This window comes from Prinia subflava, chromosome 1 (genome assembly GCF_021018805.1).
Source record: "Prinia subflava isolate CZ2003 ecotype Zambia chromosome 1, Cam_Psub_1.2, whole genome shotgun sequence".
Lineage (NCBI taxonomy): Eukaryota > Metazoa > Chordata > Aves > Passeriformes > Cisticolidae > Prinia > Prinia subflava.
In genome coordinates, this window is record NC_086247.1 from 17771876 (window position 1) to 17823952 (window position 52077).

The 52077-nt window shown below is 42.0% G+C and overlaps 1 protein-coding gene across 6 annotated transcripts; it reads left to right on the plus strand.

The window, feature by feature from the left end:
* Positions 1-2835: 2835 nt before the first annotated feature.
* TMEM74 (transmembrane protein 74) lies at positions 2836-45121 on the plus strand. 6 transcript variants are annotated; one of them, XR_010083808.1, is made up of 4 exons: positions 2836-3390; positions 40216-40330; positions 44483-44596; positions 44707-45121. XR_010083808.1 is itself a non-coding variant. In XM_063424392.1 (2 exons), exon 2 carries the CDS (start codon positions 4647-4649, stop codon positions 5592-5594), a length of 948 nt encoding a protein of 315 aa, XP_063280462.1. In that variant the 5' UTR covers positions 3245-3390; positions 4441-4646; the 3' UTR covers positions 5595-9778. The 6 variants fall into 6 exon arrangements, 5 of the variants coding, with proteins under 5 accessions (XP_063280462.1, XP_063280649.1, XP_063280566.1 ...); XM_063424392.1 differs by lacking the exons at positions 40216-40330; positions 44483-44596; positions 44707-45121 and adding an exon at positions 4441-9778 and having other exon boundaries at positions 3245-3390; XM_063424579.1 differs by lacking the exons at positions 40216-40330; positions 44483-44596; positions 44707-45121 and adding an exon at positions 4489-9778 and having other exon boundaries at positions 3293-3390.
* The last annotated feature ends 6956 nt before the right edge of the window (positions 45122-52077 follow it).

Here is a 52077-nt window from a genome sequence, read left to right on the forward strand (position 1 = left end):
ATCTGTGACAGTAATGTGTTTTAAATGCACAGAAATGCTGGGTTTTTATTTTTATAGTGAGTTGTCCAACTATTTGTGTGCTAGCCTCAGAATACTTATATACTCTAAGCCAAAAAAGAACTGTATTGCTTTTTTCTTTTGCACTTATATATAAACTTAGCTTTGCCTCTTCATTTCCATCTATTATCTTTGTTATTTTTCACAGACCAGTGCACAGGTCCATGTATTTCTCTATAGGTTTTAAATTTTTCTGCAGCCCCATGTTATTGGCTCCCTAGCCAATTTCCTTTACTCAACAGTATGATCTATTCAAGTGGAAATGTGAAGTTTATGCAATATTCTCTCTAGACTTATCTGAATGTATTCTTCTCTGAGCCACACTGGATGGAGTGCACCTTTATTTTAGAAGCTCTGCAGTCTTGCAACACTTGCACAAGGACCACTGGGAACCTAAGGTCCTGTGACTGTGTGAGGCAACGAAATGAAGATTCTGTGAAAATGAGATCATTGGAGAACTCTGTATACATTCTATAAGACAGAAAGGGGGAAAAAAGAATAAAAATGTTTGGGGCAATGCTTCACTGAGGATCCCATATAACACTGGAAAATTCCCTGAATTGGTGATGGCAAGTAGAATATGTCAAAACCCATCCTCTACCACACCATGATGGGATGCACCATTTGGAAAACTTGTTCCAGTTTTGCCTGGCTCCTCTGAAGCCTTCAGGTCTGGTCAGGGCCTCAGAGAAGCTTCAAACAGAAAGTGTGAAACAATTTTTAGTTCCTCACAAGCCTCCTTCCAGTTTTATTGTGACCATAGGTTACTGAGAATGAAAAAAACCCCATATATATCTAGACCACATACTCATTTATAGTTGGGCCAACTTGAAGAGAGCTTACAAGATGCTCCAGAGCATGGTTTAAATTTAATTGCATGTATCTCAACTGAGACACCTTTACCAGCCTGCTGTCAGATTCCATATTATCACTGTGTTGCTACTATAGCCCTCCTCAGTATCTGAAAGGGCTGTATGATGTGGTAGGCTGCAGCAGAGAGAACAAGGCTCATCCACCCTGACAGTCTACTCCAGTCTTTTATTCCTGTCCCACTGTGTGTCCATCACTCTGGTTCTTAGCTCTATATAGCCACTTTTTTTCTGTGACAAATGTTCTTACTCCCGCCCTAACTTGATTAATCTTTTCACCAGCTGTACTTGTGTTTGCAGAGTATGTGTTGCTATGCATTCATTTCACCACCTCCACACCTCAGAGCATTGGCAACAATCACATTCCTTACAAGAAAATGCTGTTAACTCGTTGCATCCAAAGTTAAGAATATGAATTGTGTCTAGACAGTGATTTCTCTCTAAGAGCAAGTGAACTGTACCAGGCAAAGGAGACACAGCACCACATGGGAAGGCACAAAAGAATAGACAACTCTTGGCTTGACAGAGTTGTGGTTCCCTCTGTTTGCTCCATAGTTTGTGGGACTGCAATTATCAGCAACAAATTAATATACTCACTCAACACACTCTGGCACAAAATGGGGAGGAGGGTGGGCGGCAGAGCAGCAAGATGTTTGTGTGGTTAAATAACAAGTAACTAAGGCTCTTATAAGTGCTCAAGAGTGCATGCTGTAGCTCCTGGGATTTGAAAGAATGACAACATGGCCATTTGTTGTGTACAGACAATTTCTTGCCTTTGACTCAGCTGTCAGAAGGACAATGCCCACCCAAGGACTTGGTAGGCTGTGCCCAGGCAAGGAAAGGTGTTTGCATTCTTCCAGGCTGCATTGCCAGGGTTGAGCACCATATTTTTCCTGTCAGTCATTTCATTGAGATTCATCTATGAGATACAGCAGGTGCAGCTTGCAGTGCCCAACATTTGTATGTTCTTATCCTACTAATTCCCAAATGGAAATGTACAATAGACTTAAAGAAAGTTTGTTTCTGTTTTTACTTTTACTTGAAAGTATTTGAACAATTTACAGATAGGCTTTTTTGTTTCTTTGATTAGGTTTTATTTGTTCCTCTATATTTATCTCAAAGAGGGCACTGTTATTAAAAAGCTCCAAGGACAGCCTGCGCCATTTTTCCATCTCCAAAATTTTCTCCTTACAATTTTTCTTCAAAGAGAGAATAATACACTGTTCAATGCATTGAAACTTCACTTTTCTAATGGAAACACAGCCTGGAGCTGCTCAGAAATTTTATCCAAAGCAGCCCAGAGCACTGAGCAATCTGTGTGATGGGCACTGCAAGTGCCCTACTGTTGCCATGTCCTGGCAAGTAATTTTGACATTCATGGGAGTTATTCCCACAAATATTTGAATCTTCTGTGCTGGGTGTTTTGGGTCTCAGCAGGATATGTCTTCAAAACTGATTTGATTGCTTAATGCATTGCTTCCAAACTGGCAAAGAGTCCTTACAGAGAATCACCTTGTTCTCTGATGTTAGGACGACAACTTCAGACAGTCTGTGCTTGTCTCCTCTGGTTCCTTCCCAGCTCACTTTCCATCTTGAGCCTCTGCTTTCCTGCCAACAGCCATGCAGGCAGGTGCTGCTCACTCCTAAAGCCTGTGTGCATCCTCATTTCAGCTCCACGACAAACGTCCCTGCGCCCATGCTTGCTTTTTGTCTCCCCAAAGCCTGATCTTTTCACAACACACAGTATTCAGCTCTGATAAACCTTCAGTTCAGACTACTCCATACTTCATTTTCATATTCTAGTTTATCACTAACACTGGCAAAGGAAAAGCACTGGCAAGAGAACTCAGTGAAGGTTCATACTGAAAATGAAATGGTCATTCATTTATTATGTATTTTTTGGCAAGAGTCTTTTTTTAAACAGTCATTTATGCCGGCCAGAGGAAGTGCGTGGACAATCTGCCAACACGGGCAAGCGCCTGAGATTTTCCAGTAAGTCGTGCGCAGGAGAGTACGTCCCTTGATGTCTCATCTCCAGCAGTTCTGGGATCATTTGAGAATCTGACTTTTATCTTTCCCTGGAGTAAGTCGTGAGCTCCCATGACTATGGAAAACAACTCCGGGTGGTGAGTGCGCTAGACCCACGCATCAGGCTGCAGGGAAGCTCCTCTCCGGAGCCGTGCCAGGAGACTCGGAGGGGACTGTGCGGGGACCGCGGACAGCGGCCGAGCCCGGGGGCGGCGGGGCGGGCGCGGCTCCGGGCGCTGCCGCAGCGGCGCGGCCGCCGCCGCCCGCGGACTACAGCTCCCGGCGTGCCGAGCGGAGCCCGCCCGCCCCGGCACTGCCCGCCCCGGCACTGCCCGCCTGGGCTGGGCCGGGCCGGGCCGGGCCGGGCTGGGCTGCCCGGGCTCGCTGGAGCAGCGCGGGCGGGGACGCGGCCGCGGCGGAGGCGGGCGGGAGGCAGGTGAGTGTGTCCGTGTGTCCGTGTGTCCGTGTGTCCGTGTGTCCGTGTGTCCGTGTGTCCGTGTGTGTGTCCGCGGGCCGGCGCCGTGCCGGGCAGGTGAGAGCCCCGCGGGCAGGAGGAGGAGCAGCGGGAGGAGGAGCGGCGGCGGAGGAGGCGGTGGCTGCTGCCGGCCGGGGATGCGTGTGTGCCTGTGCGTGTGTGCGCCCGCTCAGCTCGCTATCCTCGGGTCACTCGGTGCCGGGTGGATCCAGCCGCTCCCGGCGCCGCGGGAATCGCTTTTCCCAGCGCGGCCGGTTCTCGCTGAGGTCCCGAGAAGAGCGTGAGTGAGAGCGGCTGTGAGCGGTCACGTATGTGCTGCAGACGCACATGTGTTTCCTACGCATGCAACACATTCGTGGGGCTGCAGGCTTCGCCCCGTGACACCGGGCGGCCTCGAGGGGGAGGGGGCCCAGGCGAAAGGGGTAATAACGAATTAATTGCAGATGAGAAGTAATATCCGTCTTTGAGTCATCAGTCTTTGAGCCATAATTTCAAAGCTCTTAGATGGATGGTAGCTCGTATGTAGGAAAGCACTGCTTTTCCCATAGGATTATCAGATTTCCACCGGAGAATACAGATCCTGGATTATTGAGCTACATGGGATTTGCGTGTTTCTTTCTAATTAGTCTGTGAATCTGAGTGTAAAATTCTTTATTTGGAAGGGGGGGGATGGGAGTTATATGCTTCTAAAAGAACGGGCATATCTTTTCTCTGACATTTTACACAGTTTTTCTGGTTATCCCCTGCTCTGTGGATACTTACTGCCTTAATTGGATAGTGGTGTCAAAGGTTGATTAGATTCCCTAATAGATTTTGGATCTGCAAGAAGATTGCAGTTTTAAATGCGTGATTAAAACAATCATGTTGCTGTCTCCCCTCAAACAGTTGAGAGGAGGGCTGATGTATTACATTCGCGTTTTCTTTCCTTTGGTTTATTAATGTATCATCGTGAGGTTGTCGGGTTCGGTTTTGTTGTTGTTGTTTTTTCCCCCTCTGCTATTTCATTTGCAGACCGAAAAGAAATGAATGTCAGAGAGGATTTGTTTAATCATTTACCAGCTGACACAAGCCATGTCCCTAACAAAGCGTTGGTGAAAAAGTAGAAGATTTCTGGGATACAGCAGCACCAGTACTGTGAAGCCGCTTCTGCAGGTCAGGAGCAGCATGTGTTGGAGGATGCCGTAGCCCAGGAGGTGAGGCTCGTGGGGACAAGGTCGATGGCTTGCATGGAGCTTCTCTACCTGGCTGAGGAGAGCAGACAGGTGCCCCTGGGCACCGCTGCTGGCTGGAGCCTGCCCTGCCATCCCCGTGAGCAGCAGCAGTGTGAGGGGGGTGAGGTGGACCCCAGAGCAGCCGCTGCCGTGGCAGCCCTGCACTGTGAACGGCACTGCAAGCCCTTGCAGAGGGGCCCTGTGGCTGAGCCCCCCCTGGCACCCTGGCCCCCCTCCGTGGGCACCTCGCCCCAGGAGCACCCTGCACCCTCCAGCACCTCCCAGCCCTGCCGCCCAGGCGAGCTCTTGCCCAGGGAAGAGGATGGAGGGAAGAAAGCCTGCTGCTGTGCCCAGGAACTCGAGACGTCGTTCACCTATGTGGATGAAAATGTAAATCTGGAGCATGCAAGAAGTGCCCCCACTCCTGCAGGTGGCCAGGATGCCCCCCTGCAGCAGCATTCCTGCAGGGCGCTGCCACCTGAATGGGTGCACGATTCTCCCTCCTTGGTCTCTGAGGAGGACGATGCTGCCTCGGAGGCAGCAGCTGGGAAATCCGTTGACTATGGATTCATTAGTGCCATTTTGTTCCTGGTTTGTGGCATTTTGCTGGTGATAATTTCCTATGTGGTACCCAGAGATGTGACTGTGGATCCCAGCACGGTGGCTGCCCGGGAGATGGAGAGGCTGGAGAACGAGAGCGCCAGGATCGGCGCTCACTTGGACCGCTGTGTGATCGCTGGGCTGTGTCTCCTAACCCTGGGGGGCGTGGTGCTCTCCAGCCTGCTGATGATGTCCATGTGGAAAGGGGAGCTGTACCGGAGGAGCAGGTTTGCATCCTCCAAGGAGTCTGCAAAGCTGTATGGATCTTTCAATTTTAGAATGAAGTCTGGTGCAAATGATAATATGCTCGAGCTGTCATTAGTTGAGGAAGATGTGCTTGCCATAGATAATTAGTGTGGTCATGATTTTTAAGGCAGCATTTTTACAGGAAAATATGTTTCATTAAAGAAAGCAGATGCAGCTAAAGATAGCTGGTGATGCAGTTTATTTGTCTGACAAGAATGGTGTTATCTTAAGCTCTATAATCAAATGTTTGCAATATATGAGTACTTGTTGTAAAGAGGAACTGTGCCAGATGAAATGCAAATGATACAAAATAACGAAAACCACTGAATAAAAAGAGATTTGTGATAAGTAGGTTCCTCAGATACTTGTTTATCCTAGTATAAAACATTCCACTGATGTCTTGCCTATATAATTTTCTTATTACTCTCATACAGAATATGAATGACCTTGACACTTTGGAAGCTGTTAATTTTTGAAGCCTGCAGGATTATTTACAGTCTACTTGACAGAATGTTAAGAAGCAGGACCAATAATCAAATAGCAGGGCTAATATTTCATTAAGAGATGCTATTTTATTGTTTAGTTTTAAGCAGATCCCTTCTCTTCAATTAAGTGACAGCTATGGGAAGAAAGAACACCACTTGGGGATGACTGGCCACAAACCTCCCGTATTTCCAAACAATCGTACAATTAGTGATGATTATTTAAAATATGAAATAAGAGGCAAAGGGCAGGAAACCATATGGCTCATGGTACTGGTAGGAGACAAAAGACTCTTTCAGCTTGAGGTCAGTGGCTCCATTTCAGTTCAGATTAGCAATGATTGATAGTCATTAACTTCTGATAGCTATAGTGACCCATATAAAAGAAGTTTAGTTCCTGGTGGACAGATGTCTTTGTATGAAAACTGCCATAACATGAATTAACAGACGTCTTGTTTGGAGTCTCAAAAGACCCAAAGACTGAAAAAGCATAGGGATGCTGAGACTGGACACTTCTCCTTTAGTACACATGCCAGAAGAAATTCAAGCTCAGCTGTAGGGCTTTGCTTATACTCAGGCTGTCTGCATCTCATTAGTCCTTTTTGAAACTTCAGTTTTATGTCACTAGGCTGTCAACCTTCTCATAACCAGCAAGGAAAGGTCAGGAAGGAGCTCTCTGAGACTTGTTCAATAAAACCCAATTTATTTGTAAAGAATAAATCATCAGGAAATACAGAGGTTAAGTATCAGGCAGTTTACCGGCTGACATGAGACTCACTTAACGTAGGGGATGATCAAGGGTACATGTTGCTACTAATCTCAGTCCTGTGGCACTGTAGCCAAAAGCCTCTACCACTGATGCTGTTTGCTTTATTACCAGCTGGTTTCTGGGGAACATTGATGTGTTCTTGCAGTGCTGGGAAAACCAACAAAAATTGCTCAGTGCACTGCTGTCAGTTCTCACTGAGCAGTGGTTAATACATATATATATATATATATATAATTAATATGTATATGTATGTTGTATATGTATGTCTCCCTGGCAAAGCCAAACATGGGTGAAGAGCTCTGTCTGCACAGTCTCTGACTGCAGTCTTAGAAGAAACATGTGCTTCACTATGACAGCCTTGTCAGTTGTGAGTTAACTCTAAAATACCAGGAGTATGCATTATTTTTAAAATGATACTTTTTTTCCCACTGTGACACACAGGAGAAGAGTTCTCTTGGGAAGGGGTGGGGAGGTTTCCTTTATACTCCCTTTACCCAGTTATATGTGACAGCACAGTTCAGAATAAGAAGTGGATGCCAGAAACATGAGTTCCTCACAGAGAGACTGAACGCTATTTTGCCATTTGGTTCTTCATTCCCCTTCTCTGGCTATTTTTGTCAGGGGACAAATGCAGCATCCAAGTCTGACCAGACTGGTTCAGTCCCTTTGTGCTTGCTGGCTGCAGGTGCTGGCATGGGTGTCTGTGACCAAGGGCCCAAGGAGCTGCCCTGCTCCGGATTCACGCCTTTGGTCAGTAAATTCCATAGTGTGGTACCCGGGCTTTTGCACTGGTCCTGCAAAAGAGATGCTGCTGCACATGTTTTCTGCTCCAGCTGCAGCTTTAGGTCAGTGTTACTGCATAATTAAATGAGGTGCCTTATTAGAGGGTGCTGCTGCCCAGTAAATGATTCTCCCAGTTAATGTTATGATACACAGCATGTTCCCAGGCAGTAACTCAGCAGTGACCAGCATCTCCACAGTGATCTTTGAAGAGCTTACATCCTTCTGGCTGTGTCATCAGGGATTCCTGATTGAATCCCTAAGATAAATACGTGAAGTGTCTTATATCTGGAAGTCTGGAAGGTACCTCAGCCTGTTGTGATCAGTACAAGTGAGGAAGGAACTGGCCTGGGAATCTGGATGCAGAGCAGAAACGCTCCTCTTCTGCTGGCCTTGGCCAGCTGGAGGGGTGTGTGGACACTGCCTGCAGAGCCTGACACTTTGCTCAAGGTGGGCAGGTGGGAACAGCTCTTCCTCTTGTCCTACCCTGAGGATGGGAAGGGGCTGGCCGTGGCCTCCACAGATCCAGGGAAAGCCATGCCAAGTGAGAGGGCAAATGTTGCTGAGCTGGGGTCAGCAAGATGGTGTGGGGCAGGGGACAGATGTCTGGGGGATGAAAACCCGTTCACCTGCCTGGGCTCCGTGATCTCACCTATGTTACAGAAGCTCTAAAACTGAGGCTGGCGGTTTTGATAGCTATTCTTTTTATTTTTTAATTACACATATGCATGAAATTGGAGTACATTCCATTATTGTGGAAAGATGACAGCTTAAGCCGTATGGATCACAGATTTCTTGTAGGAACCATGACATGCCTTAATGCTGATTATTAGCACTAGAAAAAGAAACACTTCCATGACTGTCAGTATGTTATTGTCAAGTGAGAAGTTTTCTGACACTTTGTAAAATGCCTGTCACAGATCATGAACCTGCAATACTTTAATGAACCCTGAAATTTTCCCTGAGCATTTTAAGGAAACATTAGTCAACCTAATAATCTAAATGTACACTGCAGAAGTGTGAGGAGTAATAAAATTTAAACAACGGGACTAAGAGAGTTTCTTTTTTTTGGTGTGTGTGCTCTGAAAGCAGTGAAGGAAGGCCTTCAGAGCACAGGAATTTAGCAGATAAAAATGTTCAGGATATTTCTCTGATCACCTTTAGCAATTGCATCATGATGTGAGTTGGCGGTGCAATATGAAACCTCTGGATTCTCAGGTTCTCATGCTGTGAAACCAAACACAGAAACCAAAGCACTTGCTGTCTTGTGGCTGATGGTGGAAGTGAATGTATGAGCCCACTGGCCAGTGGACAGGCCCTCACACCGTTCACCTCACATGGGGTGGTATCAAAGGGTGAGGCCAAGGCAGGTTTATTGCCCCCTCATGCACCCTCGCAATTTGACTTCCCCTGCTCAAAATTCAAATGCTTTAAAGGTACAAATGGGAGAAGATGTTGGTGATTTTTTCGTTGCCTGGGCTGAAGTTGTCACTTGATTCACTGGAGAGCTTTTCCCTTTTTTGGGTGAACTAAACTTTGGCATATAACAAGTGGGTTTAAGGTGCCCTATAAACATATCTGGATTCTGAGTACCCTGGAAACAGAACAGGATCTGTGCCCTTAGTTTGTTTCTGACCAGCCCCAGCTGCCAAACAGGACATTCTCCCAGTTTCTACCTCATGACACGTCTGCTGGCTGGGCCCAGCCCTGGCCTCTGCCTTCCCACTGAGGTGTCCATGCTTCCCTGAACTGCGGGAAGGGAGGCGGCAGCCGCCGCTGTCCGGCTCCGTGCTGCTCGAACAGCTCCCTGCTGGCCCGTGTTCTCAGTTCCTTTTCTCGGTGTGGCTGTGGCTGAGGCTGGGCTGTGGGAGGTGCATGGCCTCTGCTGGGGTGCTCATGAGAGCAGAGGCTGTCACCGCGCGGTCCCGGCCCCCACGCCACGGTCCCAGCGTGTCCCCTCCGGCCTGAGGCCGGCCCCGCGGCAGAAGCGCCCAAGACTCTCCTAGGAAGCTACACTGGGTTGTTGCTGGGTTTTTATGTGTTTACAATTTTTTAGTCTTTGTAATTATTTAAAAAATCTGTCTGCAATGAATATAGAGTTTACTGACTAAGAAAGCAACTGGTTTAATCTTGTAAAACTCTGACCCACTACGGGTGAAACATTACAGTCCATCACGAGCTGTTCAATAGTGCGTTTGATGCCTTATTACAATTGCAGCCGCGCTCTGTACAGAGACAAAAATAAAAGTCTGTGAAGCTGAGCACTGTCATTGTGGGCCTCTGCTCTTTGCTGATTCCAGTGATTGGCTCTTCCCTCCGTGCTGTGGGTGCAGTCCCCAGCCCTCAGCAGCATGGAGCCCATTTAGGCAGCGGGGCCGCCTGGCAGAGGTGGTGCTGGATGGAGCCAGCACACCAAGCTTCCCCAGCTCACCCCTCCATCGTGTCCTGGTCCTTCCCAGACAGCAGTGCCAAGCAGTGCAGTTTCAAACCCTGCTGCACTCCTGTCCCACCCAACTCCACACAACCAGAACAAAAAAGAAGAAGCAGGGGGAGCAGCCATGGCTGTGTGAGCAGGCAGTGGGGAGGTGCTGTGTCAGGAGGTGGGTGTTGAGCCCTTTCTCACCACACCACATGCATGACCACTTCAGTATCACATCCTCACCGTGGCCCAGTTTGGCCGTGGCCAGGGCAGGAGGGCAGAGTGCCGGGCCCAGCTCCAGCCATGGTGCTGATGGGTGGGCGTGTGGCTCTCAGAACACACTGGAGGGGATGGGCGATGCAGGGAGATGCAGGAGCTGTATTCCTGGAGGTCCATGGGCTGGGCATTACCTCCTCAGTGTCAGCTTCACCTCTCCCTCCAGAAAAGCTGTGTCAGAGTGGGCAGCAGTGGTCAGGTGCTGGTGTGGGGTCAGCAGCGACTGGCAGCTAAGCAGGACCTCCAGGGAGCCACAGTTTTCTCCTGGCTTTTTTTGTTTCTCAGATCTCCAGTGTCTGTTAAACACCTTAAGCACTTTTGACAACCCATACTCCCTCCCAAACGAGATTTGAAGGTATGCCACACAGGTTATTCCCTGTAAGGTCACTTTTCATTCTGGTGTGACAGAATCAGACCTTTCCCTGCCGCTGTCGTGTGAATCACCATGTGGGTGGGAGTGCTGTGGTGGGGTGTGGATCCAGGCTGGAGCAGGGACTGTCTACTCATATTACCTGTTACCACAGAACAGAGCACAACAGGGCCCCAGTTTGTAATTCAGGTTTCAGGCTGTTCCTGCTGCAGGAGTAATAAAGGTGTCCCAGAAGTGGCCAAATTGACTGCAGTGACTGCACTGAAGCCAAATGCAGGCTATGGTGTGCAACTGGTGGTTAGCAAGAGGTTAAGAGAGTAGATGTATTTATAGATATGACAATACATCAGCTGAAAGAACTGGTAGGCTTTCTAACTGAAAGCAAACACACAATTTCATTTTTACCCTTTTTACAGATTTCTTCTTAATCATACTGTTTTAAATTTTGGAGGGTTCAGTATCATGCACTATATTCACTGGGGCATTTTCCCCCTGTGTTTATGAGTTCTGGCAAGGTCAAGAGTCCTGCAGACTGCAAGGATGTGAGACTTCTCTGGTTTTCTTATCAGTTTAAATTCAGCTGTAGGTGTTATAAATCTGCAAAAACCAAATGAGACAAGAACCTCATTTAAAATGAACCTGCTTAATACTTGTTTGTGTAAATGTAAATGCAGTGCCCATAGTAGACACTGAGACAAATAATGCATGTTTTAATTAGATTTTCAGTAAAATTAATTGTTAAAATATATCTGCAGACTTGCTATATTAAAAAGAGTTTTCTGCTTATTTATGTGTAGATTGGCCCACTGTTACCTAATGGTAAAAGATGCTGAGCTGCACCTCATGGGCATTTGGCCATTGTTTTGAATGAGGGCATTGCAAGTGTGGGTTTTGTTCACCTGCACCCAGTGTGAACCCACAGATCACTGAAAGTTCTTCCATCTGCGAGAAATGAGACGCTGAGCAGCATGAAACATAATGTTCTGAAAAAGTCTCCTGCACACAGATACCAAAGAGAGCCACCTGGAGAGCTGGAGAACCAAGGCTTCTTAAGTCCCAGTCCAGCACTGCAGAAAAGGCTAAATTAGTACAGAACCACTAGAATACATTAATCTGAAAAGGATTGCAGATTTTTTTTTTCTGGAGTATGACATTTACATTTAATTTAAAGTACAAAATCATCTGTAAAATATCTCAAAAAGTCAACTGAAACTAAATTTGCTAATAATTGGATGTATTTGGGTAAGGTTTTGCACATTTAAGGGATTTGTATCTGGGTTTTTTTATGGCATAAAAAATCAGTAGGCTTCTGTTGAACGAATAAAACAGATATCTTTATATCAGCACAAAAAGCTTCTCTTTTCCAATGATTGTTTCTGTTTTGACAGATGTGTATGCAGGGAAATTTAGCTGTTGTTGAATAAAACATTTCCAGAAGCAAAATTGATTAAGTCCCTTTTGCAGAGGAAAAAAAATCAATTCTTCCCATTAGAAGGATCTAAAATATGTTGATCAGCTAGAAATGTAAATAAAGTTCTGTAATCACTATTCTCTAACTGCAGTGTATCCATCTACATGGGATTGTCTTGTCTCTTTATAGCTTAAAATAAATTTGGTTGAACTCCAACATGAAGCAGCTTCTGACAAACTAGCCAGAGTAACTGTGCTTGAATGTAAATAATATCAAGTAGCTATCCTGACATTTTGGTATTGCTTTTCTCAAGGATTAGCTGTTCATGAAATGAATGTATATGTGATAACAATATATCCAGGCTGGGAACAAAAATATATTCACTGAAAGACAGAGCTGTAGAAAGTATGTGACTGTTTTCAGTTTCCCTGTATTCTGATTTCACGTAATAAAGATGACACTTTAAAGATCTCTTCATTAGTAATTGTTGAGGGCTATTAAAGGTCACGGAAGGCTATTAACAGAAGGATGCCAAGTCTAGCCCTGTAAGTCCCTAAGCTTCTGATTGCTAAGAGCTAAGAGAATGTGCTGATGTATGCTTGCCCTTCCCTTGGTTTTAGATAAAGCTGTAACTGCTACAGGCTATCTGAGCCTGTTTTGTGACAGATGGACCTTTGATTTGATCCAGACTGACCCTGTGTTCTTAAAACTTCATACTCTGCCTATACCAAGGGGGCAATACCGAGTAGTTTTTTGCCACTGTGGCTTCTTAAAGAAGGAATCAATAGATCACAGCCTTACCTTTGTTTTTCCCTCCTAGGGAACCTAGCTTACCTAGGACTGGTGACCGTGACTGGAAGAGCTCTTGAGAGGTCATTTTCCAGTCTTCTGGAACTTTCACCCTCCATCAGTCCTCAAAGATGATTACTCATGGCTGTGAAATTGCTGCTCAGTTCTCTGAGCACTCTGGGGTGAATTTTATAAGGCTCACATGATTTGCAGATACATTATGTGTCTATGCAGCCTCTTCTTCTACTCTCTACCAAGCCTAAGTTCTTAAGTTCTGAAGTCTATAGATAGTCTGAATACTTTTAGATTTTTTTAATGGGGTAAAGAAAGGTTGAAGCACTTCAGCCTTCTCAATGTCATTTTCAATTTTGTCCTGTCTCACTCCCCACCGAGTAGAAAACCTGTTCTTTTTCTTTTTTCTTCTTTCTAGTATAAATACAGAGCACTTCCTCATGACCTTTTTTCTCTTCTATGAGAATCTTGCTTGCATACCCCCCAAAAAGAAATGAAAATTATTATCTATATGTTCTAATTTCCCCAGTGGGGAAATGTCTTAAATTTTAGGTCACTCTTATGGTTAACCAAATCCATGTTATTTTTCTTTCACATTTTCACATTTCACATAATGGTATTTTGTTTCCTTAATTTTGGTTAAGAATTTGCTACATTTTCCTGAGTTTCATTTTCTTTTAAGCTTCTGCTATGTGGGAGCATACTAACTAGTGCTTTGAATTTACTGAAGTTTCATGTTCTTTGGGATCACTTCCCTGGAAGCAGAAATACCCTGTTGTAACAGCCCTATATTATAAGGGTTTTTTTGTACAGCTGAGCTCTGTAAACAGCCTGGTGATTGCAGTCCCCACTCCTGCCCACCTCCATTCGTTCCCCACTCAGCCTTTCTTCAGTGTGGGCAGCAGTGGTCCAAGGTGGAGATTTTGTGTCAGTCTTGCTCTTTGAGCCAAGCCATGTTGCTAAGGAAAAGCCTACGGGTTTGTCTATGGGATCAAATTACAATGCACAGCTATTGCGATGGGAAATGCCTCCACTTAAACTTCACAGGATATTGAAACCAGTCTTAGCAAAGAGGCGAGTTAGAAGCTAAAATCAATACTGGACAATGCTGAAATGCCTCTGTTCAGCTGCTGTTTTAAGTGGCTTGTACAGACCTTTCAAATCATGTTGCCAACAAATGGAGGAAACACAGCTTTTAAAAAGTCAGAGAATTATTAATAGTGTGCTTGACCTCCAGCTCTGCACAGTCTACAAAAAAAGCATCATTTTTCATATGCTGCTGCTGTATGCCTAATTCTGCAAGCCCTGTTAAAGCAGCTGCTCATAGGAGAAGTACATTCAGAGAGTGAGGGTCAAAGCTTTAGATCCATGATAGACTGTGGGAGGGAAGAAGAGCAGGAACAGCTCATGGTCAACCCTTGAACAAAAAGGAGGGGGTGCAGGAACCCTACACCTCATACATCACTCACACACTAATGGTATTTCTTGTCCTGGTGTGTGAGAGAAGAAAATTAACTGTGCTGAGGTTATGCTTGCAGCTTTCCAGCAGGGATAGAGAAGTGTGGAGAGAAGCAAATGTCAGATGTCTTCATGAGAAAATGAATGTTCTAGCCACTATCCTAGTGTCTGAGGAGTGATTAGGGAACCAGCACCTCCAATTGTGCTCCCCAGCAGGCAAATCTGTTCTGCAGCATTTGTAGCACAAAGAAGCAGTCTGAACCTTTATTAACTTTAACCACTATCTGAGTAACCTAAAGTGACAAACCATCTCTCTTATTGCTGTTATTAAGTCAGTTTTGGACAATGCCTTATCATTTGCAGAAAAAATGAAGAGGAGATATAATGCAGACAGCAAATTTCTAGATAAAATTAGTCTGTCTGAGAAGGAGAGAAAAATGCTGCACATGGTGCTGGACAAATCTTTGCATTGATTTCTGGAAACAGAGTCTTTCTAGGAGCACCACAAATGCATGTCTTTATTTAGTGCTTGGATTCAAAGAGCTGTCAATCTCCCTCTATCCAGATAACTCCCATTCGTGTTCAGGTCTGGGGTGCTTTAGGGTCATACATTATTTCTGCTTGTGCTGTTCTTGCTCTGCAGTTCTTCATCGGCCTCACACAGCCACGTGTGCGAACAGAACCACTCTGAGCCCTCTGCTTGGGGACAGTGGGCAGTGTCCAGTTGACACATGGCACTGCTGCACCTCCAAGAGTGCACGTCTGAGCCTTGGAAATGGAATACTTGTTCTCATAGACAGTCTTAAATAATCATTTAAATATACATGGAGATCTCCTTTATACATTGTCATCTGAGAGCCCAAATCTCATCTGTCTATGGGTGTGCTGTGTGTGTGCTCTGTGACCCAACAAAGAACTAGTTCCTCCTCTTTGACTGTCCTACCTATTAGCTGGTTCTGTGTCTAGTGCATAGGAATAAAAAGACAATTCTTTTATACCTCTCCTTCAATTCAGATGGGATTAAGCTTACCTTTCAGCTGGCTTGAGGTGGCCTGAGATAAAATTTGAGGCCAGTAGTAAGTTACTACTCCTGCACAGAGCAAGATGAAAGGAAAGTAGTTGTGAATTGGAGAGATAAACAGCTCCTGGGGCTGCTCCACAGCACAGCAGTAATAGCTCAAGTCTGTGGTTTAAAATCTCAGTCTTAACTACAGTAAACGGAGCAGGTTTTAGTGGCTTTTTTTTCCAAGGTGAAGGCTGGAATGCGGGCCAAGGAGGACAGACATGGAAAATTTGTACATTTTCAGAATCCTTCACTGAAAATACCCCACATCCCATTAAAAGTTCCAGGATATATAACAATAAGCTTACATAAATAACTACAGCCACTTATTTACACACAGATGAGCCACTGCATTGCAAGTAAGGAGGTCTGTATCCAAACCCCTAAGGAGGTGAATTTGTCACACAAATACCATCTTTCTTTACCTTGAGCTCTTTTGGGAATCCTAAGTTAATTTCTGTGCCCATGCAGGATCACATGTTTACTGTCATTTATATAGGACAATGTTTGGTTACGTTCCGCTTTGAAATAAGGTATTTTAGCTATTAATTTATTTATTACCTGTGCATCTTAGTATTTTACCTCAGTGAACAGAAGAGGGAAAAAATAAGAAAAGTTGGGGGTTTTTTTGTTTTGTTTTGTTTTTTGGTTTTTTTTTAATCAGAGAAAGTATGTGCAACTAAAAAGAAGAAAATGGAAGGGAGGTAAAGGTCTTGTCAGCAAGCAGGTAGGAATATGGATTTCATAATGTTAATAGCTACAGTCAGTAATTATTGTGGAAATAGATTTCACAATTCATACTGAATTGATTGTAGTCAGCTTGATTGATGCTGTTGTAATACAGGAGGCTAATCAAGACTGGGAATCAAAAAAAAAAGAAACAAAATCCAAAGGCAAGCCCTTACTGATCAGTCATTCTTTATACTAGTAAGCCAATTTATCAGCAGTAATAAAAAGTTTTGATTTTGAAAGCCATGACTCATTTTCATAAAATATTTCCTCTAGTTACATCCAGTGTTTTCAAAGGTTCCTATCTCTTGTCTATTTTAATGGAAGGGATAGTCAGATGCCAGGAGTTTTTACACTACAGTGTATAAGACCAATTATGTTTCCAGTGCCTTTTAAAATTTTACTTGTTTGGACAGACCCTAAATTCTCTCTCACATCATTCAGTTGTCTTTCAGAATAAAAGTTGATTTTGCATTTAATTTGAGAACACTCTCTATTCTCAGGTTTTCCTAAGGGCACAAATCCCCTGAAAACGTTAGGCAGTGTCTTTATGAACCACTGAACAAATACAGCCATCTTGTGATGCACCAACAGATCTTGTTTTTCTCCATTTTTATACTTTCACTCCCCCCCACACCTCTGCCAGCCTTGCAGTCCCTCTCTGCCTTGTGCATCAGTCCCCTTCTAAACCAATGGTAGGCCCAGAAGAAGACTGTTTGATGATTATTATTGTAACTTTTATCACTTATTTCCATTTTATATGACCCATTTACTTTGCAATGTATTTCCCTTTCTCATCTTGTTTCAGAACTAGTTTCAGAACTAGTTAGAGACTCATGGGCACTTTGGAGAGAAGCTGAGATGCTCCTGGAACTTGCTCGTGGGGGCACAGCTCTGTGTGTGCGTGGGGACAGGCAGAGCCAGGCTTTGGAGCTGCCTGGACACAGCGGCTCCGGTCCCAGTGCTGCTCTGGGAGGGCACAGTGCCCGAGCACCGTGCTGTGCCTCAGCACATACACAGCTCTGTGGTCAGTGCAGTGCAAGTGTCTCCTGCCTGCCTCATCCAGCTCTGGACAAAGGCAGCTTGAGTGGAGGGCAATTGCCTCTGTGTCCTTGTGTCCTTCATCATCACTGCAATTGTCCTCGCTGCTCTTCCGGCTCTGCTTGTATCCTCACCCCTCTCCGCCTTCAGCACCTCCTCTCCTGTTAAATTTATCTCTCTTGTATTACTCACTGTCTCTTTGCTGTCATGAGCTGCATACAAATGCTGCCTTTATTGTTTGAGATAATGCATTTCTGCTATCTCAATGAAATAAGTATATTCCATTTGTTTATTAGCTAATTAAACTAATCTCTAGGAAACCTTCAGAATGTCTTCTGTTCTTCTGCAATGAAGCTAATTTATCTTTATAGTGCTGGCAGTAGGAAAATGGTCTATATGCCCTGCAGAAAAGTTTGAGATTCATGTTTTTATCCCAAGTGTTTCAAATTAATAATCTAAAAGTCAGATTTAGATATTCAGGAAACTTTGGCGCTGAATGATCTGCAGCAAAAGAAACATATGGAAAGTACAGGCATAGTCTGATCTTATCTCTCAAGCTGACAGATAAATAATTGGCAAAACAGACATTGCTTAGAAGATAAAAGATTTTTTTGTTGTTGTTCAGAAATCTGTCCAAATGACTATTTGTTTCCTTTGAGCTGATCACTGGATGGCACTCAGTGTGTCAGGCTGCTTTCAGAATTTCATAAAAAGTGGTAGAGAAGGAGCCATTTCACAGAAGCGTGGTAGAGGCTGGTGGACATCTCTGAGCTCATCTTGTCCAGCCCCTGCTCAGGCAAAGTCAGTGAGAGAAGATTGCTCGTAGCTCATCCAGTTGACTTTTGAATATCTCCATTAAAGGAGACTCCACAGCGTCTCTGGGGCATTTTGCAGTGTTTGACCATCTGCACAGTAAAAAGAAATATGATAATTATCAGAATTTTCTGTATTTCAGAATTCATTGCCTCTTGCCTTGTCAGTGCACAGCATGAGAAATCTCTGGCTTTGTCTTTTTTCCCCTGGCCCCACCTCAGGTTTTTATACACTTTGGTAAGATTTCCCTGAGCCTTCTGTTCTCCAGGCTGAGCAGTTGGCTGTGATAAAACCAGAGCACTGAACATTAAAGCCACCACATATGGAGGAGCTCAGACCTTCCAGCAATTACAACTTGTAGCACCTTCTGGCTGGGTTTAGAGATCTCTGCCTCTAGACAGATGAAAAGGAAAACACTGTTTCAAGACAGATGTCTCCTAAAGAAGAAAGGTATTTATCCTTAACCCAACCACACTACAAGATGCTTTACTTTAGTAGGAGTTTCAGGTTTTTACCTCCTCCCAACAAAACCAGAATATTTAGCTTAGCTTATGTCAGTTTGAAATTAAAATATATGAAATGAGAAGCTGGAGCCTTTTGCAGAAGAATGTGAAAATGAAATGTTATTATTTTTGTGGGTTTCTCCCTGTCTGTAGTTCATATAAAACTACTGAACTGCAATCTTTGACAATTTTATGTCTCATCACAATACAGTTAAGCATCCCCATCTCAGTTCTCCAGCTATCTGGTGCATTTTGATCAGCTCATTTTAGTGTGGGTTTGATTGATGAGCACCAGAAATAAAATGTGGACACTGGGCATTTTAACATTTTTTTCAGCTGAAGATAGCAACTTGTAAATTAACAGAGTCAGATATCTGAGGTATGTATCAGTTCTTCCTGTCAGCAAAGGCATTTCATTATTTTGCCATTCATTTAGGTCATAAATGATGTCATCCACTTTCTTATTTACTTCTTACAGCGCAGGAGGTGACTACATGATAAAATCTCCCTCTCCTCTGCAATTTTTTTTTCAATCTTCCTTTTTGCCAGAGGAGATATTCAGACAGTTGCATATTAATATGTGTTTTCTTGACTTACAATTTTTAAAAAAATCAGTAAATAATAATAAAAAGATCCTTCAACTGGATCATTAGCGTGACTTAAAAATGCCAACAGCTCATAATAACTACAGCATGTGATGAGGTTTCTTCTCTGGTCGTGAATCAATGAGAGCTTTGCCAACAGCTGTGGCCCACAGTCTGCAAAATTCACCAAAAGGAAGAAGCATTTGTTCCATAGCTATGAAAATAGATATAGCACTAACGAAATTTGATGTTACAAGTGCAATTGATCTTACTAATATGGAGACCCAACTTGTAGGACAGCATCTGCACTGCAGTGGCAGCACTTTGTGTTTCCTGCCCCTCCAGCAAAGCCCCGAGGGACACGCTCAGCCCTCTGAACACCAGGATGGAGCAAGTGCTGCTTCCAGCACATTTATGTCTCATTGTTAATTGAAGCTTTTCCAAAGATATTGCTGATTCTGCTGCTTTGTATTGTCTGGTATCTAATAAGGTGTGAGCTGTCGCTGTGCAGTTCTCAGCTGGAAAACTTAAGAGGTCTCTGTCTCCAATTCAATAGCTCATGTTCACTGAATGTAGTGGCATATACAGCATTTACCTGCCCCCCACCCTCCACCCCAGGAAAATCAGATTGGTTAGACTGGTTAATAGGATCAAAATGTATGGAAGGAAAGTTGCTAACAGAAGTTGGTAACATTTCAATATATACGTATAGAGTAAGTGAAGGAGCCTCATTTCCCTCTGTGGAAGGGGGCCTTCTGAGAAGTCTCTATCACTAGAACAAACTTTTTTTTTTCTTTTTTCTTTTTTCTTTTTTTCCTTTTTCTTTTTTCCTTTTTCTTTTTTCTTTTTTCTTTTTTCTTTTTTCTTTTTTCTTTTTTCTTTTTTCTTTTTTCTTTTTTCTTTTTTCTTTTTTCTTTGGTTTTGTGTTTTGGTTATATTCACAGTTCTAACAATTCTGGGTTTCCAAAATATTTTAGTAACAATTCTGGGTTGTGAATGTAATTGTAATATATAAGAACTTTGTTTTTTATATGCATTTCCCATTCTGATAGAATATTTGATTTGTTAATAAAACTTTTACAGAGAGAAAGTCTATTTTCCTGTAGTAATTACTCATGAAAATTATATCAGTGCAGCCAGGAAGAAAGTAGAGATTAAACAAAGTCTAAAACAAAGGCACTTTGAAGACCTTTTTTTTTACCTTAGTCCCTCCTGGGAAATTTATAGGCACATTAATTAATGCCTTTTGCCTCTATGTTCTTTTCCAGTGTAATTGTATACACCCATGGACAAAGATGCAGAGAGGATCTCTGTATGATCCTGTACAGAACTAGGAAAGCAGGATATACTGCTAACTGCAATTCAACAGAAAATGATACACTGGCCTTTACCAAGCAGAGGACAAAGGGAAGGTCATGACCTGGCATTTGCAAGCAGCACCTCTAAAGTAGAACCTTATCAGCAGAGCTCTATCAGCTCAAGCCCTTTGTCATGACAGAGTGAAGACCTGTCCTCAGCATTGTTTAACCACAGGTAGACATACACAAACATACAGAATGTTCTTGCCCAGGTCTATCAATACTTACTGCAGACCAGAAATTGATAGTAGAGGGTTACTGCACTTAGCAGATAAATTTACACTCTGACTGGGATTGGTAATTAAGCAAGCTGGAGTAAGTACCAAGTGAATACCAAGGCCTTTGCATCCCTGGAAGTTTTGAAATGAAGATGGATGTTTTTTCTAAAATAATAGCATTAACAACTATAATAATTATTATAATCATAATAGATGGCCTGTGCACTGTATAATACAGGAGATCAGAGAGGTAATTACAGTCTCTTGTGACCTTAGATGCAGTAATTGATTACTCTTCTTTGGAGCCTTACTGGCCTGTATCAGAGCCATGGGGTCATCTCGTGCAGGTCATGTACCATAACCACTTTGCTTCAAATCTCAACACATACTGTTTTCCTTCCCTTTATAACCCTGCCTCACAGAGCAAGGCTGTGGAGGGAGCAGCCTGTGCATCTTAGCTCCTGTGCACCAGCCAAATGAGCTGCTGGGCACAAGGAGTGGTACAACATACATCCCCTTGTTCTGCAGAGGAAAAGGGGCCGAGAGGATATTTCACAAGAAGCTGCCTCTGGATAACAGTGTCCCTGGGTTAACTTGGAGCCAGGACTCTGATGTATCACACTTTCTTGGACTGATGGCTAATGAGGCAAATCAGCCCTACATGAATAAAATGTCTGTCAGGCGAAACAGAGCCGTGTACATTCCCTCTGAAACGCCCGTGTGTGCCAAGAAAGGCAATCTGCTGGCACTGAGCACGCACAGAGGGGCTGTACAAAAGGCCAATTCTTTGCATGAGCAGGGCAGGAGACATGCCATGTCCCATAAAACAAATTGCTTCTGTTCAATCCCCTGAGAACAGGCAGAAGCAGAGGCTGCTATTGAGTGCTCCGACTATCTTACGCTCTTTTAGGTTAAATGATTGTTACAGAAAAGGCTGCCTCAGTATTTCTGTAAAGCAGCACCATGGAACATCAGTTTAGCAGGGAGAGGTAGTCTACTTATGTATTTGTATCAGAGCCTTATTTGCTTATATCAGAAGGACTCTGCTAGATTTTGTTTTCTTCAAATGGGTGATCCAATTTTTACAAGGTCAAGTGGCATTTGACTCCTAGCATTCAATCTATTAGGAATGGAGAGGAGGGAATTAGCCTAATGTCAGCTCAGAAAAAAATGCTTTTAATACAGACATCTTTGTCAATAGAAACAGGGCTTCTGTACTGCCTTTGCTTCAGTTTCATATTAGTTATTTATTAATTTCTTGGGAAATGCAGAACTTGAATGCAAAATGACAGATGCCTTTCATTTTATTAAGCATATCTAATATATAATATTACTTACTTATTTTTTTCTCAGTTCACTTCAGTGATTGGCAATTTCTGCACCTCTTGAAGCAATGCAATAGAAATGAGAGCCACAGGCAGCAAAGAACTCCTTCCAGCCTCCCTAATTCTTCTGCACAAGCACTAGCTTGTAAATGCCAAACACAAACTGGATGTTTTCTCCCTGTGCCTAGTGTGAAATGCAGAAAGGATGAACAGAAGGTCCTTGGATTATTCTCTTACTTGACAAAGAGATGATCCAGTCTCAAACCTAGAGTTCAAACCTATGCAACATTCTTCCAAGCAAGTGCTGAGAGGCAGAGGCTTATGCTGAATGTCTCACAACTTTTTATGACTAGTCCTGCTGTAGCCCCTTTCTCCCATGCTGCAGGTGTATCTACACCTAAGCTGACATGCATAGCCCAAGTACTGCCTCTAGTAGCAGTGATTTCTCAGCAAAGGATCATGGAGAGACATCCAAAGTGGCCTCTGAGATGCCTTTGTATGAGCAGTTGGCTGGCTCCTACCCTTGTGCACGAGTGTATTTGATGAATTTCCTTGGAGAAATGAAAAATTGAAAGATACTGCTTAGAGTAGCTGAGAGACAAATTAGGAGCTGGGGATGGAAATTAGTGTAAAGGAATTCTCAGTAGACTGCTGGTGAATCATGGGTTGCAGATGTCTCTTAGATGAGGAACAGTCCTGCAAGGCAATTACCAGGAGCCTCAGCACTTAAGCCATATCATATTAGATAAAAGACTTAAGGGAACTATTTTTCACAGGCAGGAGGGAGAAACATAATCAAATTCTTTATTTGCACTCAAGTGCATCTAATGCTATAGAACATCTATTTGTCCAGAGAATTAGTTATACTTATTTACAATACCATACTGGCCAATTACATGACAAAGCCCTTATAACCCTGCTATACCATTTGTGAGATGCAAGTAGACAGAGAACCCCAGAGATCCTTAAGATAAACACTGCTAAAAGAAAAACAAAAATGCGAACTCTTACTAAGAGAAAGTACCTGTGTGATGGAAGGAGGTGATGGTGGTGAGTAGGAAGTTAGATGTCAGAGCATCTCCTATTAATTTTAATCAATTTAACTAGTCTAACTCATACTGGATTGTTGGAGTTTCAGTTTTATACTTTCTCAGGTTAATTATAATCCAGTCCCAGCACAATCATTGTTACAGAACTGACCAAAAAAATAATGCCAATAAAGTGTTAATGGACATGAAAAATTAAACCTTGTATCTACGTTCATTACTCTTGCCTTTGTATAAAGTTAGGAAGAATTCAGGGACATATTGAACTGCAGTCCTGCACTTTGAACACTGAGAAGGCAGCAAAATAGTGTTCTTGAAATGCTACAAAAGGAAATTGCCAAATTATGTATTAAGAAAACAGTGATCCTAGCAGTGTGAGGAACAAGAAAAAGAAAAAAGGAGGAAAAGAAAAGGAATTAAAAAAATGTAGTAACATGCAAAAAAGAATACCCATGTTAGCAGTGCAATTTTCCCAACTTTTTGTTTTCTGCACAGCTTATATTAAGCCACAGAATGGAGTTCTTAATTTATGTGATACACATATGTGCTCACACATTTCTGAGGGCTGTTCTTCAGCTTTTATTAATCACTTCTTACTTTGAGAAAGAATAAAGAAAACATCTTAGATTTTCCACTAATCTTCACAAAAATGTAGGATGAATCTCTTCAATACTTCTGGCAGTCCCTTTTTATTTATATTCTCAGTTGTTTCACAAACCTTCTGTAGAGGGGGCTTCCTGGTCTTTCCTATCATCCAAGCCAAAACAGTTCATTTCATCAACTACTTTCATCAATACAAGCAGGCAGTATCCTGTGCTTGAATCATATGAATAGATAACACACAAAAATTTATGATCCTTATCTTGATGTTTTACTTTGGATATATTCTCCTCTGAGTTATGTTTCACTTCAGGAATACAAGGTCTTTCTTCTGTCCCTTCACCAATGCTTCTGTCCCTTCACCAATGCTACTGTGAGAGAAAACAGCTCAATATTTGAAGTCATCCTTTGCCATAATTCATGATTACATGGTCACTAAGTATTTGCACTGCTGTAGAATCTCTTATCCTGAAGTCTACTCCCAATTTCTTCTGAGAAGTCAATGAAAAGCATTTCAGAACCAAAGTTGTGTCTGTGTTGCTTCCTTCATCTTGTACTTTAATCTGATCTCTTTCCTCCTTACTATTGCTTGTGATTGATAGATCAGGTAGAGGTACTTATAGTGAATGCCTGGGTTATATAGGATATATGACATAATAATGAAGTTATAGAATTTGTATTAAATTCTAGTGACCTCTTGAGGCTTTTTGGCTAAGATCTTCCTGAAGGAATTGCTGACTTCAAAGTTAGATTAGGCTGCTCAGGATCATGTCCAGATGAGTTCTGAAGATCAACATTCCCAGCTGCTTCCAGTGTTTGACCACTGAACCACATATGAAGAATGTTTTTCCTTACATATATAGCCACAATATGCTCTGTTTCAAGTTGTGAGAGCTGCCTCTGTCCCTTTGTCTGCCACCCCTCTGATCACCCCATTAGGTAGTAGCTGCAGACCATTTTGAGGAGCCCTTCTTTACTGCAGAGCAGCTCCGTGGATCTAGAAACCAAAGCATTTACAAAAGCAGCTGTGAAATGTACAGCTCACAGCTCTCCTCAGCTTGGCAGGAGCTGCTGCATTTCACAGGGAAAAAGAAGGGTCAGAAAAGTGATCAGTATCCTCTTGCCCTCTCTAGTGGGCACCAGGTCCCACCTCTACAGCAAGGCTTAACTTCTAATTCGGAACAGAAAAATAGTGTTATATATAATTTAGAAATAATTTCTGATGTTGGATGTAGGAGGCTGGATGTTCAATGGTGGAACTCAAAACATACCAAAAGCATTAATATGGCTGTCAGCACAGACCTGCTTTGCTGTTGTCTCAAATCCTACTAAAACACAGGAGAAACAACCTTACCTCAACAAAAGTGATTTATTGTTGTGTTCAGAAGGTCCTGTCCCATACCACCACCTCTAATATCTCATTTCTTGAGCATTTAATACTGACTGAAGTTTGTGAACTTTCTCTTTTCCCTACTGTGAGTATTAGTTCTGGAACATCACAATTTCCACACCACCCTACTGTTCTTAAAAAAAAAAAAAAGAAAAAGAAGATTTCTCTGCAGCTCTATTATTGTACTTTTTTTGCATTGTTTTTCATTTTGATGTGTTTTAGTTGCTGCAAATGAAACAGGAAACAGCTCAGACTGAGTGGCATTGATGTCATGTTAAGAGCTATCAGCCAAACATATATTTCTCCTTGAAGATTTTTTGAGTGATTTTATTTAACAGTGAGGTTTTAACATTTTATTTGATGTCGTATTTTTCAAAATTGATTAAATCTGTAATCAATCTTATGTGCTTCATTAAACTGCAAGTGAAAAAAAAGAAGAAAAAGCAGACAACCCCTTCTTGTCTATATTCTGTTTGAGTCAATTATCATTTCTGTTTGAGTCAATCAGTAATCACTTTACCTCTTACCAATAAAAAAATGCTGTTGCACATTAAGAAGGAAAAACATAAAAATGCTCAATGTTGCACTGAGGGGTGTTACATTGAAGACAAAACCCCAAATAAAACTGGACAGAGACATTAAAGACATAAGAAATTACTTTCCAGATGCAGAAACCTTATCTATTCCACAGACTTTGCTCTCTCTAATGGAAAATTAATGTTAAAGTTGCAGGTAGAGCCTGCCTAATATAATCCATTTGTGGATATGGTTCATACGACTTTCTGGAGAATTTCTGGTCCCATGTAGAAAAGAAGTTACCAGGAATGAGAACCAGGAGTTACACAGGGAATGAGAAGAAGAATATTATAGCAGGGGAAAAGGGCTTAGAGCAGGACTGACTGGGAAATGGTTAAGAGAACAGAAATTACAGAAATGGCGTGAACAAGAGAAACAACTGCAAACAGCACCCATGCGGAATGGCAGCCTCGTGAAGAGGGCAGAGAATACATGAATGCCCACAGAAAGGGTTTCACAGAGCAAAAGATAAGTTTCAGAGAGAAACAAAAGGCTTAGGTGAAAGACAGAAAGGAGTACCACATGCTCAGTCCTGTTATTTTGTAGTTTCAGGGTACAGTAGCGCAATGATACACCTACTTCTCTTTATTTTTTTGTCCTGGTCTTTTCTTGGGCTTCAGGAAAGAACATTAACTGAGTAGATTTGGTTTTGCTTGTTTCTCTAAATCTGTTTTTGCTGGGAAAACTCTTAATGCATCATTGGATCTCACCTCTGATTCATCCTTTCCAAACTGACCTCAGAGGAACCAGGGACTGAGACCCAGCACAGGAGCTGTAACTCTGGCCTGAAACTAACAACAATTATCATTTGCTTCCCACAAAACTGGAAAAACAGAACCTCAGCTTTCTTCCATACTGCCTTGGCCGCCTTCCCTTCAATGGGGTATGTCTTCTCCAGGTTTTATTGTGGGAACCAACTAGGCAAAGCTTGCAGTTGGGAACATATTGGCTTCCATGCTGATATTCCACCACTTAGGAAAAGGGTTAAGAAATGAAACTAGTATTTTATTTCACAGAGAAAGCGTGTTCCAAAGTCCTCTGAAATCAGTGGACTGAATCCCACCAACATCACCAAGTACTGGCTTAAGGCCTTAGTAAATACAGTATTTATAAAGAAATCATTGTATGTTGTTGCAAAAAAAAAAGTCTCAATAATTCAGAAACCACAACTGAGGAAGGAGTAGAGGCAAAGATTGACGCAATGATTACTAGAGGTGAAGGCTGAAAACATACACACGTCAGACCAAAGTAGGAGTGAAAAGGAAGTTGAACGATAGAAAAGTTAGATTGGGGTTGTTCTGGTCACCTTCTGCTGAAATGTGTTGTACTCTGATGTGCTTCTTAGTCCTTGAAACATCATTGCCTTTGCAAATTTCTTTATCCTTAGCTGATGTTGACTACTGCACTGCACTATACACCCTGCTAAATTAACACCTTCGTTCACACACTCTGCTCAGGAAGAGTTCTCCCAGTCTTTTCAGTTCTTCAGTTTGGATGTGTGAACTCACCCAAACATACTGGCACCACAGCCCTTGTGCAGAGCAGCAACAATGGAGAGGTGAGATGAGAATACTGTGAGCAATGGGATGTAACATCTCCCAGACCTGAGAGCTCCTGGATTCAGATTAATAAGGATGTCTCTGTTGTGAAAGTGTCATAGCACACTGGACCTTCCCATGAGGAACTAGACACAGCTGCTCCTAGCACCTTATTTGAAGCTTAGTCAAGAGGGTTGGAAGAGATGTTCAGAATTTAGCCTAATCCAGTAGAGCATCTGAATATATTTTTTACTTAAATTAACCTGCATGAAATGGATTTGCTTGTCAAGCTAGCTCACCTCTTGCAAATCAGATCTGCTATCTCCTGTGGCAGGGTCTCCTCTCAGTGACATCCACCACATGGCCTCCACAGACATGGGTGGGTGTGCTTTGAATATTTTAGGGAACAGGATCATCATTGCTGTCAAGGTGCATCAGTCACAGAAGAAACACTTCCTCTTGGCCTGCTCCTCTGCACTTCTGTGCTTGGTACCAGATAGGCAGCGGGGAGTTCCTCGGTTCTCGAGGTGAGGTGGCTCCCTGTGCACCAAGTCAATAGGAACAGATCTGCCTTTGGAGGTGTGCAAGCCTGTTGGATTTCACCCCAGAGACAAGAGCAGCTGCCAGCTCTCTGTCTGGCTTCTCTCGTTCCTCTCTTGTGATGCCAAGTCCTTGGTAGATGCTGCCCCAGTGCTTGTGGATGCTGAAGAGCAGCCCGGGAGGGACAGTGAGAGATCCAGCAGCACTGCAGTAACATTAATCCTCGGAGAGTTTGCCCCCTGAAGGACTGGTTTTTTATAGCTATTTGCATTTTCCACCAGCTTCTTTTCATAAGGAAAATGCCAGCAGACTTCAACGTACCGAGAGTTTCCAGCAGGGAGCAGCATTTATTCATTTGTGAAGGAGACGCTCCAGCCTCAGAAGGACCAGGCGCCCGAAGCTGAAATACAGGCTCAGAAATCCTTTGCTTAATGTTTGCAGATGGATGGGCAACCAGCAATGAGGGGTGAAGCTGGAAGGGCAGGTTAAACAGCTGGCACAAAGCCTTGCTCATCCTCTTCGTCTGTCTGATGCCTTTGCAAACACGGCTTGGTATTTAGGACTAGAGAAGTTGGAGGCTCAGAGGCAGTGCCAGCAGATGATCAAAACATTCCCATTAAAGGAAAAATTTTCATCAAAAAATTCAGTTTTATCCCTGGCTCAGAATTCAGGTACTGGAAACTCAGATTAAGGTCTCTCTAATAATGCTTGCATAATATTATTACGACCCTAAAAATATAGCATATTGTTATAGATATAGCACCTAGGCTACTATCTGTTTTGAAAGCTTTCAGTTTTAAAATTTCCCTTCTGAAGATGTTTCTTACCATGATACGTTAGCAATTTCAAATCCACAGTCTGAATGTCACAGCTTCAAAATCAGCCTAGCACAGAGATAGGCTGTGAACCAGTACAGAAAAGAATATTTTAGTTCTTGAAAACTAGTAAAAACTCCTGTTCACTACCTAAGTGAATTTCTATTAAAAATAATTTCATAAAAGCCATATACGTCCCTGACAGCACTTGTGTTCTTGCTGGAGTCCTTCCTGCCTGTCCTTATGTGCCAGCTCTGCACACAGCCTGCTGCTGCTGTCCCTTGGGATCGGCTGTGTCCCAGCGGTGCAGCCTCAGAGAGCGTGAATCGGTCCATGAAGGGTTAGATAACCACTGCAGTCTGCAGCAGTACCCAGACTGGCTTCAAACCTCAGGCTAGATTACAAGAGAGATAGAACTCCATGTGCTTGTGTGAATCTCTTCAGGATCCTGGGACTCTCAGGGTGTTCCTCTGGCACCTCAGGCTTTCAGCCCCTGAGTTAAGATGACAGCAAGTTTCATCCTACCTCTAGCTAAAATGTTATATAACTTTCTAGTACCTTGGCCTTCCCTGCAGTCAGAAAGCACATAGTTACAAATTAGATTAAATTAATTTTTATAGATGCAATCACTTTTCTTTAATCACACTTTTTCTCTTCAAATTTAGGCTAAAGGTTTGTTTTAGTAAGATTGTTATGAACATTCAGTTGTCTTAAGTATGTATTCGTTTGTCTTTATTTGACTAGATTAATTTTTTAAGTATAAGATTACTTTGTCTAAATTTAACTTTACATGTCCTAGATTCAGAAGGTTTGGTTCTAAGATAATACCAACATTACTATAACATTTTTTTTTCTCCTCAAAGTACTTTATCCTTTTAGGGCTAATTCCAGATTAATGTAGCTTTGTTCACTGGCATTGCTTATGACATTTCAGAGTAATTAAACTACATATAGGTTCTCTGTGTGGGGACCCCAAAACCAGTACCAACAGTATATTTTGACTAGTTTGAAACTTGGTAGACTTAGTATTAAATTCCTTTTATAGTTCAACTTTGAGAAGTAGATCTATTTGTACAGAAGATTCTCCAAAAAGCATCAGCCAATGCTTCTTAAATGGCGGCAACTCTGCAACGCTGGTATTATGAAGTGACCAATGTACCTTGGTAAATCTCTCTCTTAATTTGTAATGTGGAAAACATGTACAAATACCTGAATTAACTGAGAGGCCTGCAGTAGGCTAGCATGTGGCTTGGAAGTGTGTGGGAGCAAGAGGCTCATCTGTGACAAATGGGGGAATAATCATTCTGGGTGGATGCCAAGTCCAGCCCAGTGCCTTGTCTCCATCAGCCACAGATGGAGATTTTGCAGGTTTCTGAGGAAGAGCATAGGAGCAGCACAAGGATCTAGTTTTACAGGCTCAAACATTCTCACAGCCTTCAGTATCTGATAGCTAGGGACCTTGCTGAGGAAGAGTTGCTGTCTCTATAGCTTCAATTTTTTTTTTCTTGAATAGATCCAGCTTCTCCTTGAACTCATGGGAAATACATTCTTAGTCTCTGGTGGCAAGGACTTCCCCAGCTCCCTCACACCCTGAACAATCAGCTGGTGCCCTTTGTTCTGGACCCATCAGGATGCTAGCTTCATTTGATAGCTCCTATTACTACACCAGGAGAGGAGTCAAAATGTGTCCACCTACTGCTCTTGATAGCTCTCCACCACTCTGTGTTCTCCTTAGTGTGCTGAAGATGCTTAGCTGATCCCTCACAGGGGTCCCTCCTGGCCATGACCAGACACTAAGAAGGGACAGCCAAGGACACTGACTTCCCTCAGGGCCTGTGACCATGACCAGCCCCATGGATCTGCCTGCCATGCAGGAGTCAAGCCCAGAGGAATCCTTGAGGAGCCCTGGGAGCCCCACACTCCGAGCGGCACAAAACTTCTCTGTGCTTGCAGCACAGGCTGCCGTGCGGTGTGGTAATGGCTGGACTCGATTTAAATAAACCACAGCCTAGCCACAGCAGCACAGAGCTCAGCAGAGGGTAATTTACTCTGCCTCTTAGCAGGGATCCTTAAAGAGTCATGACAGGTCCAAGTAATCTGTCAAAGAGCAGCCTGAGCAGCCAGCAGTCTCTGGATGCTAATCCCTGATGAACAATAGACTCATTATATGCAAATTAACAGGAGAAGTGGTGATTGGCCACTGTATCTGCCTGGACAACTGCTCCATTTCAAAGGAACTTTAAGTACCCTGAAATCTATAAGCTGAAAAAAATTAAATGACCACATTCTGCATCTTTTTAAAAAATGTCCTGGTTTCCTCAGACAGCCTGTGCAGGGATCCAGTGAACGCTTATGACATGGCAATCTGGACATAGTGCTCAGTGACTGAAATCTATGGGGAAAACAATAATAATAAATCAGTGCAGACACTGAATTTCTTGAACAGCTCTGGTTTTGATTAATTTTACTTCCATATTCCATTACAAATTTACTTGTTTAATATCAGAAAATCCATCTGAATCCAGGGAGCGAGTTGAATATTTGTGGAAAAGATACATGGGTGGTTTCTTACATTATTGTTTTCTTACTGAGGAGTCAGAGCTGAGCCTCAGGAGCAGGACAGCAACTAGACACTGTCTAACAAACCAGAGCAGGTTCCCACCTTGGTTTGAAGCTAAACAACTCTGTGGTCAACTGGTTACTGCTTTCTCCAGCTGATATTTGATTGTGGGAAGGTTATGAGTTTTCTGATGCCAGCAAAGCTGATCTTAATTAAAATATTCCATTGGAAATGTTTCATAAGATAGGAATACAGGACTGACGCCAGTCTGTCACAATTCACTAGACTGCTTGAGATCTGGAATCGGCCTGGCAGGTAGCTGCACTGAAGCCAAAGAGAGTCCTGCACAGAAAGCCTGGCTTCTAGATGGATGGTTTTTGCTATTTTTTTTTTATTTTTTAAAGTACACCATGTCAAATGTGTTTATGGTACTTTAGTGTAGATAAGAAATGAGTTGGGTTTTTATGTCCCTGTTTAGCTCATGATAACAATATTTAGGCTAAGTAAATACAAACCTCCATAGATGCAGAAGTTGATATAGCATTTTTTAAAATCAGGCTTGTAGGGATCATAGAATCACAGAGCTGTTAATGTTGGAAAAGACCCATAAGATCATTAGGTCCAACTGCTAACCCCTGCTGTTCAATGCTAACGTGTGTCTCCAAGTGCCACATCCACATCTTTCTAACACTTCTAGGGGTGGTGATTCCACCACTTCTCTGGGAAACATATTCAAATGCCTACCATTCCTGTGAATGAAGAAGTTTTTTTCTGATATCCAGTCCAAATCTCCCTTGGCACAGTTTGAGGCCATTTCCTCTGATCTTGTTGCTCGTTACTCAGGAGAAGAGACTGATCCCCACCTTGCTACAGCCTCCTTTCATGTAGTTGTGGAGAGTGAGAAGCTCTGTCCTGAGCCTTCTTTTCTCCAGGCTAAACGTCCCCAGATCCCTCTGCTGCTTGTGCTCCAGGCCCTTCCCCAGCTTCGTTGTCCTCTGGACATGTTCCCACACCTCCGTGTCTTTCTTGTAGTGAGGTGGCCAGAACGGAGCGCAGGATTCGATGTGCAGCCAGGATGTCAGGGATGGATTCAGTCACCCAGATACACACATCTATTAAGGAAACTTTCAGCGAGAGTTCGACAGAAGTTGGCTCCCTAACTCACCTCTCCCCTTAACAGCTCAAAAATCCCATTCCCATTTTCAGCTGTACTTTGAGGAGACCATCACTCTGACACACTGGAGCCCACTGAAGCACAGCTCATTTCCTGTGCCAGTCCATGGATAATGTCCAAAGAGATGAAGCTCAAGTGATGATCTGGTGTTGCAATTATAGTATACTTCTGGAGTTACGGGGAGAAGTTATTTGGCTGCTCCTTTAGGTTCTCTGGCCTACATCAGACAGTTTCCAAATTGATAGTGTTTGATTATATAAATAATTGATGTAAATAAACAAAAAACAAGCAAACATTTTTCACATCCCTCTTCTCTGTGCAAAAAATCTACATTATTGCAAGGTTCAAGGTACCTATAGCAGATGTAGACATTCATAAATAAAATTGTCACCTGTGTTCTAGTTGTGTTCCCATTTTGGGGGATTTTTTCCTATGAAGGCACTCAGCACATGGGACCTCACACACCAGTGCTGTTACATCAGTGATGATCATACCATACAGCACATAGACTGTTTTGCAGGCTTTTCCTTAATAAGATTGATATTAAACAACTATTTCAGCTGTACACATAAGATGGAGGAACGTGAGCCTATATACAGATAGAGGATAGAGCCTGTACAAAAAAGTACTTTGTACTTACACTATACTCTCTTTCCAAGGATTTTAGTGTGCTTTCCAAAGGAATTCATTTAGCTTTACAATATCATTGGGTGTTTACTGAAGAAACAATTTCACCATATTCCCAATAGAAATATTGGCAAAGAGGTCATGGGCCCAATTTTCAGATGTTTTCAGCACAGAAATGTGCATGCACAATGCAGGCATATCACTGAAAACCAATCCTTAATTTCACTAACTACATGTGGAGATGACCAAGCACATGAATGGTCACTTTAATCCACATCCAGCTGTTATTTGGCCAAAATATGCATAAAAAATATATGCATAAAAAATATATGCATAAAAAATATATGCATATTTGTAACCCCTAAACTCATGAACTTCAGGCTTTGAGGTCATGAAGCAAATCTGTAGGTTCATTAGATGTAGCCATGCAGATATCTTCAATGCCTCTGCCTGTTTTACTACCAAGATATGCTTATTTTTCACCAAATCTGTATCTGTTTGGTGAACTACTGAAGCAAGCCTTTAACACAGATCTTTGGTGACACTGCTACTGTCAAGTGAAGCAAGGATCTTTGTGACAAGCAGGAAGCACATGCATTTAGCTCTGCCACACTCTGGCAGGGGCATCTGAAATTCAGGAAAGAATGAGCTAAAAAGACAGATACCTTTTTATTTTGCAAAGTCTTGCAGCAGAAAATATTTTTCCATAATGCAAAAAAGTTGTCTTTTTTTTTGCTTTTTGCTTTGCTCATTTTTATGGTCTTCTGAGTAATTTCCCATTTAAAATTCCTTTTCTTCCCTCCACAGGCCACCATCCCCAAAAGTATCATATTCATCCTTCTTCTGACTGGATTTTTGAATGATTGTTTTGGAGTCTGGCTTTATCCCCCTGGAGTCTCATATCTAGGGATCAGCAAACTGTCTCATATAACTTACAAACTGGCCTGAACCATAATTCAACACTATGGAAATGTTTTGAGGGTAAAAAAAATCAGTGTGCTTTTCAGATTCATACACCTCTTTACTTCCACCTCCTAGAATCAGCTGGAATGCCAAATGATGCCAGGTTACTTGCTGCCTCAGGAGTTTGGATACAGTTTTGACAGACCCATGGGTTAAAAAAAAAAATCTCTTCACTCCTTGATGGGGGGCAATTGGAAGAGGACATCCAAAAAGGAATAGGAAACCCAAAGAAATTAGTTTAAAAAGAACTGTGTATTTTGTTACAACTCCCAAGTCCACCCTCATCCTCAAAAAAACCCAACAAAACAAATTTCCCTGTATTCTTGAAGTGTTCACTCCGTCTTTTATCTCTCATCTCTATTAGATGAGAAGTTTTGTGTGTTTTTCTGCTCTGTCCCCCTGTTGCAACCATGTAAAAGCATGCTCTCCACTACATTTTTATTGAGAGTGCCTACAAGTAAATCTCTTCCACAGATTTTTATATGTGTCCTCTATTTTCACCTTCACATCAGGTGAATCTAAGCTGATGCAGCTCCACACCTCTGTGAAGACAGGGATGGCTCACAGAATAAATGTCTGGGGTTTGCCACAATGCCACTTCCTTTTGTTTGATTTAACATGCATCTAACCTACCTTGCTCAGTCCTTTAGAGGAAGACTGTGTATACACACAGGCTCCCTCTCTGAAGCTGAATGGAAGTAGTGGAGAATCAGCAGAGTAGTTTTGTGGGCCAATGGGTTCAGAAAACATGAAGTGGCCTTTCATTTGCATTAGTTATATTTCAATTAGCAATGACACTGCTAAAATTTTCTCATTATTCTGTGTATACATCTTTTCTGTGATCCAGTGTTGTTTTGTTAACAAAGAACATTTGTAGACACAGTTTCATCAAAACACAAAGAAATGGCTGCAAGTTATTAGCTTTCTCTTAAAGGGACAAGAGTCTTGCCTTTAATTTTAAGGGTCATTGGTCCTCAGCTAACAGAGCACTTTAAATGTCTGCTAGCACAACTTTTTTTCCTTTTAACAGAGATGTGTCTGCATGGTTCTTAGATGGTGTACACCAAGCTGACAAGGCTTATTTAGAATGCATAGCCAGGTGGACATGGTGTTGAAGTAAGGGGTGTTCTAATAGTGAACTAGGTCTCCAAAAGGATAAAATCAAAACCCACTTGTCAACTGGAACTCACTTCAAATATGGTAGCTGGATAAAATGTGACCCTGCTGCCTGTCTTTCTCTGGCCCTGGCTTTACAATCTTATTAAAGCCTGAGGAAAAAAACCCAACTGGTGCCCAGTGTCTACAAATGATTAAGACATCCCTCCTGCTGCAACTGTTCATCTAACTTAAATCTTCTGCTGTCACGCTCATCAGCTCTGTGCCAGTGCTGTCCTTTCTGTCCCATCTGCCCCTAGAGCACCCACTCAGGGAAGGCACTTGGCAACACTTTGACATTTCTAGAAATTGGTCAAAAATATTGGGAATGACCTTTTATCTTATTAGCAGATACAAGGCTAATAAGAACAACACTGTGCACCTAAATGGCTGCACTAACAATGGCAAGCTTTTTCCAAGGGTGCAGGTCTAGGATTGGGACCTACTGAATATTTATCTGATATGACAATTTTAGAATTATTGCTTCACCATTTGTAAGTGAAGCATCTTTTTCATAAAGTAAAATGCACTGGCTGGTTTTGGCCTTGATGCTTGAGGAAAAATAGAGAAATCCACATATTTAATATAACAACTGAAGTATTTTTCAGAGGAATTAGATATTTCTATATTTCAGCAGTGGTAGTTCAAGTAATCTGAAACTAATTCAAATGGTTGAACATTATTGTCCACAATGGTGGAAGTTCTAGGATCTTCCTTTTAAAGCATTTTTATCTCCATGAAGACTTAATGTGAAAAGCTAACTTAAATATTCCTCCAGCAGTTTACAAACCCTAATCCAATTCCCACTCAAGTTAACAGAGCCGTTTCAATTACTCCTCCAGTAGGAACAATTTATTACGACAGTGTCTCAGTCTTCATGGACCCCTGTTTAATTTATCTTCAACAACTACCCCCCTACTCCCACTCTGTGAAACTACTACTGAACCAATTTCCCTGTCTTCACCTATTTTTACCTTTTCCATGATTTCTTCTCCTTAAAACTGTTTTATATTGGCCTTTTCTGCATCCCAACAGTTGATTCCAGCTCATTTTGCCAACACATAATCCTAAAGTTGATTGGATTTTCAGTCGTCCCAGATCTCCTTCACCCAGAATTTGAAGTCCACAAGGCAAATATTAGGATTTTAAGTTGCTGGGAAATGAAGTAGAAATATGCATGCAGTCTGGGATTACTGGAACACTGGGGGCTTTTTTTCTCTTGCATATTTGCTTTATGGATGGCAGAAATAATGTAAAAGCCAAAGATGTAATTCACACCTTGAAAAGCAGCTGCCTCTGCCAAACATTTTTATTGACAGTATCACTAGGAAAATTACTGGAGGTGCAGGATGTGAGGAAAGAAGAGGTACTGTATTTCTTGACTGACAAATGATATTGTTCAATTTGAAATTAACTAAGGACTACCAAAGAAGATGCTTTGGCATGACAACCTAGAAATCACCTAAACACCCTGGTGAATTAGGTGTAACAAGTGACACTCAGCTATAACTCAGCTACAAACTGGAGGAAGTTATAGTGGCTGGAATCCTATTATGACCAATATTAACTAAGAAATTTAGATCCTCAAAGTCCTCAGTAAACAACTGATAGTCTTGGAGTTGCCCATAAATCTGTTTCAATAATTTCATGCATATCACTCCCAGTGTAATGATCTGCTGTGCAGAAGTACTGTGCTTACTTTGAGAGCACTGCAGGTTCACACTCACAATTAGTGTTCCTGCTGAGGACTTTTACAGAGGCCATAGTGATAGGTATAACAGCACTGCCAGTCTCTGTGTGGTGGTTTAAGAAAAGCTGTCAGGAATCAGACAAAAGATCTGGTGGCCAAACTCTGTCAACAGCCAGTAACAGAGGCCAAGAGAAGAGTCCAAGGGCAGGTCAAGCATATAGTGATGATTCCCCAGCTTCCCCTTCCAGCCTACAACAGTCTGCAGCTCAGCAACCTCCTTTCCAGAAGAGGGATCTATGTGTTAAATAGTCCTTGAGGGCTTTCTTTCCTTTCCCCACACGTTTGGCTACTCAAGTTAGAAGCTACGTAAACCTTTTGGCATCCACCACTGACACAGACCTGTGTGTTCCACAGCTTCTCTAGAAAGGGATAAAAAAAAAATCTCATCTTCTCCTTAATTGAAACTATCACTCAGTCATTTAACTTGATGTTTTCTACTTGTAATGTGGAGAGGCAGTGAGCAGTCATTTCCTGCTTACTTCAGTCATTGCTTTGCAGACATACATCCTGTCTTCACTCTATGATCTCTTTTCCAAGCTGATGAATCCTAGACCATTTGTTCCTGATATTAAAGCTCTTCCACACATTTGATCATGATTGCTGCCCTCCTGTGATTCTTCGTTTTTAATATCACATCCTCTTGAGATGGGACATCTGAACTATATTAACTCCTCTGTAGATGTATTGTGCACTTAAACTGTACAAATCCTTTGATTTTTCTTGTTCTTCATGTCCTTCAATTTCATTTGGTTTTGACAGCACTCAGGCTGTGGAACTCTTGCCTTTAGCTGGAGCCTTGCTATTTTTACAGCAACACTAAATGATGATGCATTTTTAATAATTTTATTTATTTTGACTAATTGGCATTAAAATAATAGTAAAAAATTATTTTCATTTCCTACTGACTGCTTGACTTTGCCCGCTGACCTCCTTGCTGTCCCCAGGTCTCTGGCATATATTGTCCAGTATTTATTCTCATTTTAACTTTAAGTAGCCAAGAGATTGCCACTCCAAATAAAGAATGTATGCTTTTGTCTTGGGTTATGTAACCAAAAAAATATGTATTCTGTTTCATCTCTAGAAAGCAGATGGGAGATGGTTTAGTTTTTTATCTCTTGTAACTCCAGGGGGAAGGGAGGTGGATGCCTTTTGGTAATAGACCAGCTGTTAAAACCAGGTGGGGCAGAGTTTCTTATCTCTTTCAACAACTTTGTCCACCCTCTGGGGGATATCTTCTGTTAATGGGCCATTAAGGCTCACCAGTGACAGACACATTGCATCATCCCATTGTGAGATGCTCCACCCAGTGGGGAGGAGCCAGCCATTCCCTACCCAGACAAAAATGGGACACAGGGACCCCAGACAGCCTCTTTTCCACTGGATTCTCAGAAGAAGACTGGACTCATCTCACCACCACTGAGCTGTGTCTACAGGATCATCTCTACTCCAGCAGAACCACATCTGTTACTCCAGGAGGATTTATTTGGACTGCTTCCAACACCCTGGCCGACAGGGTGTCAGGTTGTATTAGTGACTCTGCCAGAGTTTTCTAGGACTTTTGTTTGTTCGCTTGCTTGGGGTTTTTTTTGTACTACCAAATTTGTATTTTTTAATATTCCTAGTAAAGAACTGTTATTCCTATTCCCATATTTTTGCCTGAAAGCTCCTAATTGAAAACTTGTAATAATTTGCAGGGAAGAGTTTTTACATTCTCCATTCCAAAGGAAACTCCAGTTTTCCCTGACAGACCTGTCTTTCCAAACCAAGACAGTTTTTCACTGTGTGTCTTCCACTGGGCTCAAACTTTTTTGTTTTCTCATTTCAAAAGTTCACAACAGCAATAACTGGTCAAGGATTTTTAAAAATACAACATTTTAAATCAACATTTTAAATAATAGATTGGAGACTGTAGTGGTTGTGGGGGGAGGTCAATTTTTCCAGGGGGATGTGGGCAGGCCAATCAGTGATCAGGTTTTCTGCTGGCACCTGGATTGGTCACTCGGAGGTTTGGACACGCCTCTGAGGACACAAAGAGTTAAAAGCAGGACTCCAAGGGGGTTCGGCCTCTTTTTAGATTCTGGTTCAAGCGGAGAGACGTCTCAGGCCTCCTTCCCCTGCCCAGCCACGAGGCTGGGTGGGGGAGGGGAAACACGTGGTCGGCTCAGGTAAGCCGGAGCCCCAAGGGGGAGAAGAGAGTGGACAGGACTGGAACTGAGCTGCCCCAGCCAGGATGGAGGGGTGGAAAACTGTGGAAGTGCCTTCTGTGTGTGCTCACCCCCCTCCAGCCCCAAACTCCGGGAGAAGGTGCCCAGCCACGTGGGGGTTGCTCAGCCTGGGAGTGCCTGAGCCTGCAGCCCTGCCGAGAGATAGAAACTGTTAACCCTTGCTTGGCAGAAAGAAACTTTTCTTAGACATTGATTCTCATGACTGGTGGTTTCGGAGGAGAGAGAGAAGCGGCCTGGGACTGAGATGATAAAGCACGATTGGAAGGAACTCGATGGGCAAAGAATGAGAGGAGTAGCTTTCTGAGCTAGACTTTTCTTGCATAATGTCAGCCATGGACTGAACTTAAGTCTCTTTTGAACATAAACTGCATTTTGGGTGGATACAGCTGCCCCTGCTTTTGCTACAGTGACTGGCACTTGAAGAGTGGAGCGAGCAGAGAAGAGAGGCGGAGGGTGTGGTGGCGCCCTCTGCCCTCAGGGGAGACCTGCTCTTAAAAACCTCGGCCCCTGGGGAAAAAGGGGAGAGCTCGGCATGCAAACATCCTTAAAAGAGCCCTGTATGCAGCTTTCAGACTATGGACAGTGGTGAGAGCGCTGGACATAGGAAAAAGAGAGTGTCACCCTGTCAGACTTCTCCGGGCGGTGCCACGGGTGACATGGAAACACATAAGGGGTGGACCCGTGTTTTCTGAGGAACAGTCTGTGGTGCCAGAGAGACTCCTCTCTCCCTTGCTGAATTGAAGATTAGTTTGGGGTTTTTTTGAGTGGTGATTGTTTGATCTAAAACCCAAAGGTTTGGCCTGTGAAGAGTAATGTGTGGGGGGTGGAAACTGGGAGAAGAGATGCTCTGAGAAGTTTTTATTTCTGTCTCTGTGTGTGTTTAAGAGTTTTTCTGTCTCTGTTCTTATGTAATGTAATAAAGTTTTGGTTTGTTTTTTTTTTTGTTTTCAAGATTTAAGCCTGCTCTGCTCTGTTCCTGATCACGTCCCACAGTAGTTGTTAAGGAAAAAACATATATTCATGGGTGCATTAACATCTGGCCAGTGCTAACCCATGACAGAGACCTAAAGATGTGAAAATAACAAGCAGTTGACACACCTAATTATTCTAAGTCTCATTATTTTATGCTTCACAATGTATATTGTGTTGTACATCCCCAAGATTTTAGCCAGAGGAAATTTTTTTTGTTCAGCAGGGTTTGGCTGATAGAGACTCTGCCCATAGACTGTATGCATCTATTCAGTCTTTAAATAAATTATTCAAGCTATTTCAAGGCAGGAATAAATTATAGCAAAGTGTGCATTTCCATGTATTCTTGTTCATTTACACTCTGAGGAACCTTTTGCTTCAAAACCATTTTTATCTCTCAGATCAAGAGCAAACCCAAATCCTGTGGCTCAAAGAGGATCAGTACAATGCCCTCTGACGTGTCACCAAGCAGATGAAAGCCTCTGACAACAGCTGTGGACTGTGGGCAATGCTCAGGTGAGCCCCACTAGAGTTCAAACCCAGATATCAAGTAGAGTTCAAACCTGGATATCATCCATAGGTTAAAGACAACACAGCCTAATGTCCTCACAGTTTCTCACCACTGAGCATGAGAAGGGACTGAAAGAACAAAGTGCTGATGCACAGCAGTGAACATTTTAAGCTGGTGATGAATTTTACAATAGTACCATCTGGTCCTCTGGTGAGAAAAATTCTGTCCCACTTACAGAGAACTGCAAGTTTAGGTTTAAAAAGGACTGTTGACAGCTGAGGAGATGGTTAAGCATCTTGGTTCCCTCTGAAAGGGGAATTTGAGTATTCAGACTATGACATTTTTAAGTTCAGTTTCGTTAGTGAGTTGATGTATTTCCATTTTCAGCCAGTGGTATGAGGCTTCTGAAGGATGCAGGACAGCACAGGCCCATCTTATGTAGAACATCTCACCTTCTTCATCCACAAAGGACATAGCTAGTGTTCTGAATTTGGCAGACACTCGCATAAATTGAAAGTTTATTCTTTCTTCTGCTAACAAATATTTAACACTTCCTTTAAATATTGAAGCATTATAAATACCTTTGGTAAAGATAAAAATAAAAGTAGGAAAATCCTTTAAAATAGATGATTAAATTTAAATATTTGAATGTAAAGCCAGAGTAGCACTACTACAACTTCCATTTCCTAGTCTGATACCAGGCATGTCTGAACAGCTCTCATATTGATGCAGCGATCTTCACTGGTCAACCAAATGGCCACTATTTTTTCAAGAAGCAGGAAAAAAGGGTCCATATCTTTCCAGATGGGGAAAAGGACTTTCCTTCTGGGAAAGTTCCATCTTTCCAGAAGAGGATCTTTTCTTGCACAGACTTGGCACTGGTTTCCATTTCCCTACAAGAATTACAAGAGTGAAATAGAGTGGAAAACATCAGATCACCAAGGTCAGGTGATGAATGAGGCTATTAGAGCAATTAGATGAGTTTTATCTGTTTTGCTTGGTAAAATAAAATTTTAAGTAGGCTCATCTATCTCACCACACCTGATTACTCTGGAGGTCAAACTTGCAGAAAAAAATTTAGAACAGTAACAGCAGAAAAATTGCACATGTGGGCATCAGATTACTTATAAACTTGTTTTGCCTAGCCCGTGCAAGGGAAGACTGCAAAATCCTGCAGTAAGGGTAAGATTTGCTTCACCTAAGAAAATCTATCAAATGTTTAGGAGTTCAGTTTAAGCCAACTCTCCAGGCGTATTCTGTAACCAAGGAAAAGTGCCAGACCCTTCCAATAAGAATAATTTCCTCATAAAACAAGGGTCTAAAATAGGTGAGAAGAATCAGTCTCTGCAGATTTCTCTCTCCCCTCATTGCCCATAGAGCAAGTGCAGATGTTGAGCTCAGACACACCAGCTAACATTTGTTGGATGAAATTATCCACTCCCAGTGACTGAGCAATGGCACTTAGCATTTCATGCTGATGGTGTCAAGTGTTTCACACTGGAGGACACAAGTGGAATTACATAAATGAGTTCTGCAGTAACAGCACCCACCCTGAAAAGGACCCAGGCTTCACAACGTTCAGCTCTAGGAATGCACAGCAAACCTCTTGCAGTCTGGAAAGCCAAGCTCACATGGGGCTGCATTAGCAAAAGCACAGCCAGCAGGTTGAGGGAAGTGTTTATTCCCTTTGGTTTAAGAGGGGAAGATCATCTCAAGTGCTGAGTCCAGCTCTAGACTCCTCTGTGCAAGCAACACCAACAAACTGGAGGAAGTCCAACACAGGGCTATGGAGGCGATTAAGAAGCAAGGGCAAGGAGGGACGTTCAAGAAGAGGCTGAGAGAAGTGGGATTTTTCAGTCTTAGGAAGGCAAAGAGAAAATATTATTGCTGTTTACAACTACTTAATGAAAGGATATAGAGAAATTGATGCAGACTCTTCTCAGTGGTGCACGGTGGATGGATGAGACACAAGAGACACAAATAACAACAAGGGAAATATAAAATAGTTATAAGGAAAAAATCTTCATAATGACACTGGAAAGGGCTGTCTGGAGGGGCTGAAGATTATCCATCCTTGGAGATATTCAACATTTAACTGAGACAGGCTCTGAGCAATCTAACCTAAGTTGGGTCTGCTTTGAGTAGAAAGTTGTTCTAGATGATCTCCAGACATCTCATCTAATCTAAATCATCTATGACTCTATGCAATGGTTGTGGGGGGGGAAAGAAGAAAAAAGAAAAAAGTGAACTGTATGGGTTTTTTAAAGAATGGTATGGTATATGATACTGAAAATATTGGGTGATACAAAAATTCCACAATAGTGATTCAGGTATGATTATGTGTGCAGGATTGATCTCACCTAACCTTAGCTGTCCAAAATGTCAGTGTTCAGTCTCACAATGAAGGCTACACTTTCCTCTGTAATTAAAAGACCAATCTTAAGGATGGGAATTGTCTGATTTCAAACACACGTTTTCCAATGCAGTGAGTTTCTGCCTGGATTTCAGTCTTCTTTTTGAAAGATCCTGAATAAGTATGTTGGACTAGGCACTACCTTTGAGGTAGCTATAGGGGAAGTTAAAACCCATTCTTGTGTTGAATAACATAAATAGAGATATATTCAAAGAAATACGAAAATTAGTGACAAGAGTTATTAAACAGAAAAGTCATTTTGTGAGAGAAGAGTGTCAATGTAATAAACACAAAGTTACAAAAATATCCCATGTCCTTTAGCAACTTACCTTGGACTTTCAGCAAAACTAAAGAGCAAGATTCAAGACATTAAGAGATATGTTTTTTTCCTACAGAGTGGAGTTCTTTGCCAACAGGTATCATCAAGCCAAAGAGAAAATAGAAATTAAATTTTAACAACACATTTTATGAGATTTTATGTTCTTAAATAAACCCAGGAAAAATTATTTTTTCAATGCTGAAATTAAGACAAAACCAGCAATCAAACATATATTAACATGATAAACTGTATCAAGTTACTTTACCTGACAGCAGCACCAAATAATCAGTTTAAGATTATGCACTTTGGTTAATACATCAAACTAGAAAAGGTCCCAGACTAGGTGCAGGAACATAACTCAGCCTCTTCTCAAAAGCCAAATCAAAGAGACAGCAGACTGGTAGTTATATTAAATTACAAGCAAAAAACAACAGTACAGAACAAGTTACTTACTCATATGAGCTAGGAAATTCCTTGTATATTATCTCATAGATGGTCTGCTCTTCAGCATATCTACTACTGATCACTCTGTTGTTAAAGCTAAATATTAAATGAAATAGGTTTAAATTTAAAGATATGTCCTACTGTACAAATTGGTATGTTTCTGCGTTTAAATCCTGACCTTGACTGGATGCCAAGTGTCCACCAGAGTTTCTCTATCACTCTCCTCCTCAGCTGGACCAGGGAGAGAAAATATAGGCTCATGAGTCCAGGTGAGGACAGAGAGAGATCACTCACCAGTTACCATCATGGGCAAAACTGTCTGAACTTGGGGAAGTTAATTTAATTTATTGACAGTGTAAAGCTGACTTCCATACTGAGTAAGGGGGTGAACTCAAAGGAGGCTGTGACCCCCTGGGAAGCCTGCTGGCAGCTCATGGGGCTTCTGTCAGGCCCCACAGAAAGAGGAGCCCACACTGGAGCAGGTTTGCTGGCAGGACTTGTGACCCCATGGGGGACCCACACTGGAGCAGCCTGTTCCTGAAGGACTGCACCCCATGGAAAGAGACCCATGCTGAAGGAATCCGTGATGAACTGCAGCCTGTGGCAAGGACTTATATTGGAGTAGTCCACTGAGGACTGTCTCTAGTGAGAGGGATCCCATGCTGGATCATGGGAATAGTGTGAGGAGTCATCCCCCTGAGGAATAAGCACCAGCAGAGACAATGTGTGGTAAATGGTGGTGGGAGGAGGCAGAGAATTCAGGAGTGAACTTAAGCCCAGGAAGAAGGAAGGGAAAGGGAGAAGGTGTTCTCAGATTTAGTTTTTATTTCTCATGACTCTACTCTGATCTGATAGGTAAATAAATAAATAAATTTTCTCCAAGTCAAGTCTGTTTTGCCTGTGGCAGTGATGGCAGAGTGATCTCTTGCTGTCCTTATCTCAACCCACCAGACTTCTGTTATATTCTCTCTCCCTGCCCAGCTGCAGAAGAGTGATCTAGTGGCTCTAGTGGACACCTGGCCAAGCCCTCCCTTTCTGTAAGCAGCAGCCTGCATGTCCTACACAGCCCCTAGAGAAAGCTGAGCAACTCTGCAGGTAAGCAGGATGGCAATGGCATGAGGATCCCTCAAAAGTGAACAAAATAAGACGCAAAAGAGGTTTCTGCATCACTCACTTCTGCTTGATTTCTGTCTCTCTTCTCCCAGGATCTCCTAGGCACTTGGTATGAAGTTCAGTGCTGCTCAATAACATTGTGCATTGGAACCCTTACAAGAAATTATTTCAAAGTTTAAAAAACACCATAAAGTTTGAATAGTAACAATCTGTTGGAAAAATCAAGTTTAAGGAAGTGGAAGAAAAATTTACTCATAAACCTTTACCATAAATGCTGTGACAAACCTTCCCTGGATATGAGATTATTCCTATCAATTATTGCATGTCTAGGTAGCACTAATAACTGAGGCAGCCTTTTCACTCATCACAGACTTGAAGACCCTCTGTAACCTTTTCTTTACAGCCTGTTATATCTTCCCATTTTATGCCAAAATTTGAAGAGGCAGCAAAGACTAAGAAATAAAATATGTCTGGGATAATACCTAGTCTGATATGATATTTATTGAAGTGTGCTTTTTATTTTAATAAAAGTCATAGTAAATCATATGTGGTGTCTGCTAAGCATCAGAGACAATACAAGAGCTGCCTATATAGAATCCAAATGTTCCCTTGCTGCAATTCACACAATAAGTTGATGTCTCTGTGATCTCTGGATACTTTTAAAATGTGTTTGTGGGTTTTTTTATGTCTGACATGCATGTCAAAGGAACTTTGCAAAGTCAAATTAACAAGCTGAAACACGTCTGAATATATTTTATCTGACATATAATTCACAAGTCCATGCAATATTTTTCCTCTTCTTCAGCCAACAAGTGCGTAAAAATATTGTATTTTACAACTTGTTTTGACTAATAAATATCCATATTCTGTGAAATCTTAGAGATTAGACACAGACAAGTGTTACTTTGGTGCAGTTTTTTTAAATGCACCAATTGAAAACATTACAGAAAATGCTGTAGAAAAATGTTATCCACACTTCGCATACTTGTCAACATTTAACCATTTCAAGTAGTACTGTTTGCTTGAGGTTTCTAAAAAGTTAAAATTCTGAAAAATAGGGTTGAAAAGTCCTTAAAATGCCCTGTATTTGATTTTCAATCTAATTTACTAAAGGTTTCCAGTAAAAAATCTGGTATTTTATATTGTGAACATTTGAGTGGATTTAAAAAAAATTTGGAAATAAATCCAATGCAGAAATGAAAATAGAACTTCATGTGGTGACAATTGACAATGGATCCCTAAGATCATTAACTATTTGCAACCCAGAAAAGAACAGGTGTGTCTGCAGCATGTAGATACTCATGCAATATAAATCCCACCTATAGCAGATAATGAGTCTATCGAGAGCATATAGGTTACTGAGCAAAATGATGTATCAACCTTCCAAGAAAACAATACAGATTTGCTGTAGCAGAATAAATGAAAAAAATAATGTGCTGTATTTCTGAAGATATGGTTGTTGTTTAGAAGTTATTTGAAATTAAAAGACAGGCAGGGAAAAGTATTTAGATGCTGGGCAACACTCACATTAAAACTCAAAAACTTGCCATGAATGCGCTCTGAACAAAAATTAAAAGAAGGGTTTTGACAATCAGAGGAAAAAAATTCTGCCTGAATTCCTAGTAGGAAGTCTGGAAGAAAAACTACCTCCTTTTAAGCTGCAGATTCAGCAGTTCAGAATACATGCTGTCTTTGACATTAAAGAATTGTGCAAAATATTCTGAGGATTTACAATCTTCTGTAATCCTATGAAATTGTACTCAGAAAACCACATGGCTTAAGTGCAGTAAATTGAAAACTAAAACTTCAACCATTTCTTAGTACTTTTGCTACAGAAGGAGTCATTTAATGGGAAAAATATGGCACCTAAATAAGACTACCACAATAGCAGAGTCAGTCTTGAAAAAAATAGGATTACTGAGGTCATTTGTGTTGCCACCATTCTCCCAGTGTTACTCAGAAAACTGACACATCTCTAAGACATTTGCTTGGGATTCTTCACACATGTAAGTTTATTTGCTTGCAGGGGAACATTGTCACAGACTTTGCATCACTGCAGCAGAGATTTTAGTTAGATATTATTGTAGCTTCAGAGAAAAATCAGTCAGTAAGTTACTGATGCTGTTATTAATAATTCTTGTACATGAATGTATTGGATCTATTGCTCTGCAGTTCCATGCTAGTGCAATGTGTGCATAATTTTTCCTGGAACCAGCATTATAAAATTCCTTACAAGAGGTACACTCTTAAATAACAGCAAGAAACTGTCACCAGGGAATTAATGAAGTTATTCTGGAAAAGGCCACTATTTCAATTTATATCAAGTACATCCATTAGGTGCAATTAAAAGGTCCAGCCAGTTTGCCTGGGATCTCTGGGCACCAGGAAAAACACATTCAACTCAAGGTATCCATGAAAACTTTGCGGGCAGCCTCAAATGGGACTGTTTTAGCTGCAAACACAAGTGTCACAGCTGCGGATGTCACAGCATAGTTTCCCACCTGGGATGAGGGTGTACTTTGAGAAGACAGCTCTAGACACTTGAGGCAAAAAGGTAAAAGAAGAGCTCCAAAAGATGATGCTATGATTAAAGTGAGCAAAGAAAAAAAAACCCAGGAATCTCCTCCCATCATTATTTGATAAATTATAAAAACCTTTTGATAGAGCTGGGGGAAGATAATGTCTGTGGGCAGGGGAAATACTCTTTCTGGGCCACAAGAAACATCTGGACAAAATGGAGAGGCTTCACCAGATCTGAAACAGAAGAACAAAGTTCAAGTTCAGTATTGGCTGAGGACCTGACAGGACAAGCAGACTCATGTCCACTAATAGAAAGACTTCAAAAACAAAGCACATGCATATAGTCATATTTCTGGCTAACAAACAAAGGGACCAGCCTTTCAACAGCAGTATCTACTGAAGGCTGGGCCATTGGGGAATATGGTTTCAAATAATTTATTTAAACAAGACAAGATTCTGATCTTGTTAGACTGGTGAAAATCCAAAGTAGTTCCAAAACCTTCTAGCCTGGGGTTCAAAACCTTAATATCAGGGAAAAAAGAAAAAGGGAGATCTCCTTTTTCAGTAATATTGACATAAGAATTCTCTTTGATCTTTGTGGGATATGCTTCAAACATTGTCTCATTTGATTAAATAGGAAGGGTTTAATTTTTTTCTACTTTTTAAAGGACCATCTTTATTGCTTCTTCACTTTTGCTGTCTCACTATTCCAAAAAACTTGGAGTTTTCTATTTTCTGGTTACACCCTTCTCAATGGATTTATAACAAACTTTATTGTATATAAAGATCAAAGCATTCATCATTAATCTAGCACAATTATCAGATGTGAAAAACAATGTAGAAAAAACAAATATAAACGTTTCTTAAAAAGCAGGGTGTGTGGGAAAGATGGAGAGCAGTTTGGCAGCTTGCAGTGACACTGACTGGCAGCTGCCTTTGCACTAGGGAATACCAGTTACATAAGCACATATTCTTCCAGGAACTCTGAAGATGTCACAAGCAGTTCCCAGTGCCCCCTCCAGCTCCCCTTAGCCACACCAGCCATCCCTTTGTGCCTGGGAGCCATGGCCCTGCTTTCACTGACACACTCCTTGTGCATGTCTGTGGGTGCTCTGCAAAGTGTGCCTGCAAGGATGGACCCAGTCTCTCCTTGCTGGAAGCTCTTTGGCTGCCTGAGACATATGGGAGTGTCAGTACCTACACTGGAGCTGGGGAAAAGAGTCTCTGCAGCCAGGCCACGTGCGCCAGGGCGAGGCCAGGGGCTCCCCCCAGCACTGACCTGGCAGCTCTGGCCAGCAAACTGTGCTGCTCCAGCCCATGGCTCTCCTTCCCCGCAGCCTCTGCCCAGGCGCGGTGCTGGAGCCCAGCCTGTCGCCTCCCTGGCTCTGCAGGCAGGAGTCCCACTGGTATCTCTGACGAGCTACTTGAAAACGAGACAGCCGCCTCTACAAACTCGTCCTCAATTTTGATGGAATGATTGATTGTTTTTAAACTAGTGCATTGTATATTTTGGGAAAGAATTTATGATTTACCAAAAAATTTCTTGCTGAAATAAAGCCAAATGGAGATTGGTCTGGGCCAAGTTGCTCAACGTCCATGAACAAGAACATGTTTTTCTTTTTCTTCCTTTCTTGTTTTATGCATGCTTCTGGACTCATTTCATCAGCTGTCAGTAATTAAATACCATTTCAGAAAAGGGTTTATTATTGTAATTTCCTCAATTATTCTGTTTTTTTCTGCTCTCCTGAAACAAAATCGTGGTCTCCTGAAACAAAATCAGTCAGCTAAAGAACTAATAAAATATTTTCCCCTGCTGCTCCTTGCAAAGGGCCTAAGCCTTCAAGGTGCTGTACTTCTCCAGCCTGTTTGTACCTTGACTACCATGACCTTAACTGAGGGCTTTTTCCTGCGTGCTCCACTTCTGCTTTGCCAGGGACATCACTGACTGCTGCTCACAGCCAGCTCATGTCCCCAGACCATGCACAATGGCTCAGCAGTGCATGATCATCAGGAAAGGAAACTAATGAGAAATAAACTTGAAAGAAAGAGCCCTTTTTTTAGCACAAAAAACCCCCACACTCAAATCAAAACAGATATATTAAGAGATGAAAGCAATCCATCTTAAGTGCATAATAGACAATGGACTAGCTTAAGCAAATGTAGGTATTCCTCGAGGAGTACATGTCTTTTAAAACATTAAATTAAATATACATTAAAATATTTGGGAAATTCTGGGTTTAAAGTTATATTTCTTAGAGAAAGGAAAGCAATTATTTTTCATGAAAGGCTAAGCAGAGCAGAAGCTACCCTCTGGCAGAAGGAACACAGTGGGCAAGCAGGGGCTGCTCTGACACCACGTAGATCAGAGGAAGGCTCTTGCTGGACCTCACAGGGCTTTGGATGAGGATCCTGATGGTGGAACATGACAATACACAACGACATCAGGCAGCCCTGGTGCTCCCTTGCCGCTGCCCTCAAAGCAAGACTGGAACACAATGCGTGACAAAGGCACAGAATGAGACAGCCAAAAAATCATGAGCCTCAGATGTTTAGAGTGGGACATCTGCCTCTGGCTCAAGAACTTTCTATACTGAATTCAGTTGCCTTTCCTCCAAGACACCCAACAACAGATAACCTCAATTTACGAGTTCCAATACGTTTATCTTAAGCACAGGCAGAGATTATTTGGCGCTCAATGGAAATGCAACTATCTAAAAAATCAAAACTAAGCAAAATCTATTTATAGCTCTGTAACTGCCCTGTCAATGGAAATGCAACTATCTAAAAAATCAAAACTAAGCAAAATCTATTTATAGCTCTGTAACTGCCCTGTGAATCACAAATAACTAAGCCAATGTTTTCAGTGTTGAGACATTCAAAATCATGATTCAAGTCTTGAAAACAAGCATTTGGCTGTAAAAACTCAGTTTTTAAAAATAATAAAAACTGTGTTTTTTTAAATTAATTTCTCCTATTTTGGCATTCATACCTCTTCAGTCATTAGAACTGGAAATTTACATCTTTAAACTGCTGCTGAGAGTCTCCCTTGTTCACTTGGCAGTAGAGAAGAGGGCTTTTAGAGGGACAACCAGCAGTTCTGAGTCCAGCAATACATTTCCAGGGTTAGATTGTCTTTTCACTACTCCACATGGTTAAGCAGGTACCAAGCACGGAGTCTCATATTGGAAACAGGTGGCACAGAAACGGCTCAGTGTTTTGGTGTTTCAGCATATGCGTTTCACACACATAGCTTTGCTGTCATCCAGAGAGGAGGTAATGAAGTGTCTGTTGAAAATACCAGGAATCTTTCACTGTCTCAGGGCTTTGCATCATTCATACCTTCTGTTTGAATTTAATATTTAAAATTAATAAAACTCCAATAAATAATTGTTGCACTTTACTGCAAACCCAAAGAACAGCAGAATTTACAGAACATTTGTAAATCAGCACTTCTCTGTGCAGTTCCTCACTCCCTTCTTTCCTCTGTAGAAGGTAAATTTACTGAGACAGGCAAGCTTGTCAGTGCCTTTATGCTTGTTCAGCATCCAGCACAGAGGAGATCTGGTGGGGCTGTGTTTGCTCCAGCACTTTCAATTTGCTCTCACCTTTGCACTTCAAGACTGCAGCAGGCAATAAAAGCAAAAGTGCCAAAATACTGCAGTCTCACTTCATTTCTAGCCTACCTGAAAGCAGAGGTACCAGGGACTTTGTGAGCTTCCAACAACCCTAGGCCACCCAGATTAGAAGAATTGCAGACAAACATCTGAACACTGGGATGTTTATCTATATGAAATCCAATCTTTTGAAGTTCATCTATCCCTTTCTGTAACTGCCATTATCTGTTGCTTTAAGATGCTGCATCCATCCCTATCAAAGTTATGTAAGCTCCCTGTGGTGCTCATAAACAGTCCCTCTATCATTTGTAAAAAGGCAGCCTCTCATTAGAGGCATTTATGACTTCAGCACTTGATGCATACAATATTTTATCGGCTTTTTTTCTCAGAAACACACATTTATTTTATCATCTGATACTTAAAATAAGTATTACAAATAAAGAAAAAATTGTGTACCAGATAGAAAAAACCCCACAAATATATAAAAGCTTTAGCTATGCCAAGATTGCTTAATTCTGATTAGCAATGACCATTAAGCAATCATTTATGGATTTACTGTGAGTGTTCATAGATACTAATGGGTTTTAGAATTCCCTGGGAATCCTCAAAGGTCAAAGGAAGAAAATGAACTATGAAGTGATAAAAAATGTATTAGGTGACTAATGGACAGGTTGTATATAGAATGGTTCCAGCAGAAAATGTTGAATTTTACCACTCAGATTTATGTAAAAGCAAATCTTGTGAGCAGCGGCCCTTCCCCACTGACGAAACTAATGAAGAGAAAACTAAAATGCTTCATGGGAAGTCATTACATGGTGTGCTTTTCTCTGTCACTAAGAATCCACAGGAGATGGCAGGGTTACTAAGTCAAAATTTATTTGATTTTTCTTTAGGTGGGTATCAGTTTTCTTTATATTTAGCTTCAAGTTTGTGACTATACATTTACATTTTGCCTATTTTTTGCCCGATTACATTCTATGCAATTCAAGACTCGAAGGTCTTCCAAATTTAATGAATGTGTCTTTATAGCCCTGAGGTTGACCTTCTGGCTCTCCCGGAAGAGCAGGGAGCTGTAAAAGGTGGCAGACTGGCACACCTGGCTGTGGGTGCCCGGTGTGCGCTGTGCCCAGCGCTGGCCGTGCAGCGCAGCCCCCGTGCGAGCGGGACCGGCGGGCGCGTCTGTCCCAGTGCCCAGCACAGGCTCCCGGCCGCTGCCACAGGGGCCCGGGCGTTCCTGCCAGGCTGGAGCAGATCACACAGGGCGTGCGGGGGCTGCGGGGCCGCTGCCAGCCCCGCATCGCCCCGTGGGCAGGCAGCCACAGCGGCACT

Excerpts from the sequence above, each read along its gene's own strand:
- TMEM74 (XM_063424392.1), top strand. The coding sequence starts at position 4,647 with ATGGCTTGCATGGAGCTTCTCTACCTGGCTGAGGAGAGCAGACAGGTG.